This window comes from Pleurodeles waltl, chromosome 1_1 (genome assembly GCF_031143425.1).
Source record: "Pleurodeles waltl isolate 20211129_DDA chromosome 1_1, aPleWal1.hap1.20221129, whole genome shotgun sequence".
Taxonomy (NCBI): Eukaryota; Metazoa; Chordata; class Amphibia; order Caudata; family Salamandridae; genus Pleurodeles; species Pleurodeles waltl.
Window position 1 is genome coordinate 703,517,917 of NC_090436.1, and position 72,089 is coordinate 703,590,005.

Consider the following 72,089-nt stretch of genomic DNA (forward strand, 5'->3'; position numbering starts at 1 on the left):
AGTCACTCCAGGATTCTGAATCTGCTGTGGCATAACTGAAACTGTGACAGTATGTGCTGTTTTAGCAATTGGAACTGTCAGAGACACTGCTGGTACCTATGCTACATTAGCAGTGGGTACATTTGGAGTTATCGAAACCTGGCTTTGTACAACTGGAGCCGTAGTCATCCTCTGGACTGCATTCTGATTTAATGATTCAACTGCGTTATATGGTGGGGAATGATTCTGTAATAAATGAATTACAAATTTGTCATCTGAGTCACTTTTGGTGGCTGTTAATCTATTACGTTCATATTACTTCTGCTCCAAATTTTCCACAAGTTTCTTCTTGGCTCTAGATCTGACACCTCCATCAACTTCCTGTGTCACTGCTGGGAATAATTTCAATGCGTGCAAGGTATCTGCTCTCCACATTCTCTGCTCCTCATCGCATCTAACTTCTTCCCACGTCTTTTCTGCTTTCCTCATTCTCCTCTCAAATTTTGGAGCCTCTTTCTCCCTCGCAACTAATTCCCATATGGCAAGTGCTTCAAATTGGGCAGGACTAGAAAGGGGTTTCGATTCACATAACACCCATCTGCAGATTCTCTAATACTCTTAAATTGAAAGATCCGTAACAGGGAAAAGCTAAAATACCTTCTTTCTCAGTTATTTTACACCATTGGTTTACCCACAGACATGCTAAAACTCCTCTTTCCTCCATTACCTCAAATTCTGGTGTACCCTCAGGTGGAGTATGCTAACCCTCTCTAACTGGAATAAAAACATCTCCTATCAACGCACTTCTTAAAACTTTGAAAAACTTCATTTTTACATGAATTTAATTCACAAACACAAATTCTACGAAACCAGGAAGTAATTTTCAATCCCACAATTCTCTTCATGAGCTGTTCGCAACCTATTCCAGCGCAGTCTTCTCCACCAATCCGAGAGCAGCTCTTCTCACTAACTGACCTATCCCAGTGTGACACAAATGACATCACACTCACTCCACTCTGTAGCTGCAACTCACTTCAGACCAGTCTCATACACCTCTCACACATACACACTAAATGCAAATATTGCGAGCACAAAAAACAAACCAGTCACTATGGGTAGGACTCAAATGCTTTGAGAGCTGTATGACTACACTTCTGACTGTGGCTTTCGCACATACACATGTAAGATTTGACCTACAAATCTCACTCTGGTTGATACAGATTCTCCCTGTGCACTCAGAATTAACCTAATACCAACCAACAACTCACACACTCAAGGAATCTACTGGTATTGTCAACAGCGCTCAATTGATCAACAACTCACTGCAGACAATAAAGTAACCAAATATCTCTATACACTTGTGTGGTACTCCAGAGCCATTTAGCCTCACAAGACCAGTCAACAACTACAACCATGTGGGAATTTTTTTTAGCACAAATCACAACATTCACTTTGAGTATACAAACTCCCCAATCTCTTACTTGGAGTACGCAAACTCCCTACTCACTTCATACATTACACTTCATCGCAATTTAGCTGAAAGCATTGCAAGCGCAAACCCTACTCAAAACTCATAACGTACACTTCTGACACAATGCTGGAGTCTCATCAACCCCTATACTTTCACCAAGAACAACTCACAATACGGGCAAAATGCAATTCCCCTCCTCAGGAGGCAAAACCACAACTCTGCTACCTAAACTGCTGGATCCCTGGTGGAGGTCTTCTTCCTGCTTCAGGTTCCGAAACCGCAAGCACTCTGGTGAGACGCCATTACTTATCTTACCACTAGAAGTCGACTGGAACTTGGGACTCAGTGAGGAGTGTGGTAATTTGATTCAGTTATCACAAATCAATATTACGGAAAGCATAAACACTTTTAACCACCATAACCCTATTTACCCATAAACAAGACTCCAAACTGGACAAAGTTTCAAAATGTTATTACAACCACAAAGCTAATGTAACATGAATGGTGCATAAAACTAAGTTATAAACATACATGAAAAACAGAGGCTGACCAAAACATTTAAAGAGATTGAGTCTACCTAACATTAATGATATGAAACGTTCCAAAAAAATAACACAGATTAACAAAACTATAATATGCACATTAAAGTCAGATTTTAAAGCAGATGATGTTTACATCAGTAAATTATCACAATTCAGTTATCAGCAAATTATTTCAGGACTGGGCCATCCTTAACTCTAACATGAATTTGGACTTGCATGTGTGGGAACAGGCTAACACATGCGGGCAAGTCAAAAGGAAGGAAAAAAATAATTTGGAAAAATCATCTAACTAGGGTAACTCACTATAAAAATACACTGGGGTAAGTATGTATACTGAAAAGGAAACAAGAAAACACATTTAGGTTATACCTCTCCTCATGAGACAGCAAACAGGAAAGTTTAATCAGACAGAATGTTCACAACACGGGCTGCATGTAGGACAGGTCAGCAGTTCAGAATTGATTGGACATTTTAGAACAGCATAAGCAAGTGGGACAATTAGAATAGGTCGTTTTAATTCTTCAGAAGACATTCAGGGATCATAGGGAATGAGGAGAAGAGAGAGCAATACCACGTCCAGGATCGCCAGCATGTCAAGACTGACTCCACTCGACTGACTAAAAGTTTCAAAGGTCTCTCCCTAGCTAGAAAAAAATACATGCTCATCTCAATTAATTTATACAGTTCTGCCAAAATATGTTACTTTCTCAATTGTTCTAACATTGGATCCTTTTTCATGGTACACAGGATGAGTTGAAAGATTTGCATGTGAAACCAATAAGGCTTCCTGTCTTGTTCAATAGCTAGAACAAATACTGTTACTGTGTTAATGTTGAAACATGTTCTCAGTCTTTAATACAACAGGACATTCAACATCACATCAGCAACCGAGGGAAATATTCAGGCCAGAGGGAAAGAGAATAAGCAAGTAATTTTCCTCTTCTTTTGCAAAAATGAACCTTCAGGCCTGGTTTAGAAAGCCTAAATACAGATTAATACAATTAATACACATAAACCTACTGCGCACCTTACAATTTGAATCACATATGCAAAGCAAATTATTCAATTGCAAACGTTATTCACAGCATATTAGAACACAGTTTAAACGTGCATTTATTTTTCTGCACACATGTAACTCACATTTGATAAATTCATTTAAATCAATAAATGTACAATTAATTCATGTCTTCATCTCTACTGTTTCCCCAAAAATAATACTTTTAGTATTAAATCATGTCAGAAATTCACTTGAATATAAATGCACAAAATCTTTCATGTTAAAACACAATTTCAAAATACGAACGGAGGCCATATTCTCCACCATAAGACAAACATGCACATTTTACATTTCGTGTGAATTTCTCTGTTAGGCTTTTAAATGAAAGTTTGTAAGTCATCATATTCTAACTTCTATGCCACTAATATCTTAGAAAAATTTGATCTCTATCGCCTAGCCTTCATGTTATCTCCATTAGCTCCACGTCACGGCCATCTCTGATTTCTAAGTTCTCTTTTTAGTTTACCAGACAATAGTTTTCCTGTTTGGTGCAACATTCAATTTATTATTTTTCAGAGCTCGGGAGATGTTTTCCTATCTGGTGCTTCGTGAGGAAGTCTACAATTAGCTATCAATGGGTCTCTCACTTTCAAACCTTCTCTGGACTAGAAAGTTATCAATCAACTGCCACGATCCCAAGTTTACTAATATATAATTAATGAGGCTCTCTCGACTCCCAGTGCAGAAAGTGTATTGGGCAGGGAACCAGAGGGTGTGCACCCATTAAGGGAGTGTAGATCATTACTTAAAATAAAATAAGTTAATTTGCCCAAGGCCTGAAAGCAGGGTGTGCTATAATGCTTCCTCCTGCTTCTTTGAAAAAATAAAAATCCACCAGCGATACATCAGGTTTTGTATTAAAGTCCCTGCACATCCAGATGATATGAGGCTTAATGCCAGACATTGTAGGCTACCATAGCGGCAGTGGGTCAAAGCGAAGTGCATCAATGTATTTGTCTAACTCCTGAAGTAGTGGATATACTATTCTGTTGGATGCCCAGGTAAAAGGCAGATACTGATTATGTCTAAATGTGACATTTCATGAGACATCCACAGTTATTGAATATTATCACTTACTTCAGAGTGAACCTGTCTTATTAAGCCTAAGTCTAAGGAGACCCAGATCATTAAATCTCCTTTCGGTCTACTACCTTTCTGCCCACAATACTGTAAGAGAAAAGAACATCCATGTGCTCTCCTCCAGTGCCCAAGTCTCCTGGAAATATATGATGGTGTTAGCTTTCACAAACGCATTCCAATCATTGACCTCTAGTTTGCATTTTAAGCCTACAATGCTCCAATGTAGAACTTTTCTCTGGACATCGGGCAAGAGGAGGGGGACCTAATCCAAATGATGTTAGATTGGGTGTTAGAAATGAGGCCTCTAGTTGGCAGAAGTATACACCCTTGTCTAAATAGGACCACAATCCCAGTCAGGGTAAGTCACAAACAATCCAAATTATCCTGTGCCCACCATCTGGTAGCTTAGCAATGAGCAGTCAGGTTTAACTTAGAAGGCAATGTGTAAAGTATTTGTGCAATAAATCATAGTGTAACACAGTGAAGACACCACAGAAATGCACCACACAGGTTTAGAAAAATATATGATATTTATCTGGTTAAATTAAGATCAAAACGATAAGGATTCAATAAGCACAAGATTAAAAAGAGTCTTAAATCTTAGAAATCAGCAGTTGTCCCTTGGTTTCACAAAGTACCTGGTTTGCATAAAAAATAACACACACGGACACCGGAGAGGAGGAGATGCATGGGAAAATAGGGTGTGCATCGGAATTTCTGACGTGGCACAGACGATGTGTTGTTTCTTTCCACACTGCAAGGGGCTTTGCGTTGATTTCTGGTGTGCAGTCTTGGTTCCTCATTGTGCTGCGGGGATCTTTTTGATGCCCAGGGAGGATGTGTGGAAATCCTGGGCATACAGGCCAAAGTCACAGGCGTTGTGTCGATCTGGTGTGGTGGTGAATTGAATTTTCTGTCGCACAGCAGGCGCTACATCGATTCTTCACTCAGGAAGTCGGGCTGCGTCGTTCTGATTCAGGTATGCGTCAATCCGGGAGGGTTGTGCATCGTATTTCTGGCCGCAAGGCAGGCACTGCATCAATTCACCACTCAGGAAGTCGGGCTGCGTCTTTCCGGTTTGGCTGTGTGGCGATTTCTTGGTCGCACCACGGCTGTGCGTCATTTCCGGCAGGCTGTGCATCGATTTTTTAGATGAAGTCTTTTTGGCCCTGGGACTTCAGAAAACAGGATGCAAGCTCAATCCAAGCCCTTGGAGAGCACTTCTCAGCAAAGTCAGAGGGCAGCAGGGCAACAGCAGGGTATGTTATGTTATATTATGTGAATTTATAGAGCTCATTGCTACCCAAATGCCTTCCAGCGCAGAAACGGAAGTCATCAAAACACAGACTAGGGACAGGGGTTAAAACAACCATGCATTAAGTAGATGACGGAATGATAGTTCTTGACTAGTTTGTCGTAGTACCAAGGGTAGAGAGTTCCACAACTTGGCACCAAGGTAGGACATGGATCTTCCACCCCATTTAGACTTTTTTACTAAGGGGACTACGGCTAACGCAGCCAAAAAGGATCAGAGGTGTCTAGAAGGATTATGAAAGGAAGCGAGGATTCACAAAAGCAAAGAGCAAAGAACCTTTATTGTGAAGTGCTCTGTGGATATAACACAACATTTTGAACTTTATCCGTTGCCCTTTTGGGAGCCAATGAAGAGCAGAGAGAGAAGGTTTAGCCGATTCATGCCTAGGTATGTTGAAAAGGAGGTAGGCAGCAGTATTCTGCACTACCTGTAATTCCTTTATAACATATTTCGGGGCACCAAGATACAAGGCATTGACATAATCCAGGCGGGAGATAATAAGTGCCTGGATAATGAGTCTTTTGGCGATTGGTGGAAGAATTTTGAGCACCTTTCTAAAGAGTCTAAATATACCAAAACAAGTAGAGGAAATGTTCTCCACCTGATGTTCCATGGTCAACCATGGATCGAGCCAGACTCCTAACTCTTGATGTATTGCTTTAGTGGGGGGCAAATCTCCAAAGAAATGGACCACAGAGAGAGTAAGATTAGGCTGAGCATGATGGCCCACAATGATAACCTCTGTCTTATCTCCATTTAGCTGGAGTTTGGACACTGTCCGTAAACAGGGGGCAAGTACCGACTCCGATGAGTTCTGCTCAGTTGAGAAAGAGACCACCAGCTGGGTATCATCCGCATATGGAACTAGGTAGATGCTGTAAGGTTCCACTATCTTTGCCAATGGTAACATATATATAGATATATATATATATATACTAACCAAAGTGGGGCTAAGAACAGAGCCCTGTGGCACTCCCCAACTGCTTTTAAAGCAGCTGAAGAAGAAGGATCGATCTAGTATCTGAAATGACCTTTCGTCTAAAAACGAGAAGAGCCATCTCAATGCTTTCCCTGTGATTCCGGTCTCCCTCATTCTCTGAAGTAAGATGTTGTGATCTGCGGTAACAAAGGAGGCGCTGAGGTCAAGAAGAATGATTGCTGACACCAGTCCTTGATCAAGACGCTTTCTAAGTTCTTCAGTGACTCCAATAAATGCTGATTCCATGCTGTGTAGAGGCCTCAAGCTCATCTGAGAGGGATGAAGAATGTTATTATCTTCAAGAAAGTTAGACAGATGGGTGTTCACATATTTTTTGAGAATCTTAGAGGGGGCTGGCAGCAAGGAAATGGGCCTATAATTATTAAGTACAGATGCATCTTCTTAACCAATGGTTTCACTATGGCGTGTTTCCACTGGTGGGGAACAATATTACAGGACAGCGATAAATTAAACAGTTCAGTCAAAGTAGGAATTAATGCAGATGACCCTAGAGTTAGAATTGAGGGGGGTCCAGGGTCAAGCGGGAACCTGATTTGGGGATATACGGAACGAGAACTGTTATTCTACCCCCGTTGCCAGGTGCCAAAGAAAATCGCTTTGTTTCTATTGACAATGTCAAGTTACAACATGTGGCCGATTCTACACAGCAGACCAAGAGGAACGTCCAGTAGTTCCCGAATCCCTCTCACTACTGGGGAAGATGTTCCGCTTCAAGTTATCTATACCAACACTGTTGCCTCTACGAGCTTGGGGAGGGTGGATGATGATCTCGCATTAGTTCCACTAACAACAAATAACTTAGAGACCTTTGATCAAGTCACCATGACTACTGATGTGACGAATGGTGCTATCTACAGTGTACCACCGTGAGAAACACCAACTCCTCCATTGAATACGGCGACACCTTTTGCACGAACTGCCTCTGGGTACTTTGCCAACAACAATGATGGTCTATCGGACTCATTAGCATCTTCGACTACTGACCTGTCAGGTCCACGTAAGCTGATGTGTTGGCTTAAAGATACGTATTTTGTTTTTCCTTGGAACTATCTGTGGCTCTTATTGTCTATGTCAGCATTTTTTCTCTGGATAGGGTTTGTCATTACCTTTGAACTGTTAATACATGGTCATTTTCTTCCTGAGAGATCAGCGGTCTGACAGGTGGAGGAGGTGTTGAAGCCACATTTTTCATCACATAGGGTTAGAAGAGACTCGTCCTTTGTGAACATTTCTGCAGTACCGATTCCGGATGGGATTGTGTGGGATAAAGTAATGTTCGATATATACAGTCCCACTGAGATAATTCAAATACCGTATGTCCTAAAGTTCTCTATGAATGATATAGTGATACCAGGCATTGTATCTGATGATTGGGATGTGAAGACAGTTGATTCCATGATGACTGAATTACAATATTATACTGTCTATGAAAATGAAGATGTTTACCAGTTTAAAGACAATTACGGTGACATGTTTTGCTATAATTATTATGGACACCATTTTATACATAAAGCAAGTAGTCCAAAAACGATATTTGACTATGCGCAATGGGAGCATTGCCCAACTCCCCCGCAAGGGAGTTCCAAAACTTATTCTGACAAATTTACGTATTTTTCTGGGCATCATCAAATGAATGCTAAGTCATATTATTTTAGGTTAACTCTGTCTAAAGATAAACAAATGTTGTTGACTAATACGAAATTCATATACTCAGATTCTTTTGTTTCCCGACTGTCAATTGAAGGTTATGAATATTGGTCAAATAATGTTGATTTGAAAAGTGTTTGGGGAACAAAACATTGGCAGACAAAGGGTGGAGAAACATTGTTTAGAGCATGTCTCATTCCTGTCCAAATGATTTTTTTAAATGAAACAGTACAACAGACTAGCTGTTTAGGCTTAGCAACGATCAGAGAGTTGAACATGCCTAGTATACCTGTCACTGCAAAAATTAATAACTGGCAGAGACACATAAATGCCACTTTTAGTGAGCTTACAGACTGGGTCCAGAATGGTACATTTAACACTTCATTGACACGTCCGGGCGGGTGGTTCTTGTGGCCCATAGACACCAACGGGTGTCATCAACGTTTTGTCACCTCCTCAGGGGTTTTACGGACGAGTAGGTCAGACCCTCGCTATATATCACCAGAACATGCTGAAATAATTACTACATATAGTGTGGGAAAATTGTGCCAACAATGGTTAAAATCATCCTCACTAGATGCAGTTAAGACACATCTCACTCTCCAGTCTAATAACACTGACTTACAAGATTTTTTGTCAGAAGGGAGCGTTTCTTGTATGAAGTATACCATGAAATATGGAAACTTTCCCAGCAGGAGGCTGCAGCCCGGTTAAGGCAGATAGATCAGGAAAATTTGAAAAAGGCATTAGCTGTTGTTGATAATGGAATTCACACATTGTCCGACCGAATATATACGATTAACAACATTGTTTCTTCTGCTATAGACATAATACGATCTGATATGTCTTCTTTATATCATGGACAAAGTCAGACCAGGTCCATTATGCAGTTGGGTTGGGCACTTCAGACATTGAAGGCGGGTCGCGTTCCGTGGCAGCATATCAGTGCCAGGGAGATTTTTTTTCCTTTAATTTAACGCGACAACAACAATTAATGGCTAAGAAGGAGGCGACTTACGTCATGCTCAACATTGAAAAATTTGAGAGATTGCCTTTTACCGTGGCCGAGATCCCCTCTGCAGAGTGGTTGATACACAGGGTTATTAATCTGCCTATTTCTACCTTACAGTTCACTTCCTGTTTGAAACATGTTCCGGTAGGCAGATATGAGAAGTTGGGAGATAGTTATATCCATGAGATGTGGGAGCTTCCCTTCTTGTACAAATGCCTCAATGGCATGAAAGAGGTCTTTCTTAGCAGTAGTGAATGCGAGACTTCAGTCAGCCATTCGATGATTTGTAAGCAGCTGTCCTTGCATGGGGCATGTAATGCCTCGGTTGCGAACTTGGCTTGCTATCTGAAGGGAGTTCCGGTCCCCTTGATTAAACGCACATTCCAGGTGCTTTCAAACGGCAGCTACGTCCTCCTCAATAGTGAAGACTGTTGTGGCATGCGGGCCGGAATAGTTTACGTTGTTTCGGTCACTAAGGTCGTTACTTGCTGCAGGAGTGTATTGTTTCCCCCCACTAAATTAAGGGAGGTAGCAGATATCTGGCCTCACATTGCTACTTCCAAGGTGAATTTCGACAAGTTAAGTAGACTAAAGGCTTTATTGTTTCAGAAGCATGTGGCCCTTACATCTGCACGCGAGACCTGCGCACTTCAGGTGGCAAGGTCATCAGGGGAAATACAGTCCCTGTTAAATACCACCAACTTTCCCAGCCACTTTGGTGAACTAGTGGGACGTATATTTAATGCATCTAGCACGGCTGGATTAGCAAATTTTTTCAAAGCCGTTGGTGTTGGTTTCGTTCACACCTTCTCTTCCATATTCAGTTTAATACCTTCGGCTATTCATTCAATTTTCGGTAACATTTTTGGGGGATTTCCGATAACTTTCGCCTTATTAGCCGGCATTTTGTTGTTGCTGTTGTTTTTCCGCAATGGCTGTCCCGCCGCAAAAAGGACTAATGTGGGCGCTCCCATCAGCGCAGCTGTGTCGTGAACGTATGATTCAGCACTTTGGAGCAACACTCCTGGAACATTTGGAGTGTGACTGGTCTCTGTCATTCAGACCGGTGTTGGATTGTGTGCAGCCCGTGTTTCGGTGCCGTTGATGCGATTTTGAACATGCACTGGAAGTCTGTCTCTCACAGCAACGCCCCCCGGTGGTTGATGCTGATCTGTTAATGTTCCCGATGAGTGCTCATTCCCAGACATGCGCGCTGCGGCTGCGTTTGCTTAGTGAGGCTGACTACGAGATACCCTTCCTGGAGGAAGTTGATATTAACTAGTTCACAGGCTCTGTACGGGATGCTGCCCTGGTTGACACTGGGGCTTGGGAACACACCTGCTCCTTGATAGTCTTTGGCGTGGATTTTCCGGTTTTGTCATCTGCCGAGGTGGAGAACCTCCTGCTTTCCATGACCACTGTTTGAATTGGACTTAGTCTAAATTGACACTGTTAAATGAATTTGGCGTTTAGCTACATGCTTATTTTTAAATTGAGGATTAATGTGCGTTGGTGTCAGCTTGACTTGTTGAAATTCTAAAGGGTTTTTAATACTCTTTTTAGCTTAGGGCATTTTTTAGCTTCGGCTTAAACCACTTTCTACCGACAAGTGGAGGGTGTAGTGTAGCCATTTTTAATGTAGCTTTTTGCGCGTTTGCTTAAAGTATTAAGCCTCTGTGCACTTTGCCCTAGATGCATTTTATTACACAGTTTCACAGTCTTGTTTTATTTTCTTCTATCACACTGTTTAGCTTACTTCAGCACTGAAGTTCTCAAACAATACATTCTTGCTCACTCTGTGCTTCAGTAAAGGATACAGTCTGGTACATTGTCGATAGACGTGGTAGAAGTTTAGTCTTTGGGGTTCGTACACATTCTTACGTAGGGACGTTTCTTAGAACACCGGCGTGTTAGTTATAAAAACACTTTCTAGTCCTGGTACACGTAAGAGGGAGATTCCGACCAGGAACCTACAACTAAATGCTGGCTGCTCTGTTGCAGATGCTGATCCAGATCACAGGCCTTTGCTCAGGTATGAGGGTCGATGTCCTCCCGGGGGAACCTGAAAGGCAGGCTTAGAGCTTCACATGCTGTGCTCAAAATATAACTTAGAGAGAGAACGTGCTCTAGATACACTATGATAGCATTATTCTTATGTTTCACTCTCCTCGTTACTATTTCAATCCTACTGTGTTGTATGGTTCTGGTTATTGCGGCTCACGCCTTGTTATCTAAAATGCAGTCGTTTTAATAAACCAATCTTTAAAACTCAAACTGCCTTTGTCATTTATATATGAGGCCGCACTGTGTATGAGAGAACTGGTTGTGACCTGAGCGACCACGACTTCCCTGGGAAGCACTAAGATGTCATGCGCTCGGCTGCCCAATTGTCTCTTCCTTTCGGGAGAGATAAGGCACTGCTAGTTAGCCGGAGCTCAACCCGGATTTGGGGTGACAAGGGTCCTTTGCCGTGGGTTAGACTTAGTCCCCTACACTGTGAACGATCTTGCCGCCCAAAAATCCAGTAGTCTCATTAGGATAATGAGAGCCTACGCGACAATAGAGGTCAACAGACAATCGGGCAACACAACTTTCCCTTCACTTGAAATCCACACATTATCTTCCTCCTTTTGTGCACAGCCTGCTCTACTCCAACTTCTGTGTTTTTCTTTGTTTCCTCTTCCTGCAATATCTTAATTTCATCCCAGGTATCAACCACTAACATCAAGAAGGTTTGATTTGGCTCACGAGTGCCACACCCACCAACCAATTCTTCTATGAAGGTGATGCAATGGAGGACAAAAGATCTGGCAATTTGGTCAGCATAAGCATTGCCTAACGAAACATAATCATTTGATCTCTGGTGAGCAGTGCATTTTACAACCTCAATTTTCTCGGGTAACTGCAATGCATTCAATAGACTGTGAATTCTCTCACCATTTCCAATGGCTGATCCTGAAGAGGCCATAAAACCTCACTGGTGCCATACCTGCCCAAAGTCATGAACAACACCTAATCCATATTGACTATCTATGAATATTGTCACTTTGAGCTGCTCAGATACGCAGCATGCTCTTGTAAGGACAACCAATTCAGCTACTTGGCAGAAATGACTCCTTGAAGCTTCAACTACACCTGAGATGATGCAAACTTCATAACCAGCTTTCACAGTTCCCTCATTGTATCTTAAACAGGAGCCAGAAATAAATACAACCTGATCATTTTCCTCTAGAGGAGTATCCTGAATATCAGGTCCGGGCTTGGTGCATAGTTCAGAGTGGCAGTCATGTTCCACTTCATTAACATCATTTGAATCATCAGCTTTAACAGGTAACAATGTAGCTGGGTTCAAATACGAACACCTCTTGATCGTCACATTGGAAGAACCAAGAATTAGTAACTCATAACGAGTAAGATAGGCACTAGTTAAATATTGGATTTTGGTTCAGGTCAAAAGGACCTCAACCGAGTGTGGGACATGAACAGTTAAAGGGTGTCCCATCACAATGTCTTCACATTGACCAATGCTTACACCAGTGGAAGCCACATTTTCTAAATAGCTGGGCAAAGCTGCAGGGACATGATCCAAGGTGGTGGAAAATTTGCCACAGGTCTGTTCCTTCCTCCATGTGACTGTGTCAAAACAGGAAGAGCACAACATCACATTCATGACAAACCAGTGAAAAACGTTTCATGTAATCAGGCATTCCCAAGGCTGGAGATCTGCACAAAACCTTTCTCAACTCAGTGAAAGCTTTCATGCATTTTTCATCAAATGGAACGGGGTCCGTAACCTCTTTGTGCGTTAGCTTCTACAGTGGTTTCGGAAATTATTGAAACATTTGGGATCCATTGGTGACAGTAGCTCACCATGCCCAAAAACATTTTGACATCTCTCAGTGTAATTGAGGGATTAATTTGCATAATGGTCGTAAGTCTCTCGGGACACTTTTCTTGCACCTTTCTCAATTTGGTGATCCAAATATCTTATGTCCTTCTGGAAATACTGTAATTTGGTAGGGAAAACCTTATGTCAGTTTTTGCCCAAATGATTCAACAATGCTATGGCATGTTATCTGCAAGCTTCGCATGTATTGGACGCAACCATCAAATCATCAACGTATTGCACTAAAGCAGACTGAAATGGCATGATTAAGGACTACAGATTATTTTTCAGTATCTGATAAAAAATGGACAGACATTCTGAAAACACCTGTGGAGTACAGCACCCCAAATACACACGGCTGCTGAATTTGAATGAGAAAAGGAACTGACTAACCTCGTTTAAGGGCACAGAGAAGAACGCTGGTGACAAATCAATAACAGAAAACCACTCTGCTTCACATGGGATCTGGAATAAGATTACTGCTGGGTTCGGTACCACAGGACATTCACCTTTCTCAAATCCTGTGCTATGCGGTATTTCCCACTTGGCTTTCGCAATCCCATGATTGGAAAATTACACTGGCTACCCATTACTCCCATTAGAACTCCCTGCTCGACAAAGTCTGTGATTATTGGAGTAATTGCCTCAATTACTTCTAGAGTCATGTTATATTGTGGCATTTTGGGAAAGACTACATTTGGCTTTACAGTTACCTTGACTGGCTCAACACCTCGTATGAGTCCAATATCTTTTCCAGAGAAATCCAAAACACTCAACATTACCATGTTGTGTAATTCATCAGGCAAGTCTCTAACCGTCATGACAGGAAACAATGAAATTAGACGATACATCTCATCAATCTGGCTGGAAGTTTCATCATCACAGACTACAAGTTGGTGCAAATACTCAAAGGTTCCTGTTTTAACTGGAATGAACTTTGGTATGGGCTTTACCAAATGTTGATTTGGTACTCCTACTACCTGAACTGTCCTGCCAGAAAGGGGTATATTAGGGACTTCTGCAGATCTGTCAGTGGAACGCGTTGCTCCAATGTCAACCAGAAATGAAACATCATGACCCATAATACTTGCATTCACATAGGGACCACACTGATCTACCTCTAGTGAGGTAGCCAACACATATTCTTCCTCTTCTGAACTCTCACTCAAATATTCCTCACACATTTCATCATCACTGAAATCCATTTATGGGTATTGTGTGATTAACTGATTTACATTTGCATTTGCTCTTTGGTTTGCGTTCTGTTGAGGAACAATTACCTGCTGCTGTGTCATCACAGCTTGTGGAATCTGCATTTGCTGTGGGGCCTGAATTTGCTGCTGGGGAAATTGTACTTGTTGTTGGGGAACTTGCATTATACTGCTCCATAAGTACATTCATGTTTTGATTTTGGGGCCTTTGAACTCTTTGATTTTGAAATTGACTGTTGTCAACCATCTATGCAATACCATCAGCTTGCACCAAAATATATTACGTTCATCTTTGGACACTTCCATTTCCAATGTCCGACATTGCCTTATGCATGACATGGTAGCATTCTCTTCATAATTTGGACATCAGCCACACTAACATTCAGATCTACTCGAATCCCACAACCTCTACTTCTAAACTGAGGCACCATATTGCCCTGCTGTGGTGTTCCCTGCATTTCTCCTGTGTTCACTATTCCTTGGGATTCCTGCATATCTGCGACCTAGGCAGATTTGACTTGCATCAACGTCGCCTTCTCTTTTCTGCTTCAATTCAATTTCATCACTACAGTATTTTGCATACAGCAGTACTTCATCAATCTGTTTTCCCTGCCAGTAAATCAGATGATTCCTAATCATATTGCTAACTTCAGGTTTCAATCCTTGAACAAATCAGAAAACAAGAATTGATTCAATAATTTCTGTGCCACTGTATTGTTTGAATGCCTGTAACAATCTCTCATAATAATCATGAACAGACTCTTTTGACTCCTGCGCTGTCCTGTCAATTCTCTGCCAATCAAAATCTTTAGGAGAAACTCTAGTTTTCAAAAATTCAGTCACCCTGTAATAGCTTTTCATCACCTTTTCAGAGGGTGCACCTGTTACTGCATCCCTTGGCTGCTCACACGTTGGCCAATCAACACTCCGTTTACACTCAACCCACAAATCTGCTGGAACCACAATTTCAAATAAAGTGTTCAAATCTTTCCACAAACACTTTGCAAGCTTAACATACCTCTCTGTCTGCTGGTACCATTCCACTGATTTTTCCCTCAACTTCAGATAATCATCAGTAACTTACAATATGTTACTTCTGTTCCATGGGACATGAACAAAATTCCCTCTTGGAATGTCTCTCATTGCCATAATTTTTACAGGTCCCTCAGTCTGCTGTACACCAATTGAAGATGCAGTCAGCTTTTTCTACTGTTCTCGTTTTCTATGCCCATCTGCTCTCCCATTGATCTAATGCTCCCCATGTTTGAATGCTGTGAATCTATTCCTTAATGCGAATTTCATACCAGGTCATCTCATATTTGCAATGTCTCTAGAATTGAATTCTAACCTGTAACTTCGTTTTAATTGTTTGAATTTATTTATCTCAACTTCATACTTTTCTGTCAAATCAGCTAATTTCCCATAGATCTGTCTTGCTCGAAGTGTTACGTCCTTGCACATGAAGCACAACTAATTTTCATTGTATGGATCAAATCTATCCAGTTTGAGTGTTCCGTCAATCATTCATTTAATTCCAATTTCAGTCTAGCCATGTTTCATGTTTTCTCTCCCACAGATGTCTTTCCTAAAACTAACACTCCATTATGACTATCTAGCCATTCAGGTAATTGTTGAGTTGTCAATCCTTGTAGACTAATATTATTACTAGTATCTTCAATGGACTGACTCTATCATATGTCTGGTTCGAACCAAAATAATTCATAGGGGTCATGGCTGGCACAGTAGTGCTCAGTATCTCCATTTGTGCATTAGTTCCAAAAGGGAAATTCGTTGCTGATGCTGCATTTGCAATCTGTGGACCACTTTCATTATTACCCTGGGAAAATAACAGGACAACTGGACCTATTGTCACTGGAACTGTCAATGAATCTGGTCCTGACAAATTCGTAAAACTTGGTGGGAACATTAGTCCTTTCCCTTGACCAGTTAGTACTGTACCAAAAGTCTGATTAAACTGATTTGGGGCAACATTCTGTGGTGTTGTTACTGGGGAAGACATAGGCATTGTCTGTCTCTGGTTTACAATTTGTGAAGGTGTCTCTACATTAGGCGTAGACTCAAATTGAGTCACTCCAGGATTCTGAATCTGCTGTGGCATAACTGAAACTGTGACAGTATGTGCTGTTTTAGCAATTGGAACTGTCAGAGACACTGCTGGTACCTATGCTACATTAGCAGTGGGTACATTTGGAGTTATCGAAACCTGGCTTTGTACAACTGGAGCCGTAGTCATCCTCTGGACTGCATTCTGATTTAATGATTCAACTGCGTTATATGGTGGGGAATGATTCTGTAATAAATGAATTACAAATTTGTCATCTGAGTCACTTTTGGTGGCTGTTAATCTATTACGTTCATATTACTTCTGCTCCAAATTTTCCACAAGTTTCTTCTTGGCTCTAGATCTGACACCTCCATCAACTTCCTGTGTCACTGCTGGGAATAATTTCAATGCGTGCAAGGTATCTGCTCTCCACATTCTCTGCTCCTCATCGCATCTAACTTCTTCCCACGTCTTTTCTGCTTTCCTCATTCTCCTCTCAAATTTTGGAGCCTCTTTCTCCCTCGCAACTAATTCCCATATGGCAAGTGCTTCAAATTGGGCAGGACTAGAAAGGGGTTTCGATTCACATAACACCCATCTGCAGATTCTCTAATACTCTTAAATTGAAAGATCCGTAACAGGGAAAAGCTAAAATACCTTCTTTCTCAGTTATTTTACACCATTGGTTTACCCACAGACATGCTAAAACTCCTCTTTCCTCCATTACCTCAAATTCTGGTGTACCCTCAGGTGGAGTATGCTAACCCTCTCTAACTGGAATAATAACATCTCCTATCAACGCACTTCTTAAAACTTTGAAAAACTTCATTTTTACATGAATTTAATTCACAAACACAAATTCTACGAAACCAGGAAGTAATTTTCAATCCCACAATTCTCTTCATGAGCTGTTCGCAACCTATTCCAGCGCAGTCTTCTCCACCAATCCGAGAGCAGCTCTTCTCACTAACTGACCTATCCCAGTGTGACACAAATTACATCACACTCACTCCACTCTGTAGCTGCAACTCACTTCAGACCAGTCTCATACACCTCTCACACATACACACTAAATGCAAATATTGCGAGCACAAAAAACAAACCAGTCACTATGGGTAGGACTCAAATGCTTTGAGAGCTGTATGACTACACTTCTGACTGTGGCTTTCGCACATACACATGTAAGATTTGACCTACAAATCTCACTCTGGTTGATACAGATTCTCCCTGTGCACTCAGAATTAACCTAATACCAACCAACAACTCACACACTCAAGGAATCTACTGGTATTGTCAACAGCGCTCAATTGATCAACAACTCACTGCAGACAATAAAGTAACCAAATATCTCTATACACTTGTGTGGTACTCCAGAGCCATTTAGCCTCACAAGACCAGTCAACAACTACAACCATGTGGGTAATTTTTTTAGCACAAATCACAACATTCACTTTGAGTATACAAACTCCCCAATCTCTTACTTGGAGTACGCAAACTCCCTACTCACTTCATACATTACACTTCATCGCAATTTAGCTGAAAGCATTGCAAGCGCAAACCCTACTCAAAACTCATAACGTACACTTCTGACACAATGCTGGAGTCTCATCAACCCCTATACTTTCACCAAGAACAACTCACAATACGGGCAAAATGCAATTCCCCTCCTCAGGAGGCAAAACCACAACTCTGCTACCTAAACTGCTGGATCCCTGGTGGAGGTCTTCTTCCTGCTTCAGGTTCCGAAACCGCAAGCACTCTGGTGAGACGCCATTACTTATCCTACCACTAGAAGTCGACTGGAACTTGGGACTCAGTGAGGAGTGTGGTAATTTGATTCAGTTATCACAAATTAATATTACGGAAAGCATAAACACTTTTAACCACCATAACCCTATTTACCCATAAACAAGACTCCAAACTGGACAAAGTTTCAAAATGTTATTACAACCACAAAGGTAATGTAACATGAATGGTGCATAAAACTAAGTTATAAACATACATGAAAAACAGAGGCTGACCAAAACATTTAAAGAGATTGAGTCTACCTAACATTAATGATATGAAACGTTCCAAAAAAATAACACAGATTAACAAAACTATAATATGCACATTAAAGTCAGATTTTAAAGCAGATGATGTTTACATCAGTAAATCATCACAATTCAGTTATCAGCAAATTATTTCAGGACTGGGCCATCCTTAACTCTAACATGAATTTGGACTTGCATGTGTGGGAACAAGCTAACACATGCGGGCAAGTCAAAAGGAAGGAAAAAAATAATTTGGAAAAATCATCTAACTAGGGTAACTCACTATAAAAATACACTGGGGTAAGTATGTATACTGAAAAGGAAACAAGAAAACACATTTAGGTTATACCTCTCCTCATGAGACAGCAAAGAGGAAAGTTTAATCAGACAGAATGTTCACAACACGGGCTGCATGTAGGACAGGTCAGCAGTTCAGAATTGATTGGACATTTTAGAACAGCATAAGCAAGTGGGACAATTAGAATAGGTCGTTTTAATTCTTCAGAAGACATTCAGGGATCATAGGGAATGAGGAGAAGAGAGAGCAATACCACGTCCAGGATCGCCAGCATGTCAAGACTGACTCCACTCGACTGACTAAAAGTTTCAAAGGTATCTCCCTAGCTAGAAAAAAATACATGCTCATCTCAATTAATTTATACAGTTCTGCCAAAATATGTTACTTTCTCAATTGTTCTAACATTGGATCCTTTTTCATGGTACACAGGATGAGTTGAAAGATTTGCATGTGAAACCAATAAGACTTCCTGTCTTGTTCAATAGCTAGAACAAATACTGTTACTGTGTTAATGTTGAAACATGTTCTCAGTCTTTAATACAACAGGACATTCTACATCACATCAGCAACCGAGGGAAATATTCAGGCCAGAGGGAAAGAGAATAAGCAAGTAATTTTCCTCTTCTTTTGCAAAAATGAACCTTCATGCCTGGTTTAGAAAGCCTAAATACAGATTAATACAATTAATACACATAAACCTACTGCGCACCTTACAATTTGAATCACATATGCAAAGCAAATTATTCAATTGCAAACGTTATTCACAACATATTAGAACACAGTTTAAACGTGAATTTATTTTTCTGCACACATGTAACTCACATTTGATAAATTCATTTAAATCAATAAATGTACAATTAATTCATGTCTTCATCTCTACTGTTTCCCCAAAAATAATACTTTTAGTATTAAATCATGTCAGAAATTCACTTGAATATAAATGCACAAAATCTTTCATGTTAAAACACAATTTCAAAATACGAACGGAGGCCATATTGTCCACCATAAGACAAACATGCAAATTTTACATTTCGTGTGAATTTCTCTGTTAGGCTTTTAAATGAAAGTTTGTAAGTCATCATATTCTAACTTCTATGCCACTAATATCTTAGAAAAATTTGATCTCTATCGCCTAGCCTTCATGTTATCTCCATTAGCTCCACGTCACGGCCATCTCTGATTTCTAAGTTCTCTTTTTAGTTTACCAGACAATAGTTTTCCTGTTTGGTGCAACATTCAATTTATTATTTTTCAGAGCTCGGAAGATGTTTTCCTATCTGGTGCTTCGTGAGGAAGTCTACAATTAGCTATCAATGGGTCTCTCACTTTCAAACCTTCTCTGGACTAGAAAGTTATCAATCAACTGCCACGATCCCAAGTTTACTAATATATAATTAATGAGGCTCTCTCGACTCCCAGTGCAGAAAGTGTATTGGGCAGGGAACCAGAGGGTGTGCACCCATTAAGGGAGTGTAGATCATTACTTAAAATAAAATAAGTTAATTTGCCCAAGGCCTGAAAGCAGGGTGTGCTATAATGCTTCCTCCTGCTTCTTTGAAAAAATAAAAATCCACCAGCGATACATCAGGTTTTGTATTAAAGTCCCTGCACATCCAGATGATATGAGGCTTAATGCCAGACATTGTAGGCTACCATAGCGGCAGTGGGTCAAAGCGAAGTGCATCAATGTATTTGTCTAACTCCTGAAGTAGTGGATATACTATTCTGTTGGATGCCCAGGTAAAAGGCAGATACTGATTATGTCTAAATGTGACATTTCATGAGACATCCACAGTTATTGAATATTATCACTTACTTCAGAGTGAACCTGTCTTATTAAGCCTAAGTCTAAGGAGACCCAGATCATTAAATCTCCTTTCGGTCTACTACCTTTCTGCCCACAATACTGTAAGAGAAAAGAACATCCATGTGCTCTCCTCCAGTGCCCAAGTCTCCTGGAAATATATGATGGTGTTAGCTTTCACAAACGCATTCCAATCATTGACCTCTAGTTTGCATTTTAAGCCTACAATGCTCCAATGTAGAACTTTTCTCTGGACATCGGGCAAGAGGAGGGGGACCTAATCCAAATGATGTTAGATTGGGTGTTAGAAATGAGGCCTCTAGTTGGCAGAAGTATACACCCTTGTCTAAATAGGACCACAATCCCAGTCAGGGTAAGTCACAAACAATCCAAATTATCCTGTGCCCACCATCTGGTAGCTTAGCAATGAGCAGTCAGGTTTAACTTAGAAGGCAATGTGTAAAGTATTTGTGCAATAAATCATAGTGTAACACAGTGAAGACACCACAGAAATGCACCACACAGGTTTAGAAAAATATATGATATTTATCTGGTTAAATTAAGATCAAAACGATAAGGATTCAATAAGCACAAGATTAAAAAGAGTCTTAAATCTTAGAAATCAGCAGTTGTCCCTTGGTTTCACAAAGTACCTGGTTTGCATAAAAAATAACACACACGGACACCGGAGAGGAGGAGATGCATGGGAAAATAGGGTGTGCATCGGAATTTCTGACGTGGCACAGACGATGTGTTGTTTCTTTCCACACTGCAAGTGGCTTTGCGTTGATTTCTGGTGTGCAGTCTTGGTTCCTCACTGTGCTGCGGGGATCTTTTTGATGCCCAGGGAGGATGTGTGGAAATCCTGGGCATACAGGCCAAAGTCACAGGCGTTGTGTTGATCTGGTGTGGTGGTGAATTGAATTTTCTGTCGCACAGCAGGCGCTACATCGATTCTTCACTCAGGAAGTCGGGCTGCGTCGTTCTGATTCAGGTATGCGTCAATCCGGGAGGGTTGTGCATCGTATTTCTGGCCGCAAGGCAGGCACTGCATCAATTCACCACTCAGGAAGTCGGGCTGCGTCTTTCCGGTTTGGCTGTGTGGCGATTTCTTGGTCGCACCACGGCTGTGCGTCATTTCCGGCAGGCTGTGCATCGATTTTTTAGGTGAAGTCTTTTTGGCCCTGGGACTTCAGAAAACGGGATGCAAGCTCAATCCAAGCCCTTGGAGAGCACTTCTCAGCAAAGTCAGAGGGCAGCAGGGCAACAGCAGGGTATGTTATGTTATATTATGTGAATTTATAGAGCTCATTGCTACCCAAATGCCTTCCAGCGCAGAAACGGAAGTCATCAAAACACAGACTAGGGACAGGGGTTAAAACAACCATGCATTAAGTAGATGACGGAATGATAGTTCTTGACTAGTTTGTCGTAGTACCAAGGGTAGAGAGTTCCACAACTTGGCACCAAGGTAGGACATGGATCTTCCACCCCATTTAGACTTTTTTACTAAGGGGACTACGGCTAACGCAGCCAAAAAGGATCAGAGGTGTCTAGAAGGATTATGAAAGGAAGCGAGGATTCACAAAAGCAAAGAGCAAAGAACCTTTATTGTGAAGTGCTCTGTGGATATAACACAACATTTTGAACTTTATCCGTTGCCCTTTTGGGAGCCAATGAAGAGCAGAGAGAGAAGGTTTAGCCGATTCATGCCTAGGTATGTTGAAAAGGAGGTAGGCAGCAGTATTCTGCACTACCTGTAATTCCTTTATAACATATTTCGGGGCACCAAGATACAAGGCATTGACATAATCCAGGCGGGAGATAATAAGTGCCTGGATAATGAGTCTTTTGGCGATTGGTGGAAGAATTTTGAGCACCTTTCTAAAGAGTCTAAATATACCAAAACAAGTAGAGGAAATGTTCTCCACCTGATGTTCCATGGTCAACCATGGATCGAGCCAGACTCCTAACTCTTGATGTATTGCTTTAGTGGGGGGCAAATCTCCAAAGAAATGGAGCACAGAGAGAGTAAGATTAGGCTGAGCATGATGGCCCACAATGATAACCTCTGTCTTATCTCCATTTAGCTGGAGTTTGGACACTGTCCGTAAACAGGGGGCAAGTACCGACTCCGATGAGTTCTGCTCAGTTGAGAAAGAGACCACCAGCTGGGTATCATCCGCATATGGAACTAGGTAGATGCTGTAAGGTTCCACTATCTTTGCCAATGGTAACATATATATAGATATATATATATATATATACTAACCAAAGTGGGGCTAGGAACAGAGCCCTGTGGCACTTCCCAACTGCTTTTAAAGCAGCTGAAGAAGAAGGATCGATCTAGTATCTGAAATGACCTTTCGTCTAAAAACGAGAAGAGCCATCTCAATGCTTTCCCTGTGATTCCGGTCTCCCTCATTCTCTGAAGTAAGATGTTGTGATCTGCGGTAACAAAGGAGGCGCTGAGGTCAAGAAGAATGATTGCTGACACCAGTCCTTGATCAAGACGCTTTCTAAGTTCTTCAGTGACTCCAATAAATGCTGATTCCATGCTGCGTAGAGGCCTCAAGCTCATCTGAGAGGGATGAAGAATGTTATTATCTTCAAGAAAGTTAGACAGATGGGTGTTCACATATTTTTTGAGAATCTTAGAGGGGGCTGGCAGCAAGGAAATGGGCCTATAATTATTAAGTACAGATGCATCTTCTTAACCAATGGTTTCACTATGGCGTGTTTCCACTGGTGGGGAACAATATTACAGGACAGCGATAAATTAAACAGTTCAGTCAAAGTAGGAATTAATGCAGATGACCCTAGAGTTAGAATTGAGGGGGGTCCAGGGTCAAGCGGGAACCTGATTTTAGAGTGTTTAATAAAGTTAAGACCATCTCCGGAGAGAGAGGCGGAAACTGTGAGAGCACCACTGTGCTATTTAGACATTCCTCACCTACAACTGGAAAGCTGCGAGTGTCCTTCAGGAAGGCTGAGTAAATGTCTGAGATTTTTTGCTGAAAGAATTAGCCCAGATCATTACTATGTTTGTGAGAGGCTTCCACAAATTCAGTGTAGGAATGAGAATGGGAGATTTATCTTAGTAGATGGAACATCTCTTTATGGGAGTTGGAACTTTGTTCTATTTTGGAGGCATAGTAAGTGCTTTGAGGTAATTTAATTTCCATACAAAACCATCTAATGGCCTTCCTACAATCTTCTTTCAATGAATCATATATTTTTCTCCACCTTCTTTCGAAACATCTACATTCCCACTTTAATAGACGTAAGTGGGTAGAAAACCAAGGGGCACCTTTTTTTCGTTGACCTCTGAACCTTGACGTATAGGGAAGGATAATATTTAAACTTTTGGTAATCCAAGAATTGAATAGCTCTAGGGAACAGGCCATATTCCCCCGTAGGGCAGGTTTCAAGCTCTCTAGAGTACTGATCGACTCACTGACATTAAGTGTATGCCAGCGCCTGTAAGGTTGGGTTATAATTTGGGAGGATTTAACTGATGCTGGGGAGGGCAAATTAAGGGGAATTAAGAAATGATCCGACCAGGCCAATAGGGGATAGGGGGCAGGGCGGTTAGACCGACTGTATTACTAAAAACTAGGTCAATGGTGTGCCCTTTATTATGTGTAGGGCCTTTGACTAGTTGTGTTAGGTCCAAGGTAGCCATATCAGACAAAAATCTTTTAGCTGCGGCATTGACTTGGTTCTCTGCATGAATATTAAAATCACCAAGAATAGTGAAGTTTGGCTTCTTGCAAATAATTCAACAACTTGCTCAGGGAATGATTGTAAAAAATGTTGCACTGAGCGAGGAGGATGATAAACTAGGGCCCCTGAGAAACTACACTGAGGATTTAAAAGGCTAGAGAAAACATGCTCTCACAATCTAGTATCTGTAGAGGGTGAGAGGTGACCATAACTGATTCCCTAAAAATGATGGCAATTCCAACCTCTTTTGCAGAGGCTCCATATAGCCTAATTATTGAGTAATCTTTGGGCAAAGCAAGGGCTACATCGGGTGCTGATCCCTCAGGAAGCCAGGTCTCAGTCAAAAAAGGGATTTGGGTTGTAGGTCATTCAGAAGGAGGTTAATATCCAGATTGTGAGCGGACAGTGAGCAACAATTAGCCAAAAGGAAAGTACTTTGTGAAGCTATACACAACACTGAGTCAATCGGTGTCATGGGTGCAAATTACAACAGCACACAGTACAGTGAGACCTATAGGAGCAGAGCGACCATGGCAATCATCTGCCGGGTTAGGTCTAAGTGAGAGGTTTGCATTAGAAGAAATCCTAATTAATGCCTCTTCAAATACGCAGGGTTACTGGCCCCTGGACCCGGCCGGGCGTGTACGGGCACAGACGGGCTTGCTTTAGGCGCGCCTTCAGTGCGCCTGCTGCCCAAACCGCAGCATGGCCGCCCTTAAATGAGATTCCAAATCAAGGAGAGTCCAACGGCTAGACCGCTGACCTCCAAAGATGGCCTCCGTAAATGTCCCGAGCAGAGGGGAGAGATGGCTGGCAACTAAATGCACCGAGGCAAGCCAACACACTGGTCACCATGAGGGAACTGTCACAACTGGTAAGCACAATACCATAGATTGTAGGGGGAGGAAACAGAAGCAAATTATTGTAACCGGCAAATTTACTGCCAACGGCCTCTGAACACGGACCGTCGGCAGCGAGAAAAATAAAGTAAACATTTAAAATGGAATCAATAGAAGCCCCAGATTAAATGTTATGAAGTGTTATAGAATGTTATTAAATATTCTACAATTATAAAAATAAGTAACGCTAAAAACTACTAAAAACTGTCACCTTATACAGTGAGTTAAAGCCTTCCGCTTTAGGTAGCAGTCCTTCTTGGCAAAGCAGTCCAGATGAGTCCTTTGGGCAGTCAGGCAGTTCCTCTTGACAGGTTGCAGGTTCAGGTCCAGAAGTGTCTGAGTTGGGGGGGTCAGAGACCTAGTTTATATTGGGGAGACTTAAATAAGTGTTTTTGATGTGCACAAGGTCCCCTTACAGTACAGGTATGTCTGCCAGGGTTCCAGTAGGGGGTTTGGCAGTCCATTGTGTGAGGGCAGGCCACTAGCCTTTAAAATGTAAGTGTCAGGCCCTCCACCCTTTCAGCCCAGGAAGACCCATTCAGTATGCAGATGAGTGCAGGTGTGGTTGAGCGCCCTGTGTTTGTGGTTGTCTGGGTGAAATGCACAAGGATGCTGTCAACCATCCCAGCCCAGATGTTGATTGGAGACAGCCTGTAAGGCACAGATGGATTTTAAGGGCAGATAAATGCTCACTTTCTAAAAGATGACCACCCCAAGGCTGTCAGGTCTAACACTGGGGGTAATAGTGGGTCTGGCAAGGATAATACTGGTGGCCTGGGCCAGATGATAGTGGTGTTGTCATGATATAAAGGATTCTAAAAGGTGTTTCTATGTATGTCTTCTGATGGGAATTCTTTGTTCTGTGTCACAGGTGAGTATAGGTTTAATTTTACATTGTGCAAGTAATTTCTGTAGATACTGCTGGAGGAACCTCGAGCTGTCATGAGGACAGAAGGCTGTTTGTGCACCTCTCTTTGCTTCTCTATGCTGGGATGTGTGTGAAACAGTATGAGATTTAAAGATTGACGGATATGGTTTGGGTATACCTTCAGAGATGAGTATACCCCAATTAGTTCATGCATCACCCTTTGATGGAATTAATTCCGCCGTGGACTTGTGTGAACAACACGTTATGGTGGTTTCTCTTTTCTCATGAGTAGTAGGCAGAATAAAGCCAACCCGCAACAGCTTGCAAGAGGTCGCTTTTCCAGGCCAGATAATGATTTTATTGCTTTAACTAATTACATCAGTTCACAATATCAATCTGCCCCCATGAGCGATGAGGCATAGTAAACAAAATGATGGATGGGGTAGTATTGCTGAACCCCTGCTTCAGCCTTTGTGGTTCAACGGGGATACTTTGGCACTGAATCCCTCCGCTGCAGAGCTGAGCTCCTCTGTAAAGCTTGTTGTTAGCTTTTGGTCGAGCTTTGCATTTAGGAGCAGGTTCCCTATATATGAGGGCTTTGGCTCATTCGGTTGCCCTAAGTGGGCTGATCTGATCATGAGAAGATGATCATTTCTAAGATTATGATCTTCAGGCATTATGACCACATTATACCGATGGGTGGCAGCCCCCAAGACTACAAGTGGAGATGTGTTCCACATAACCACTCAAAATCGAGACGTTTGCAAGAACATTGGTAGCGGTTTCTTAACCCCCGTTGGTGCACTCACGGGGGTCTTCTTCCCACCTCCGGTTTAGAAACCACAAAAGCTTTTCTGAGATACCTTCACAATTCTCACCAATGGAGGTCAAATAGATATTTGGACTTTGCGACAAATGTAGTAGTAAGAATCATTCAACCACAAATCAATAATTTAATACCATAAACAATTATAAACATTTTGACTCTAAATCAAACTTCAAACTGAATACATTTCAAAGCTTTATTACTATCCCATAATCAATGTCAGATGTATGGTGCGCAAAACTAAGTTATAAGCATACAAAAATCATTGGCTGACCAAAGCATCTAAAAAGATTTAACCTACTAAACATCAATACTGGTAAACACTCCAAAAGAGTAACATAGATCTGCAGATTTACAATATGCACATTCATTTCAGATCTCAAAACAGATGATGGTGACATCAGTAAATCATCAAAATACAATTTTAACAATTAATTTCGGAGCTGTGCCATCCTTATCTCTAACCGGAATTAGGGAGCTGGCTAACACATGCGGGCAGAACAAAAGAAAGACAAAAATAGTTTGGTAAAATCATTTAACTAAGGCAACTCACTTTAAAAATACGCTGGTGCAAGTGCCTAAGCAGGAAACAAAACAAGAAACCATATTTTATTGTACCTCTCTTCTGGGGACAGCAGACAGGAATACCTTGTCAGCAAGAGTGATTACTTTCTTTCTACATCCGTTGACAGCAGCTTCAGGACAGTGCACAACACAAGCTGCACATAGGACGGATCAGCAGTTCAGAATTAATAGGGGCATATTAGTAATGAACAGCATAAATAAATGGGGCAATTAGAACTAAGAGGAAACTTTTCAGAAGCCTTAAAATGGACAGAAAGTTACAGCAACAGACTTCAAACGGGAGAAGACAGATTCTAGCAGGGTTCTGGACAGCTTCAATGGCGGAGTGGACTAACGCGAACCAACTCCAACACAAACTGACTCCAAATTTCCAAAGTTCCTCACTAATTAGAAATATCCAGGGTCCTCTTGATTGGTCCTTCGAGGGGGCTCACTTCAGGCGTCAGATTCAGTGTCCAATGGTTGTCGATATCATAATATAAATGGCAGCCACAATGTCCAACATAATTCAAACATGCACATTTTACATTTTCATGTTAATTTCTCTGCTAGGCTTCTAAATGAAGGTTAATTAGTCACCATATACTAACTTCTATGCCACAAATACATTGATAAAATTTGATCTCTATCACTTTGATAGGGAATACAGGGTCTTGTGTCACTATAGACCACTGAGACCTTGAGGGGTGTAGCAGCCTTGTAAGGCAAGAGTGGTCATTGATGGATCATCGATAATTAATTGTTCCATTTGGTCAGGTGCTTTATTAATCTGATCATAATGGCAAGGTTGTGAAAGAGTCATTAGTGAGGACAACATGGCTGATGACTTTGAAAGTGATCGAGAGCAAGTAGAAAATCTTTGTATGTGAGTGTGCTTCCGGCAAGAGTTGAATCATTTCATGGCATGGATTACCGGTGACATCCTTGCTAAGACATTGGCTGGACAAGCTGACCACTTTTCTTTTTTTACCCATTCCAATGAGCATGCCGGCTTTCTTGATGGTGTTGCCAATTCATCAGCAGTTGGTTGATCACAGTCATTTTGGATGTTATATAATTTCAGTTGTTTCTTTTTTGAGTTTTCTGAAGATTTTATACAGGCATTGTCTATGAATTGTGCTACTTTTTGAGAGTTCTACAGACCATTGGAGAGCTTGGGTGAATTGCAGTTGGTAAATGGGTTACTTGAAATTTCATCAACGGTTCCTCAAGGGACGGTTGTCAAGACTGGGTGGTCTGATACTGGGCGGACTGGGTGGCATAATATCACTGTAAGTATTATACTCCAGATGTTTTGTTCCAAGATCCCCTTTATTAAAATTCCTTTTGCAGTCTCTCTGGCGGCAGCAGTCTTAAGGCCTCAGTGCCAGAGGCCAGCATTGTCATATCAAGTGTGTTAATTTTGCCTGAGGGTGCAAGCTGGATGTGGGCTCCTGAGGGCTGCAGATAAATGCTGTTGCCTGGTACTTGCAGGTGCCTTCATGCCATTTTTGGCAGGGGCACCTCTGGCTCCTCAAACCCTTAATCCCAAGCCTCCTGGATGGGTGTAGTAGTGACAATATGCAGTTGATAGAAAATGATAGACATACCTGGTCGAAGAGAGACACCAAGACAACACACAAGCTTCATCGGCCCTGAAACTGACCATCTCCATGCCTCTCCACCCCCACCAGCAGCTGGCAAATGTAAAGCCTAATGCTCTGCATGCGGATCTCCTTGCACTGGTTCTGCTCCACTCTCCAGAGCGAGATCTCCAAAACAGCCCCCAGAATTAAATTTGATGCTCAATGCTCAATTCAGCAGCCTATACCTGAAATGTAGACTTGGAGTTCTTCCACTTGCCAAGTATACTAAAGCTTAAGGTCCAAGAGGACTGCTGTCAGCTATGTGAGTTGCACCATCTTTGTGGCCTGTTCTTTATAGACTGGCAGAAGGAGATGTAGTTCTGGTGAATTGCCACAGATATAAACTCCACAAGGCACCACATCTTTGTAAATCTACTATCATAGCCACTGCTCTTTCAGTGCTTCTCAATATATATCAGAGCCATTGATCAGTGGATGACATGGGGCCATCTCAAACAGAAATACTCACATCTCAAAACGGAAATACTCACATCTGGCGATTGGAAAACTTATAACCCACTCTGCACCTAGCCTGATGATCTTGAAGCACCTCCTAAAGTATCTAAGGAAGTAATTAACCTTGGAATTACAAAGGACTCCAAGTTAACAATGAACGCTCAAGTGGACAATTTAGCATGATCAAGCTTCATCACCGTGAAAACTCTACGACGCATCTTCCCCCACCTTGGATTTCAACACAAGGTGCAGGCTACTATCTCTCTTGTACTATCTAAACTGGATTACGTCAATGGCCTTTACCATAGAGCATCTCTATCTACTACGAATAAACTACAATACATTCAGAATTTAGCTGCTAGACTTCTCCTACATGTAAAGCCACAAACCCACGTCTCCCCTGCCTTGAGGGCCCTACATTGGTTACCGGTTGCCAGAAGATCCACCTTCAAGCTGCTTTGTATCACCCATAAAGCAATACATGGAAGAGGACCCCTTTTCATCAGGAATAAAATCACCAAATACATTCAGCAAACAAACCTCCACTCAAAATTAGCACCAGCATCAAAACACCACCATATAAGAAAAAGACAATAGGTGGTACATCTTTCTCTGTGCAAGTGGCCAAACTATGGAATTCATTAGCCCCATATCTAAGATCCATGTAAAACTATCTTATTTTCAGAAGACTACTCAAGAGTTGGCTTCTTCCTACATAACCACGATACAGAAAAAGCAATGGATTGCATATCCATGTGAATATAAACCTTTGATAATCTGATTGTATGTATATATCTAGATATTTGTATTTCTTTGTACAAACATGTATAATAACCTTTTTATCTTAAAATATACACATACTCTTAGGTCTCTTTAACAAATGTATATTTTACCTATGGTTAAATGTATATATGTATGTATATGTATGTGTACATATATATATTATGTATATGTGTATGTATGTATGTATGTATATGTATATATATATATGTGTATATTATTCTACTCTTGACATGTTCATAGGTCTTTGCATATTTTCTATATAAGTTGTTTCGATGGATGCTTATGAGTCTCTATTTTTATTTTATCAGTCACAATAGGTAAATATTATGTTAACTATTTATCTACAAGCATTTTACTATTGATATATTGTGGAAAGATAAAATAATGTTATAAAAGTAGACAAATAAATTAACTTAAAATGCAGAAACTCTTGAAAGTCTGTGTTTATATGATGCAACTTTAAATCTCAATATATTATGGGGGTTATTCTAACTTTGGAGGAGGTGTTAATCCGTCCCAAAAGTGACGGAAAAGTGACGGATTTACCACCAGCCGTATTACGAGTCCATTATATCCTATGGAACTCGTAATACGTCTGGTGGTATATCCGTCACTTTACCGTCACTTTTGGGACGGATTAACACTCCTCCAAAGTTAGAATAACCCCCTATATTCCTTACACATATAGGGGGTTATTCTAACTTTGGAGGAGTGTTAATCCGTCCCAAAAGTGACGGTAAAGTGACGGATATACCACCAGCCGTATTACGAGTTCCATAGGATATAATGGACTCGTAATACGGCTGGTGGTAAATCCGTCACTTTTCCGTCACTTTTGGGACGGATTAACACCTCCTCCAAAGTTAGAATAACCCCCATACTCTCTTGTATATAATCATATATCTATATAGTTATTACTACAGTCCTCTGTACAAGACAGACAAACACATAATAAAAAAAAGTTACTCTCTTGAAAGCTTTACTCTGTTTCACCATCACCATATACCCCTATCAATCTATCCTCTATCTCCATTCTCTGACCCATCCCAAACCCATTCTACTATTATGATCTCCAAAATAACCCTCCTAGACTCTTCCCTTCTCTACCCCTTCTGGCTCGCCCCAAACCTCATTTTTACTACTATGATCTCCCAAACAACCCTACTAAATTCTCCTTTATCTCTCCTTTGACTCATCACAAACCGCATTTTACTACTGTGATTTCCCTAATACCTTTGTACGGACTCTTCCATCCTCCACCTCTCCTTTACTCATCCCAAACCTCATCTTACCACTATGATCTCCCAATTAACACTTCTGGATTCTTCCCTCTTCTATCCCTTTATTATTCTATTCAGTCCAACTAACAGACTCACATCTCCTCCGCTCAAATTAACTCATACCACCCTATACTAGTACTAATACTGCACTCATATTTCCCTATACTGATCCACCACTAAACCTTTTGGATTCCAGAGTAGCATGCCTCCTCAGGGGAAGTAGCGGTATATAAATACAATTACAATTACAGTGCGTTGTCTTGGGGGTCAGGCCGAAGTCAACTGAGGCTCGGCTGTACCCCACTACCATATGCATGCTCTTATTATTTGAGAATGTTTTTGTCTGTATTTCATGTTTAAAAATAGCTTCAATTCATGTCTTGTTCGTGGATGTTTTATCTTATCTGTCATTTCAAATTGCCATTCAAATACTTTAATGAGTTTCATCACGTCGAGTATGTCCCTTTATTGTTTCAATGTTTATATGACCTTTTGGCATTGATTCATTGGAATGCATTGTTGAATTGTTTTTGAAAATTTCCAAACCCCAAATAAACATGATTGACTGATCATGAGATTGATTCCTTAATTATGTAACCAGAGACTTCAAAGGAGTACAATACAATTATTAGGTATTGTCCCCATAAGAGTGGGCGTTTTTATTTACTTACAAATCAACATGTTGGTGTTTCAGAGAATAATTCCGAGTGTATTCATTCTAGACGGAGGACGCTTCATGCTTCATTGCACAAGAGTTTTAACCTGCTTACGGGTCCCACCTTTACAAGACTTCGATTGAAGGTCACTTTAATATCCCGACATCTTCCCTAGTACGTGCATCGACTCCTTACTGGTTAGTAACTGGGACTGCATTCACAGATCAGGTACTAAGGTGGATAATGTACACAATGAACATGCAATTCTATTTACCGGTATGGCAGTAAGAAATATCTTCATGATGTATTCGAAATACTGCCGCGTCAGTCTGATGATTCAGGAGGAAAGGAACTGCACATAATGACTTGTAAGCAAAGCGACTCATCATCCTTCAAAGGCTAAAAAAGAAAGGCCTTTCCTCCATGTTAAACAGCATCATCGGTTACGATGAAAGTTCATCACATCCTATTGAAAGAGAGGCTTTCCATGTTCCCATATTAGTTTTACCTTTTATTTTACAGATATTAGGTTACTTTTACTTCTAGGCACCCATCACGAGGATGGCGGAACATTTTGGGCAAAAACATAAGTTTCCAACCAAAATGGTATTATTTAGGAAGAAATACGAATTTCCAACTAAAACGATATTACATGTTATCCAATATTTCTGCATGTGGTAATACTGAATACATTTTTCCAGGGCATATTTTCCAGGTCAAACCTGGTGAAGGTTGTCTCTGAAAAACGGCCTAGAACTATAGTTTCACTCTAGGAAATCAATGTTGTAGCGCCAAGTTCTGCATGTTATGTCATATACCATTTGTGCCCATAGGGGACTCATTTGTAATGCCCTGGTGATTCTGCAATTCTGTATGTCGATATCCTCAGTATAAACATTCCGGGTGTCGTATTGCCACATGCGATAATCCGCAGGACAAAAGCCACTCGTATCAAGATATTTTTTGTTCTGCAGTAGGAGATTTCTTTCTACACTTGCAGAAAAAGGTTGCTAAAGATTTAACTCAAATATAGTTGTAAAAAATGGAAAACTTTAAATTTTATATCCATGTCTACAAAAATATCACCCTCAGAGACAATTCCAAAAACGTTTTTTATTTCATAACAGGCAAAAGTAGCTGATTCCTCAGATACTGAATGAAAATTCTGAAACAAAAATAAGTGAAATCTGTTTCTATTTACATTATATCAATCTAATTTTGACTGATGACGATAGGAAATCCTCTGATTTCCGGAAGAAGTGCTTACTCCAGAGGAGAACTCACTAATAGGATTTTTACGTCTAGATTTCTTCTAGAGTTGTAGGGATTGATTTTAGATCCTTTGGCACCAAGGACGCAGTTAATATGCCAACCAGAATTAGTAAACCAGTTGGACTGCAACCCATGCACAACTCAGTGGGCAATTTTTGCATAAAATGTGATTCGGGCGTTCAGTCCCATGAGACTTGACAGGGACAGCTACTAGAACAGCAAATCCTCTTCACACACTCAAGGATCACATTTTAAAATATTTATTTTAAAAAAAAGCATAGTCTAGTGCACACAAGATGAAAAGTAACAACAATAAAAAAAACAAGCATTTGCAATGAACTAGGGCCTCACATTTGTCTGAGTTACAGCTATTACCAGTTGTAAACTCCCAACCGGATTTTTCTTGCCACATTTAAAGAAAAAAACAGCGCAATCGCGTTGCTACAGTTCACTTGTTATGAAACCTATTGGCAAAAGTGCAATTATGTACGTAACCGGCAAAAGTGTAATTAACTATGTAACAGGGTCGATATTATGCAAAGCTCTCGACTTCTGCCAAGTGAGATCGCGCTGCGAACAAAATATAAAAAGTAGTCCACTGTCCTGACGGGAAACAGTGAGCCTCGCATGTTTCCAGTACTTGGTAGCTGAGCTCGAGGAGGCCTAACCACCGGAAAAGGCATGACGTATGCGTGCCTTCCACTAATGAAAGCAGGCAGATTTTAACAGGCAAGCCCATGAACCAATGAAAGACACTGACGTGACATGAACGGGGCTCCGAGCCCTTTTCTAACTCCTAAAGCGTCTCGCAAGCGAAACGCATGCGCAAGCGCATACAACGCAGACTCGACCCTAATAATTAAGGTAGCACGGAGATATGTATTTTACAGCTCCAGAACCCTCATTTACTACTTGTAAGCACTATACTAATTTTTGTACCCTAGCACATTAGAAAATAAAAGCCTATTCTGAGACTACACTATAGACTCGACAGCTAGTGCAGTCTGACTTACTCCCAGCTTCAGTTAAAGTGTGTGCACAACTGTGTCTGTCTTTCTATTGCCTTGGCTGAAGATCCTTCCTGAATTTTAACATGCTATGCACATTTTGTATAAGATTATTTACAGCTTTGTTGAAGATTTCAGAATAAACATTCAACAATGAACGGTGTACTACGCCTCAAGCTATTTTCTCTCTATCAGGCAGTAGTATTTGGACAAGACAACAACATATAACACGCAGTTTGTAACCTTATAGAAACTCTATAATTTCCTACTAATGATTAAACATAAAATGATTCAATGTAATCATTAAATACTGCTAATATATTTATGTAGGCTTGATTATCATACTTGCAAGAAAAAAAGATATAAAGAATGTGCACTTGATTTATTCAAACATAATTAGCTCATATTGTTCACAGAAAGGGAACTCATGTCCAAAGAGAGATAGAAAGTAGATAGATATATGTGACAAGATTTTACTTGCGCCCTAAAGTAAGTATATCACGTGACCTGCCTTCCACTATGTTGTAATAACTGATGTCAGTTCAGATGTTGTCAGTGATGTCATCAATGCTATCATTTAACATTTCATGACTGATGTAATATGTGATATGTGGTATATGCTGTGAATGGCGAGGGCGAGAGCTATAGTCACTTCAGGGCACAAATTATAGTCACTACAGTTAACTATACGTAGTGAATTTCAATGGAGTTTTGAGTTTAAAATCTTATGTTGTGACTGATATTGTCACCTAACTATAACATCACTTTAACCTTTGTTTTTTCAGTTAATTGTTGAGATTTTTCTGAATGCCTACCTATAACTAAAAGTTTTACCTTTGTTTCTTAATGACTTTGTATTTTTTTATGTAAGTCACTGTCAATATATAATAGACAGGCCTATTGGTTTTGTCAAGGAATAGTCTTGACAAAACTGCCATTATTTAATGGCAGCTGGTGCATGGACGCGAGTTGGACAACTGTGAGTTCCTTGCACTCAAGTTTTAGTGTTTGACTTTGAATAAGTCATTTTACTTTAAATAATATTAATTTGTGTCCAAGATTGTTTTAAAATTACACAGCACACTGCACTTTATGAGTCGGATGCAGCAGTGCGGGGGTTGAAATACTGATGTCAGGCCAAATTAGCTTGCCTCTAAGCTTTGTTTAGGTTTTAGCATGCTGCAATTTGGGGGTTAAATGCGCTTTGGTTTTAGTATTGGGAAAATCTTGACGGGTAGGACTTGTCGCTGTGTTTAGTGCCCGAAGGCCTTTCTCCATTGTTACCACTGCAGTTAGCGGTCCAGTCTTCATCTGCTATTATTTAATGGTGACCAGTGCACGGATGCGCTGCTGGTGTGCTGAAGGAGCGCCAAAGGAAAGCCTGTCTGTGCCTGTCTGCCCGTTTCTCAACAAAGAGGTGAATATATACCTCAGCAGAGCTATGCAATTTCAAGCAGCCATTGAAAACTAACTGCTGCCATTCTTTGGCTCCAGATAGTTTATTAGTTCAGTGCCCCTCATGCAACCATTTATTTAATGTAGGCATAGTTTTAGCCAGAGCAAGGTCTTCCTCCAAGCTGTAGTGTATGTTCTCATTATCCTAATGAGGCTACTGGATTTGGGCAGCAGAATTGCATAGATTGTGGGGTAGTAAGTACAACTCCTCACCATGCAACACCTGTCGGCCTAATCCGAGTTTTCCAGCTAACTAGCAGCACCTCATCTCTGTCCAAGAACAGGGATGATTGTGGCAACCAGGCGCATGACAAGAAAGACTCCTCAGGGGAATCGTGGTCGATCAGATCTCATCCCTTTCTCTCAGTTACATTAGTATCACACAGGCAAAGACAGAGGCAGAATATAGTTTAATAAGGATTTATTGAAGTAACTGCATCTTAGATAAAAATGGCATTTATTGCAATTACTAGGATGATAAAACACAATAAAAGCAATATTGTGACAAGGAGAGTGAAACACAAAAAAGTTCCACCATACTGCCACTAGGAGTGATATATAGTTCTCCTACATAAGCTATGTTAGAGCACAGCAGAATAAGCCTTAATCCACCCTCCATGTTTCCCCTAAGGAAGACATCATCCCTCATACCTGAGTAAGGAAGCCTGTAGTCTAGAGAGACACCATTGCCACGTAGGCCAGGGGTTCGGCAGTCTAAGCAAGCAGCTGTAGCGAGGCAATCAGCAATCAGCATGCAGTCATTGTCATCTGGCTGGAATCTCCCTCTAATGTGTATGGGACAAAGGAGTGTTTTTATAATAAAACAGTTGACATGCTAAGAAAGGATCCCCATGTAAAAATATGTGTGTTTCTGTGAATGTTGGAGACACAGCATACCACTTTTGTCGGCAACCCTATCTGACTGCAGCCTTGAGGAAAGCACAAAATGAAATGAATGTCCTGCTGAGGACATATTGCTTTCCTATGCGAAAGAACAATCAGATAGAGAAAAATAAAACACCGCAAATGTGGCTATTGCTAGAAAAATAAAACGATGCTGAATAAAATGTAACTAGGCTAAAGTGCACAACGGCAGGCCTAGTTGGCTAAAATAACGTGTCTAAAATATGGCTAAAATAGCTATTGAACACCCTCCCCTTGCTGGTTCAAAGGTGGTTTAAAAGCTTAAAATAAAAGAAAGCCCAATAAAATCTATCAATAAAGCATACAAACATAAATGTCAGTAGTGGCAAGTTAAAAGACACTTGAGCATGAATAAAAAAGGACAATTTAAAACTTCAATAGTGGTGCCAAAGAAGGCCAAATTCAAAGGTCAGTGTCATTTAGAAAGTCGCCAGTTATATCAGGGACAATTGACACCAGGAAATGTTCCACTTCAGCAGGTGGTAAAGTATCCAAATCATTATCAAGGAAAACCATAAAGCACTTGTGTTCCAAAGCCTAAGCTGAGGCAGCAGCATTCCGTGTTGTGCCCAATGTTGAGTTAAGAGTCACATTATCCACAAAGGGCAACCCATAGACAGCTTCTCGTAGCACACGCACCCTCAACGAGCATGTCTGGTAATGAGCCCTCATTGAGAACATCAACAGATCAGCGTCCAATGAAGGTAAGTGCCACGTAGAAAGACCGGTGTTCAGGGCGCATTCGAAAATCCACCAAAGGCATCGAAACACGGGCTGCACACAATCCAAAACCAGTCTGAATGACAGAGACCAGTCACACTCCAATTGCTCCAGGAGTGGTGCACCGTAATACTGCATTCACGACACAGTTGCGCTGGTGGAAGTTCTTTCAGTCCTCTTTGCTGTGAAGGGACAGCCATGGTGCAGAAAAAGTAGCAACAGCAAGATGCCACCTATTATAGCCAAAGTAATTGGAAATCCCCCGAAAATACTCGAAAATATTGAGTGCATGGTTGAAGGTATTAAGCCAAATATAGAGGAGGATGTGTGAACAAAACCAGAACCAACAGCCTTGAAGAAATGCGTGATTCCAGTAGTACTGGGCGTGTTGAATATTCATCCCATGAGTTCACCAAAGTGTCTCAGAAAATATGTGCTTAAAAGGGACTGAATCTCTGCCAATGACCTTGCAACTTGAAGTGCATAGGTCTTGCGTGCAGATGTAAGCACCGCATGTTTTTGAAACAATAAAGCTTTTAGTCTTCTCAACTTGTCAAAATACACATTTGAAGTAGCAATATGAGGCCAAATGTCTGCTACTCCTCGTTGTTGCATATGGGGAAAAAGGACATTCCCGCAACATGTGACAATTTGGGAGACCAAAACGACATAAGCTATTTCGGCTTGCATTCCACAACAGCTCTCACTGTTAAGAAGCACATACCTGCCATTTGAGAGCACCGGGAGCGCAGGTCTAATCAATGAGACTGGAACTGCCTTCAGATAACAAGCCAGGTTCACTGCTGAGGCATTGCATGCCCGTGCACGGACAGCTGTTTACAAACCATAGTATGGCTCACAGAAGTCTTGCATTCACTACGTCTAAGAAAGACCTCTTTCATACCATTGAATAATTTGTATGAAAAGGGAAGCTTCCACACCTCATGTATGTAACTATATCCCAGCCTTTCATATCTGCCTCCTGGAATGTGTTTTAAACAGCATGTAAACTGAAGTGTGAAAATAGGCAGATTTATAACCCCATGTATTAGCCATTCAGCAGATGGTATTTCAGCCACAGTAAAAGGCAACTTGTCTAATTTCTCGATGTTTAGAATGACATAAGTAGCTTCCTTCTTAGACACTATGGTGGTCATTCTGACCCTGGCGGTCTTTGACCGCCAGGGCGGAGGACCGCGGGAGCACCGCCGACAGGCCGGCGGTGCTCCAATGGGGATTCCGACCGCGGCGGTAAAGCCGCGGTCGGACCGGCACCACTGGCGGGGTCCCGCCAGTGTACCGCGGCCCCATTGAATCCTCCGCGGCGGCGCAGCTTGCTGCACCGCCGCGGGGATTCCGACCCCCCTACCGCCATCCAGATCCCGGCGGTCGGACCGCCGAGATCCGGATGGCGGTAGGGGGGGTCGCGGGGCCCCTGGGGGCCCCTGCAGTGCCCATGCCACTGGCATGGGCATTGCAGGGGCCCCCGTAAGAGGGCCCCTACATGTATTTCACTGTCTGCTGCGCAGACAGTGAAATACGCGACGGGTGCAACTGCACCCGTCGCACAGCTTCCACTCCGCCGGCTCGATTCCGAGCCGGCTTCATCGTGGAAGCCTCTTTCCCGCTGGGCTGGCTGGCGGTCTGAAGGCGACCGCCCGCCAGCCCAGCGGGAAAGTCAGAATTACCGCCGCGGTCTTTCGATCGCGGAACGGTAACCTGACGGCGGGACTTTGGCGGGCGGCCTCCGCCGCCCGCCAAGGTCAGAATGAGGGCCTATTTGTTGTTGTTGCGTTAAATTAAAAGTTTAAAATATTTTCCTTGCGCTAACGTGTTGCCAGGGAACGTGACCTGCTTTCAGTGCTGATAGTGTCCAACCTAAGTAAATAATGGACCTTAGCTGACTCTGTCTGTGGTGTAAAGATGACATGTCACTCTGTACTATGTCTATTGCTGAAGATACAATGTTATTTAAGGTGTATATCCTGTTGGGCAAGGTGGTACTACCATTAGCTACAACGGCTAAGGCTTTCTGTAAATTTTCCTGATCAATTTGCATTAACCGGGCAGCCGCTTCTTGTTGGGAAAGTTTCCAAATCTCATTATAAACTGCATATAAGAAGCGTTTTCTGCATTGTTTTCTGGGGCCTAACAGGAAATCCGGTAAATCTGTATTGATGGACAGGAGACTGAGGTGTTCCTTAACAGCATCTAGTGAGGAACGTTTCAACCATTGCTGGCATAATTTTCCTGCAATATATGTTGTCACTATACCCGAGTGTTCTGAGGACACATAGCGAGGGCCCAGCCTATTTGTTCTAAAAACCCCAGTGGAGTTTACAAAACCTCTATGGCACCTATTGGTGTCTACAGGCCACAATAACCACCCACCTGGATGTGAAAATAATGTGTTAAATGTTCCATTCTGGACCCATTCATCGAGCTGATCTTCAGATGCATTTATATACTTTTGCCATTTGTAAACTTTTGCCGGGGTAGGAATGCTGGACACATTCAGGCGGTCATTCTGACCCTGGCGGTCAGTGTTAAAGCGGCGGCCAACCCGCCAACAGGCTGGCGGTCCAAAAAATGGAATTCTGACCCTGGCGGGAACCGCCAACACAGGCCGCCGCTTTAACACTCCGACCGCCACGGCGGCACAAACAAACAGCGCGGCGGTCACCGCCAACAGACAGGCGGCAGACAATGTACCGCCCACACTATCACAACTCACCAATCCGCCACCTTTTCCGGGGCGGGAGCCCCGCCGATAAAAACACGGCGGAAACAGACTACGAACGGGAAAACGCTCACCTATACACACTCCACGAGGACAGAGAACAGCATGGAACCCGAATTAAACATCCTACCAGCTCTTGTCTACCTGCTCATCTACCACGAGTACGAACGCCGGCGCAGACGACAACGGTGAGTACTGCACCTACGACACAGGGGAGGGGGGAGGAGGAAAGCTTACGTGCACACACATATGCGACCCCCCCCAACTATCTACACACCAATGCAGAGCACGAAGTCACAGTGACACCACCCAAACCCCCAGAATAATCCAAACACATAATTAAAGTGAGAATCAAAATTTATGTATAAAAGAGGGTCATTGAAGTCATGGTAAAATAGCAATATGAATTCAAAAAAATCAAGTAAGAACCTTGCGAAACCGATAAACATAGGCAATAAGTCCTGCACAGTCACTTAAATTTCCACTGTCCGTGGGCCAAAGTGTATCAACACATGGGCAAAGCCCACACAGGAGACCTGAGTCCGTTGGAGAGAACACTGCTGGGGCATCAGATGACAAAACTACAGGCACCACAGGGGGAAGGGAAGGGGGGGCACCTCAGCCACATGAGTCCACGACGCCAGATCCACGAAGGGTCCACCATGCCCACTGTGCCATCCTGGGGAGTGCAAAGCCACAGTCTCACAAGTCTCTACAGTGGGTGGTCTGCCCACTGTGCCATCCTGGGGAGTGCAAAGCCACAGTCTCACAAGTCTCTACAGTGGGTGGTCTGCCCACTGTGCCATCCTGGGGAGTGCAAAGCCACAGTCTCACAAGTCTCTACAGTGGGTGGTCTGCCCACTGTGCCATCCTGGGGAGTGCAAAGCCACAGTCTCATAAGTCTCTACAGTGGGTGGTCTGCCCACTCTGCCATCCTGGGGAGTGCAGAGACACAGGCCATCAGGTGGATGACAGACTCCACAGGTAATGGAGGAGGCAGGGTGCCCCGAGTGCAGCGTGAACACTAGCTCGACACAGAACCGGCACTGTCAATGGGCCAGCGGTGCTTGACAGGAAGGGCCCAGCGGAGCGGTGCTTGAGACGGCGAGGCCCAGCGGAGCGGTGCTTGACAGGAAGGGCCCAGCGGAGCGGTGCTTGAGACTGCGAGGCCCAGCGGAGTGGTGCTTGAGACGGCGAGGCCCAGCGGAGCGGTGCTTGAGACGGCGGGGCCCAGCGGAGCGGTGCTTGAGACGGCGAGGCCCAGCGGAGCGGTGCTTGACAGGAAGGGCCCAGCGGAGCGGTGCTTGAGACTGCGAGGCCCAGCGGAGCGGTGCTTGACAGGAAGGGCCCAGCGGAGCGGTGCTTGAGACGGCGAGGCCCAGCGGAGCGGTGCTTGACAGGAAGGGCCCAGCGGAGCGGTGCTTGAGACTGCGAGGCCCAGCGGAGCGGTGCTTGACAGGAAGGGCCCAGCGGAGCGGTGCTTGAGACTGCGAGGCCCAGCGGAGCGGTGCTTGACAGGAAGGGCCCAGCGGAGCGGTGCTTGAGACTGCGAGGCCCAGCGGAGCGGTGCTTGACAGGAAGGGCCCAGCGGAGCGGTGCTTGAGACGGCGGGGCCCAGCGGAGCGGTGCTTGAGACGGCGAGGCCCAGCAGAGCGGTGCTTGACAGGAAGGGCCCAGCGGAGTGGTGCTTGAGACTGCGAGGCCCAGCGGAGCGGTGCTTGACAGGAAGGGCCCAGCGGAGCGGTGCTTGACAGGAAGGGCCCAGCGGAGCGGTGCTTGAGACGGCGGGGCCCAGCGGAGCGGTGCCTTTCTGCCCGGCGGGGCCCTCTTCAGCGGTGCCTTTCTGCCCGGCGGGGCCCTCTTCAGCGGTGCCTTGCTGCACGGCGGGCCCTCTTCAGCGGTGCCTTTCTGCCCGGCGGGGCCCTCTTCAGCGGTGCCTTGCTGCCCGGCGGTGCCCTCTTCAGCGGTGCCTTGCTGCCCGGCGGGGCCCTCTTCAGCGGTGCCTTGCTGCACGGTGGGGCCCTCTTCAGCGGTGCCTTTCTTCCCGGCGGGGCCCTCTTCAGCGGTGCCTTGCTGCACGGCGGGGCCCTCTTCAGCGGTGCCTTTCTGCCCGGCGGAGCCCTCTTCAGCGGTGCCTTGCTGCCCGGCGGGGCCCTCTTCAGCGGTGCCTTGCTGCCCGGCGGGGCCCTCTTCAGCGGTGCCTTGCTGGGCGGCGGGGCCCTCTTCAGCAGTGCCTTGCTGACGGCGGGGCCCTCTTCAGCGGTGCCTTGCTGCGCGGCGGGGCCCTCTTCAGCGGTGCCTTGCTGCCCGGTGGGGCCCTCTTCAGCGGTGCCTTTCTGCCCGGCGGGGCCCTCTTCAGCGGTGCCTTGCTGCCCGGCGGGGCCCTCTTCAGCGGTGCCTTGCTGCCCGGCGGGGCCCTCTTCAGCGGTGCCTTGCTGCCCGGCGGGGCCCTCTTCAGCTGTGCCTTGCTGCCCGGCGGGGCCCTCTTCAGCGGTGCCTTGCTGCCCGGCGGGGCCCTCTTCAGCGGTGCCTTGCTGCCCGGCGGGGCCCTCTTCAGCGGTCCTTGTCCAGTCAATCAAGGGAGCCAGACCTGGCCAGGACTCCCAGCTTAGTCGCCCTCCGACCGTGCAGTTGCTGGACCCTTCGCTGACGGAGTCCTGGGCCCGTGGATGTCCTCCCTCACACCCGGGATGGGGCTTGTGGGGCCCTCCTGGTCCGCGCCCCTGCTGGCTGTCTTCTCCGCCCTGCTGCCCTTGCCCTCCTTCGATGAGGCTCTCTGGCCCTTGCCTCCCCTGGATGTTGTTGCAGGTGACGGCCCAGGACTTTGCTCCTTGGGGGCCGCCGTGTCAGTCTTCTCGCGGCAGCCCTTGATTTTACGGGTCCTCTTTCCAGGGGAGGGGCTGGCTGTCCCCTTGCTGCTGGCCGATGTATCTGTGCTGGGAAAGGGTGGACTCCAAAACCCGTGCACAATGCTGACACTTGAAGCAGGGCTGGTGGTGGCTGAGGTGCTCTTGGGACTCTTAGCAGATGGAGGGGGTGGGTCAGGTGGGGCAAAGAGGTTAAGTTTGGAGAGGTAAAGTTTTTTAGGACCAATGTAAAGGGTAGGTGTAGTGGGCATGGGAGTGGAGGAAGAGGATGTGGTTGTAGGAGAGTCAGGTGTGCTGTCTTTGGGTGCAGGTGCTTGTGACGGAGGCTGGCGTGAGGTGAATGGCTGTTGGGTGGGTGGCTGCCTGCGTTTGTGTGTCTTGGAAGAGGGGGTGACAGACACAGTGGGAGAGGACACAGGGGACGTGTAAATGGCAGTGGGGGTGGTGACTGCACGTGTGCGGACTGTACTGGAGGGTGTGCTGGCGATGGAAGTACTGGCTGATGGTGGTGTGCATGCAGGTGTGAGTGGAGACGTCACAGGGAGGGAGGAGGGAGACGAGGAGGAGGGGGACACAGGGGTGGTAGTGATTGTTGGCATGTCTGCATCTGGGTGTTGCTTGGGTGAATGCTTGTGTGATCTGTGGTGCTTATGTCTGGATGAGCTGCCCTTGGGTGTTGAGGTGTGTGCAGGCTGGTCTGATGGTGTAGATGGGATAGGCTGAGGAACAGGAGACAGAGACAGGGTGGAGGCAGTCAGAAGAGGGAGGCTGGAAACAGGGACAATGGCTGCCATCAGTGCTGAGGCCAGAGCAGTGAACGATCGTTGATGGGCAGCCTGACCCGAATGAATGCCCTCCAGGTATGCATTGCTCCGATGCACCTCCCTCTCTACCCCCTGGATGGCTTTCAAAAGGGTAGACTGCCCAACAATGATGGTCTGTAGGAGGTCAATGACCTCCTCACTGAGGGCAGCAGGGGTAACAGGGGCAGGGCCTGAGGTGCCTGGGGCGAAGGAGATGCCCGCCTTCTTGGGCGAGCAGGCACAGAGCGAAGGATGAGGGGCTGCTGGGAGGGCGGAGCTGGTGCGCTAGGGAGCTCCCTTCCGAGGACGTGTCGGTGTCGCTGGTGTCACCACGGGTCCCCGTTGTGGTGCTCCCCTCGCCCTCCGTATCACTGGTGACCTCGGTGTCTGTACCATGGCCCACCGGGGCCTTGTGACTTGCAGCTCCCTCGTGCTCCGATGCCAATTCTCCTCCGCCTGATGATGCTAATGCACACATGCACAAGAAGATAAAGAAAAAGGGTGGGGGGAGAAATAAAAACAGGTTGAGTGCATGCATTGCCAACACCGTTGGCGGAGAGGACAGACACAGGAGCCTCATGCACTACGCCACGCAATCGGGGTACACTACTCAGTACTTGTGACTAGGCCAACAGGTCTATGGACAACAAATGCGCACATGGGTGATGATGGACCATGGATTGCCGTACTTGGCACCCTACAGAGGTGGGGGGCGGGGCACAGGGCCATGCCTAAAGGAGGGGACTACACTACAGAAAGCGCCCTGGCCTAATGTCACCCACAGCCCTCCTCCCCCACCCAGACGCCTCCACTGCGTGTAAAGATAGCAGAATGTGCTGGTACTCACCCCCTTGTGTCTGCTGTGATGTCCTCACGCGCCCATCCAAATCGGGGTAGGCCACCGCCAGGATCCTGGACATCAGGGGGGTCAAGGTACGACTGGCACCCCTCCTACGTTGGGTGGCCATCCCCAGCAGTGACTCGGCGGTCTTCCTGGTCCCGCGGCAGATGTCCTCCCACCTCTTTCGGCAGTAGGTGCCCCGTCTGTTGTGGACCCCCAGGTCCCGGACTTCCTTGGCGATGGCACGCCAAATGTCGACTTTCTGATGGGCGCTGACCTATTTGACATGTACAGGGTGGGAAAGAAAATCTCAACATTTTCTGCATGTTAGATTTGATTGCCCCCCCCTCCCCAACCCTGCCATGTGGCACATGCTCTCATCTGTCGTGCCTTGCACTCCTCATTCGCTCCCCACCCCACCATCTTACATCCACCATACACAACCCAGGCATAGCCCATTCAACGTGCACCCAGTGGACTTACCTGTTAGTCTGGAGGACCGTAGAGTAGCGCATACTGGGGGAGGACCCCATCCACAAGTTCCTCCAACTCTTCTGAAGTGAAGGCAGGGGCCCTTTCCCCAGTCGCAGCAGCCATTGTATCTTCCAGACCGAGGTCACAGCAGCACTTGCAGTATAGGTCCTCTCCTGTGGATGATCAGGTCTCGAGTGATTAATCAGATAGAAAATGGCGGTCACGCCCGCGGCGGTGCGTACCGCGGCGGTGCGTACCGCGACCGCCGGCGCACATCGTCATTGGCTCCTGAGACCCATAGGGTTCAATGTTAACCAATGCTGCTTTGCGCCGCGTTCTACGACCGCCACGGTGTGCCACGCCAGTGCAGTGACCTCACATCCCACTGTCACACTTCACAGGTCAGGCAGCCGCCATTTCAAGGGCCCCCATATCTTAATTTCTACTGCGTCACACAGGCCTAGGCCTTGCATTGCCACTCATACAAGCCTTTCAATGCATAGCGATTCGTGTACTGTGCAAGCTGTGTGAACAAACCTGTGGGTTGCTTGACTCTGTGCTCCATGTTGTCCTTCCTAGGCACCGTCCGCTGGAACTTGCGAGGAGAAGGATGAATCCTCCCGTGTACCGACCGCTGGTGGACCTGTCGACAATGGAAGAACGACATATTATACTTCGATACCGACTTGACCGAGCCACTATACATGAACTGTGTGCCCAGCTGGAGCCAGACCTGATGTCCCCCATCCGCCAACCCACAGGGATTCCCCCTCTGGTGCAGGTTCTGTCAGTACTCCATTTTTTGGCAAGTGGGTCTTTTCAGACAACAGTGGCCATGTCATCAGGGATGTCTCAGCCTATGTTTTCTAAGGTTTTGTCCAGAGTGTTGTCTGCCCTGATGAAATACATGCGGAGATACATTGTTTTCCCTGAGGAGGGTGATTTGGCCACTGTGAAGGGTGATTTCTATGCCCTTGGACATATCCCCAACATCATTGGTGCCATTGGCTCTACCCTTATTATTTCCTCCACCATGACCCTGAGTTCTTGGTCCGAGAACCTGGGGTGTCTTTGGGGTGCCATGGGGTGGTGTGGGGTGGTGTTTGTGGTGATGAGTGTGGTGTGTGTGGTGGTGTGTGGTGTTTTGTGCGTGGATGTAGTGTGGGTGATGATGTTGTGTTCCTGTGTGTGTTGGGTTTGTCGATAGCTGTGCTCTCTCTCTCTCTCTCTCTCTCTCTCGCCTTCTCTCCGAAATTCTAGTAGTGGGGGTTTGTGGGTGATGTGGGTGTGTGTTTTATAGTTGATTGGATGTGTGGGAGTGGTGTGTGTATGTGTATCAGGTGTGTGTATTTGGAATTGTCCAATGTGGCTGTGTTTTGTAAAGGTGTGTGTATTTTGAGCGCGGCGGTGTGTACCGCCAATGGAATACCGCGGATGAAAGACCGCCGCGTGGATTCGTGGGTCGTAATGGCATGGGCGTGTTTGTGTTGGCGTGACGGTGGAGGTTTGGCCATCTCCAGTTTATCGCTGACCGCTGATGAGGCGGCCTTCCGTGGATGTCGGGTTTTTGGCGGTTTGGCAGTTGTGGGTCAGAATGCCCGTGGCGGTTTACCGGGGCCGCGGCGGTAGAATGGCGGACTTCTGACCGGCGGTAAGAGCCTTTTACCGCTGAGGTCAGAATGACCCCCTCAGTTCCTTAATCTTTGCTAAGCCTAAACAACTCGTCTATTGTACAGTTTCATTTAAAAATATAATTTGAACTGGTATCAAGCATGCTCTAAATAAAGCTTCCTTTCCCCTTATTTGCCAATTTTTAGTTTCCCATACGCTTTTCAAGTCTATTGACTTCAACCAATAATCATAGCCCTCAACAGCTAACCAGGAAACAAAGGAATCAGAATAAATTATTTTGTATCGGTTAATAAAATATGTTGACTTTCTATCACTGGCAATTTAAAATAATATAACTCGACATTTTTAACATTGTGCCCAAAGAAATATGCACATGTTTCAGCATACATTCTGGAACTCCTCACTGGTGGAGTGAGAAAGTGTTCCCACTGAATGCAATTAAAAATAGTATTTGGGGTACTTGCTCAGTGAATCAAATGATGTCCATAATAACTATAACAGAAAATATCTCCATAATTTTCTTTCAATTGATACACGTCTTCATTTTCAAATACTGTATAATACTGTAAATCAGACATCATGGAATCATCTGTTTTCACATCCCAATCATCAGAAACTACTCGGGTGTAATATCATCGTTCATTGAAAGTTTGAATACATATGGAATTTGAATGACCTCTGTCGGCCCATATATATCAAATAAGACTTTATCCCAAACAATCCCATCAGGAATTGGTATGGCAGAAATGTTCACTAGGACAAGAAAAATTTGGTTTTAGGACCTCATCCACCATTTTAACGGCAGAGCGTTCAAGAAGGTAATGGCCATGTATCAATAAGAAAAAAATTATGGCAAACCCAATCCAAAGAAGGAAGGCAAGTACAGTTAATAAACACCATAAATAGTTCTATGGAAGAATGAAATAATTAATTTTGAGCCAAATTATCAGCTTACATGCTCTTGACAGTTCTGTTGTGCTAGAGGCAGACGAGTCAGTAAAAGTGTCATTGATGTTGCCAAAATATCCAGAAGCAGTTTGTCCAAAAACTGGAGCCATGTTTTGAAGAGGAGAACTTATAGAAGACTCTCCAGGTGGTTCATGGTATACTTTGCCACCTGTTTGTGTAGAATTTTAATACAATCGATCAACATTATTGTTGTTATTTGTTTTAGAAGTTAGTGGAACCAATGAAAGCTCATTTTCAACCCTCTCTTCATTTTCCAGCCTCCCCAAGCTCAGAAAGGTGTCAGCGTTGCTGCTTAAAACCTGTAGGGGAACATCCTTGTCTGTAGCAAGAGAGATTCAGGTAATACCCAGGACATACATTTGTGTTCTGAACAGACATTCGTATGAAGTACGCTTCACCCATGGGACTTTCTGGGTAGATTGTTAAGTGCTCTCTGGACTCCATCCAAGTGTGTAGGCCATCTACGACCCATGCCTAATAGTCTTGCTGTTAAGAATTGCTTTACATCTCTGTTTCGTCGCTGCACAACACCATTTGCCTCAGGATGAAATGGAGATGAGTAATGAAGTTGGACCCCTAATGAAGCAATGACATCCCTAAAAGCCCTAGCGGAAAAAGCAGGACCCTGGCCCGAGTGGAAAGCCGCAACAGCATATGTGCAGATAAAAACTTGCAAATCTTTAATAGTTCGAGCATCAGCCGAGCATTGTGACCAAACCCATAGAAATCTGAAGCAGGACTCTTAGCGTCTCAAATGTATTTGTATGCATTACCAGGTGCCAGGGGACCACAATGGTCCAAGTACACACATTGTAATGGTTTGTTGGAAAGAGGGATGTCTGAGGTGGGCGTTTGACGGTGGATCCTTTTATTTTCAGACAGATGTCACAACAAAGGACATATTGCTTGGTCTGTTTGTAGAGACCTGGCCACCAGTAACGTGATTGTGACAATGAAATTGTAGCCGCCACACCAACATGGGCAGAAGCAACTCCCTCATGCGCTGCTTTGATCAATTCTGGTCTTTGTTGGGAATCACCCGATTTCCCACCGCTGGTAGTACTGCTACGGCTGTATTAAGCCATGATATGCAGTAGGACTATTTAGCGGGATATGCTTTTGGTCAGGGAGTGCCGTCAGCCAAAGCTTTTGCAGCTGTCAATGTTTCATCATCCAATTTCAGTCTAGAAAAAGTTACTGGAGCAACTCAAGCAGTAGCTACTACTGATTTGGCTGCTTCATCAACCAAGGTGTTGCCTGCAAAGTGTATTCCAAAACGCTGATGTCCTGGTGTATATACAACATGGACGTTGGGTATCGTTTCTTTCAGATCTGCTACTTTCCCTCACAGAAGTCTGTCTTTTATGTTTTTTCCTTTTGAATCTCTACACCCATTCTGTTGCCAGTAATGGAGATATTCATTGAAGACTGGACACAATAATACAACTCACAGACAATCAGCATCATCTTCTCAGGATCCGTATGTTCCAGCGCCATCACCGGAGCCTTGAGCTCTGCAAGTTGTGCAGTGCAGTCCCATAGGCTCTGCATGCAAGTATGTTGTGGATGGAACTTGCCATCTTTCATGTATCCACTCACAACTGTGCAAGCGGCGGAATATTGATGTTTAGTGCCTACAGCTAGTTGGGAGGTGTAATTATATCTGTATTTAACCACTGCTCCATCTTGACCACTGACTCCATTTTGTGCTCAGCTTAGCTTCCCACACCGTCACATTGGTGACCACCAGCTCCATTCTGATTACAGACTCCATTTTGTGCTTAACTTAGCTTTAGCCACCGTCATGTTAGAGGTGCAGGAGGTGCAGGTATTTTTCGGCGCACAAGTTATGAAATGTGTTTTTCGCTCATGTTTTCAGTCTTTGCGATCTTTCTCACCAAGGGCTAGAATGTAACATGGAGGGGTATGAGGTACATAAGGATGCAACAGGATGATGTTTATGGTACGGCAAGGAACGATTTGGTCTTGGAAGAGTACCTTGGGATGTGGCCAGTCAACAACGTGTCCTTCTCAAAACCAATCTGTTTTGGCTAGCGTTTGAACAACAACTCACTGGATGAAAGGAGGGAATTGTATTCTCCAACTTGTTTTAAGTACATAAGAATAGGAAACTAGGCAACTGTGGAAATATTGAACTCTGGTTGGGACGGGGATGCCTGTGCCTACCGACATTCCCTTGAGGGTAGTTCTTTCTTCACAGTCGACTGGGTTCACAGCCTGTTGCTGGCAAAGAGATGAAGCAAGTGAGCCCCATGGTGATGAATTCTTTTTGATTATTATTTCTAGCTTTGCATTGTGCATGAATATCTAATCACTGTATATGCAGATATACAGTCTTTGATTCAAATAGTGTATTTTCATTCTTTGTTTTTATGAGCATTATTATTTTACTGCTGTGAATAGTTTTGGAAGTGTATTCATGTTGCTGCATTTGACCTACATGCTTTCTCTATTCGAACCTGAAAATGTGCTTTAATACATTTATTACTCAGACTTAGAGCTCTGCATTGGTGGAATTCCTTTTATTCATGTTTCCTCTCAGTTTAAAGTAAAACAGTTCATTTTTATTTCACTGCGGAGACTTTCTTCAAATTTGCACTCGGGTTCTACATTATTGACCTTTTCGTTCAAACCTTGCAAAGTACCTTGATAAATGTGTTTCTCGGACTGAGAGGGTTGCATACCAGAAGTTCCTTTAAGTATTTGTGTATTTCTTTTTAGTCTGCAGTCAACAAAACAGGCTGAACCATTAGTATATAACATTGTCTGATATTGTTCAATAGGCAATGTGTTTGCTGGAACTGGATATTCAAGTTCATATTGCAAAAACTCTTGGGTTTGTATATTTGAGTAAAAAATATAGTCAACATCAGCGGCCTTCAGAGACATTGCCTATCGGATCCAACATGGATGTAATGCTTTAGTGTTAGGAACGCTAGCTTTGGTAACAGCCACTAGGATTGGGATAGGGGAAACGACAATGATACATTTCCCCTGGGCCAGAGGTCTCTTTTTAATGACTGCCATCTGAACAGCAGTGAGAATTTTCTCAGTGGGAGCAAAGCGTTATTCAGCTGTAGGGTAAAGATGTGATTTGTATGCAATCATGACGGTCTCACCCTCATTGAAAGTTACATAGGTGAAACCAATGGCACCAGCAATAACTCTGATGACCAGGTGTTTTTTGGTGTCCCTTGTATGTAGGTGTTTTGCTTCAAGCATGTATTTTTGTAATGCTCAGAGAATGCATGTGTGTTTGACTGTCCAGTATGTACTAGTAAAATCAGAACACATTAAGGGGGTCATTCCAACCCTGGCGGTCGGTGTTAAAGCGGCGGCCAACCTGCCAACAGGCAGGCGGTAAAAAAAATGGAATTCTGACCCTGGCGGGAACCGCCAACACACCCCGCCACTTTAACACTCCGACCGCCACGGCGGGACAAACAAACAGCGCGGCGGTCACCGCCAACAGACAGGCGGCAGACAATGTATCACACTATCACGACCCACCAATCCACCACCTTTTCCGGTGTGGGAGCCCCGTCGATAAAAACACGGCGGAAACAGACTACGAACGGGAAAACGCTCACCTCCATACACTCCACGAGGAATCTGGACAGCATGGAACCCGAATTAAACATCCTACCAGCTATTGTCTATCTGCTCCTCTACCAGGAGCACGAACGCCGGCGCAGACGACAACGGTGAGTACTGCACCTACGACACAGGGGAGGGGGGAGGAGAAAAGGTTACGGGCACACACATACGTGACACACCCACCCCCCCACCCACCCCCCAAATCACCAACACACCAATGCTGAGCAACAAGTCAGAGTGACACCCCCCAAACCCCCCGGAAGAATGCAAAGACAAAATAAATTGATCCTTAAAATTGAAGTATATTATAGCATATTTGAAGTTAAGTGAAATATGAAATATCTAAATAAAATATATGACAACATGAACAATATATACATAGCCCAAAAGTCCGGCACATATTGGCTACCTTCCATTGTTCGTGGGCCAATGTGCATAAACACATGGGCAAAGCCCACACACGAGACCCGATTCCATTGGAGAGAACACTGGTGGGGCATCAGATAATAAAACTACAGGCACCTCAGGGGGAAGGGAAGGGGGGGCACCTCAGCCACATGAGTCCACGACGCCAGATCCACGAGGGGCCTCCATGCCCACTGTACCATCCTGGGGAGTGCAAAGCCACAGTCTCTCAAATCTCTACAGTGGGTGGATTGCCCACTGTACCATCCTGGGGAGTGCAAAGCCACAGTCTCTCAAGTCTCTACAGTGGGTGGGTTAACCACTGTCACATCCTGGGAAGTGCAAAGCCACAGTCCATCAGGTGGATTACAGACTCCACTGGTTATGGAGGAGGCCTGTTGACCAGAGTGCTTCGTGAAGCCCTGCCCGACACAGATCCGGCCCTGCCAATGGGCCAGCGGTGCTTGAGATGAAGGGCCCAGCGGAGCGGTGCTTGACAGGAAGGGCCCAGCGGAGCAGTTCAGAGACGGCGGTGCCCAGCGGAGCGGTGCTTGGGATGAAGGGCCCAGCGGAGCGGTGCTTGACAGGAAGGGCCCAGTGGAGCAGTTCAGAGACGGCGGTGCCCAGCGGAGCGCTGCTTGAGATGAAGGGCCCAGAGGAGCGGTGCTTGACAGGAAGGGCCCAGCGGAGCAGTTCAGAGACGGCGGTGCCCAGCGGAGCGGTGCTTGAGATGAAGGGCCCAGCGGAGCGGTGCTTGACAGGAAGGGCCCTGTTCAGCGGTGCTTGTCACAGCAGGGCCCTGTTAAGCGGTGCTTGTCACGGCGGGGCCCTGTTCAGCGGTGCTTGTCACGGCGGGGCCCTGTTCAGCGGTGTTTGACAGGAAGGGCCCTGTTCAGCGGTGCTTGTCACGGCGGGGCCCTGTTCAGCGGTGCTTGTCACGTCGGGGCCCTGTTCAGCGGTGCTTGTCACGGCGGGGCCCTGTTCAGCGGTGCTTGTCACGGCGGGCCTGTTCAGCGGTCCTTGTCACGGCGGGGCCCTGTTCAGCGGTGCTTGTCTTGTGTTCCTGGGGAACCGGATCTGGCCAATAATTCCCGCTCAGTCGCCATCCGACCTTTCGCTAGCGGGGCCCTCCTGTGCTGGAGTCCTGGGCCCGTGGGTGTCCTTTGTCACACCCGAAATAGGGCTGGTGGAGCCCTCCTGGGCAGCTCGCCTGCTGCCGGACTTGTCCGCCCTGCTGCCCTTGCCCTCCTTCGCCGAATCTCTGGGGCCCTTGCCTCCCTTTGTGGATGTGCCAGGTGACGGTGCAAGGGTAGTGTCCTTGGGGGCAGCCGTCTCAGGCCTGTCGCGCCGGCCCTTCCCTTTTTTGGTTCTTTTCCCAGGGGGTGGGCTGGCTGTCCCCTTGCTGCTGGCCGATGTTCCGGCCCTAGGAGCTGGTGGACTCCAATAGCCCTGAACTATGGTCCTAGTAGGTGCAGGGCTTGTGGTGGCTGAGGTGCTGTTTGGACTCTTACGAGATGGAGGGGGTGGGTCAGGTGATGCAAAGAGGTTAAGTTTGGAGAGGAAAAACTTTTTAGGAGCAATGGGAAGGGTAGGTGCAGTGGGTATGGGAGTGGAGGAAGAGGATGTGGTTGTAGGAGAGTCAAGTGTGGTGTCTTTGGGTGCAGGTGCTTGTGACGGAGGCTGTCGTGAGGTGGATGGCTGTTGGGTGGGTGGCTGCCTGCGTTTGTGTGGTTTGGAAGAGGGGGTGACAGACACACTGGGAGAGGACACAGGGGACGTGTGAATGGCAGTGGGGGTGGTGACTGCACGTGTGCGGAGTGTTCTGGTGGGTGTGCTGGTGATGGACGTAGTGGCTGATGATGTTGTGCATGCATGTGTGAGTGGAAACGTCACAGGGAGGGAGGAGGGAGACGAGGAGGAGGGGGACACAGAGGAGGCAGTGGCTGTTGGCATGTCTGCATGTGGATGTTGCTTGTGTGAATGCTTGTGTGATCTGTGGTGCTTATGTCTGGATGAGCTGCCCTTGGGTGTTGATGTGTGTGCAGGCTGGTCTGTAGGTGTGTCTGGGATAGGCAGAGGAACAGGGGAGTGGGACTGGGTGGAGGGAGTTGGAGGAGGGAGGCTGGAGACAGGGACAATGGCTGCCGTCAGTGCTGAGGCCAGAGCGTTGAACGATCGCTGATGGGCAGCCTGACCCGAATGAATGCCCTCCAGGTATGCATTGCTCCGATGCACCTCCCTTTCCACCCCCTGGATGGCATTCAAAAGGGTAGACTGCCCAACAATGAGCGTCTGGAGGAGGTCAATGATCTCCGCACTGAGGGCAGCAGGGGTAACTGGGGCAGGGCCTGAGGTGCCTGGGGCGAAGGAGATGCCCGGCGTCCTGGCCGAGCGGGCACGGGGAGAACGCTGAGGGGCTGCTGGGAGGGCGGAGCTGGTGCGCTGGGTGGCGGCTGTACCTGTTGTTGCGGTGGGCACGGATGTTGCCGCCACCACAAGGGAGCTCCCTTCCGAGGACGTGTCGGTGTTGCTGACGTCTCCACGGGTCCCCGTTGTGGTGCTCCCCTCGCCCTCCGTCTCACTGGTGAACTCAGAGTCGGTTGCAGGGCCCTCCAGGGCCATGTGAGATGCAGCTCCCTCGTGCGCCGATGCCACTTCTCCTCCGCCTGATGATGCTAATGCACACATGAACAGGAAAACCAAAAAAAAGGGGGGGAGAAGAAAGAAAGACATGTTGAGTGCATGCATTGGCGGCACCGTTGGCGGAGAGGACAGACACAGATGCCCCCTGCACTACGCCGCGCACTCGGGGTACACTACTCAATTATTGTGACTTGGCCTACAAGTCTATGGAGGACAACTGCACACATAGGTGAGCCCGGGCCATGGATAGCTGTACTTAGCACCCTACAGAGGTGGGGGGCGGGGGCACAGGGCCATGCCTAACGGAGGGGCCTAGCCTACAGAAACCGCCCTGGCCTAGAGATAGCCACAGCCCTCCTCCACCACCCAGACACCTCCACTGTGCGCTGATATAGCAGAATGTGCTGAGACTCACCCCCTTGTGTCTGCTGTGATGTCCTCACGCGCCCATCCAAATCGGGGTAGGCCACCGCCAGGATCCGGGACATCAGGGGGGTCAATTGCCGTGTGGCACCCCTCCTAGGTTGGGAGGCCATCCCCAGCAGAGCCTCGGCGGTCTTTCTGCTCCCGCGGCAGATGTCCTCCCACCTCTTGCGGCAGTGGGTGCCCCGTCTGTTGTGGACCCCCAGGGCCCGGACGTCCTTGGCGATGGCACGCCAAATGTCGATCTTCTGATGGGCGCTGACCCATGTGACATGGACAGGGTGGGAAAAGAAATATCATCACTTTTCTGCATGGTCGATGTGAGTGGCCCCCCCTCCCCAACCTTGCCATGTGGCACATGCTCTCATCTGTCGTGCGTTGCATTCCTCATTCGCTCCCCTCCCCACCATCTTACATCCACCCCACTCAACACAGGCATAGCCCATACAACGTGCTCCCTGTGTACTTACCTGTTGGTCTGGAGGACCGTAGAGTAGCGCATACTGGGGGAGGACCCCATCAACAAGTTTCTCCAATTCCTCAGATGTGAAGGCAGGGGCCCTTTCCCCAGTCGCAGCAGCCATTGTCTCTTCCAGATCGAGGTCACAGCAGCACTTGCAGTATAGGTCCTCTCCTGTGGATGATCAGGTCTCGAGTGATTAAGCAGATAGAAAATGGCGGTCACGCCCGCGGCGGTGCGTACCGCGGCGGTGCGTACCACGTCCGCCGGCGCACATCGTCATTGGCTCCTGAGACCCATAGGGTTCAATGTTAACCAATGCTGCTTTGCGCCGCGGTCTTCGACCGCCTACCGCCACGGTGTGCCACGCCAGCGCATTGACCTCACATCCCATTGTCACACTTCACAGGTCAGGCAGCCGTCATTTCAAGGGCCCACATGGCTTAATTTCTACAGCGTCACACAGGCCTAGGCCTTGCATTGCCAATCATACAAGCCATTCAATGCATAGCAAATCGTGTACTGTGCAAGCTGTGGTTACGTACCTGTGGGTTGCTTGACTCTGTGCTCCATGTTGTCCTTCGTAGGCACCGTCCGCTGGGACTTGCGAGGAGATGGAGGAATCCTCCCGTGTACAGACCGCTGGTGGACCTGTCGACAATGGAAGAAAGACATGTCATACTGACATACAGACTTGACAGAGTCACTATACAGGAACTGTGTGCCCAGCTGGAGCCAGACCTGATGTCCCCCATTCGCCAACCCACAGGGATTCCCCCTCTGGTGCAGGTTCTGTCAGTACTCCATTTTTTGGCAAGTGGATAATTCCAAACAACAGTGGCCATATCATCAGAGATGTCTCAGCCTATGTTTTCTAAGGTTTTGTCCAGAGTGTTGTCTGCCCTGATGAAATACATGCGGAGCTACATTGTTTTCCCTGAGGTGGGCGATTTGGCTACAGTGAAGGGTGATTTCTATGCCCTTGGACATATCCCCAACATCCTTGGTGCCATTGATGGGACTCATGGGGCTTTGGTTCCCCCCAGTGAAAGTGAGCAGGTGTACAGGAACAGAAAAAGTTATCATTCGATGAATGTCCAGGTGGTCTGTTTGGCTGACCAGTACATCTCCCATGTAAATGCCAAGTTCCCTGGGTCAGTGCATGACGCGTACATCATGCGAAATAGCAGCATCCCTTATGTGATGGAACAGCTACAGAGACACCGTGTGTGGCTAATAGGTGACTCTGGTTACCCCAACCTGTCGTGGCTACTTACCCCACTGAGGAATCCCAGGACAAGGGGAGAGGAACGCTACAATGAGGCCCATGGTTGAACTAGGAGGATTATAGAAAGAACCTTCGGCCTACTGAAGGCCAGGTTTAGGTGCCTGCATATGACAGGTGGATCCCTAATGTATTCACCAAAGAAGGTGTGCCATATCATCGTGGCCTGCTGTATGCTTCACAACCTGGCTTTTCGACGCCAGGTGCCTTTCCTGCAGGAGGATGGTCCAGATGGTGGTGTTGTAGCAGCTGTGGAGCCTGTGGAGAGTGAAGAGGAGGAAGACGACGGGGACGACACAGACAACAGGGACACAGTGATACAACAGTATTTTCAGTAGCACACAGGTACGAATCAACCACGCCATTTTACATTTACTTAAAGTCTCCTGCCTCTCTACTGTCTGAGTTTCCCCCCAGTTCCTGTTAACTGAGTTGTGACTTTCCCTTCCGTTTTCAGAGCTGTGGGCCCCATTGCGTGACCTCTGCTTTGTTTGCCCATGGACTACAGCTGTGTGACAGTGGTATGTTGTCATCACAATGTGACTGAACATTATTGCACCGTTATGTCTAATACATTTGTTCAAAATACAAGCAGACTCCAGATTTTTTAAGTGCAATTAGTGGTTTTATTAAAGTGCTACATTTAGGAACATGATTGTAAAACTGTGATGGGTGATGGTGGAGTAATGTCCATGGCAGAGTCCAGTTTTCAGTCTCACAGGTGCATTGTCCATATGCCTGTGGAAGGATGGAGCAGGGGCAGTTCAAGGTTGGACAGGGTGACAATGTGGGACAGTGGGATGACATCAGGGGGTATCCTTTGCTGGCGGGGGTCTTGGCATCCTACTCTGTCTTCTTGTGAGATCTCAGGTGCCGCTTGCGGGGTGGTTCTTCTTCTGCAGGAGGTGTGATTCTGGTGGCCTGTCGTTGTGTGGGGGCCTCCTGTCCACTAGCGGCGGCAGAGGTGGTAGGCTGTTCCTAGTCCAGGCTAGTGACAGGGGCCCTTTGTGGTGCCACATGGTCCCGCAATGTGGTGACTATCTGGTTAAGGGCCACGACGATGGTCCCCATTGCGGAACTAATGTTCCTCAGTTCCTCTCTGAACCCCATGTACTGTTCCTCCTGCAGTACCTAGATCTACTGGAACCTGGCCAGTACCGTAGCCATCGTCTCCTGGGAGCGGTGGTATGCTCCCATGATGGAGGAGAGGGCCTCTTGGAGAGTCGGTTCCCTAGGCCTGTCCCCCCCCTGTCGCACAGCAACCCTCCCAGTTCCCCTGTTTCCCTGGTCCTCTGTCCCCTGGACGGTGTGCCCACTGCCACTGCCCCCAGGTCCCTGTTGTTGTTGGGGTGGTGGGTCAACCTCGGTGCCCTGTAGTGGTGGACACACCGCTGATTGACGTGTCCTGGAGACAGAGGCATGGGCCCGCTGGGTGGGAGCTGTGCTGGTGTTCCCAGAGGGGGTTAGGTCTGGTGTAGCCTGTGGCTGTCTGTGGGGAACCGACTGTCCCGAGGTCCCCGATGGGCCGGGCTGGTCATCTGGGTCCAGGGAGACAGAGCTGCTGTCTTCACTGGGGGCCTGTTCTGGGGGCAGGATGGACATCTCTGGACCCTCTGTGGCGGTGTGGTGGCGTTCGGGTCCTGCAGGGGTATAAGAGTATGGTTATTGCTTCTGTGTGTGGCATTTCGTGTAATGGGTGGGTGGCCGTGTACCCCAGTGCTGGCATTCCCTTGTGGGGGCTTTTGTGATGGTGGCTTGTGGGGGTGATGGGTGTGTGCAGTGGGCATGCTTTGGTGATGGGTGTCCATGCTTTGAGGACGCATGCAGGGCTAGGTTTTGGGATGGGTGGGTTGTGATGGTGAGCCATTTGCAAGGAGTTGGTGTGATGGGGGTGGGGGTGAGGGTGGGGGTATGATTTGGCATGCAGGTGGGGTGGGGGGAATGAAGTAGTGGAGATTTGCCTTACCAGAGTCCATTCCTCCACCTACTCCTGCGAGGCCCTCAGGATGCAGGATGTGCAAGACTTCCTCCTCCCATGCTGTGAATTCTGGGGGAGTAGGTGGGGGTCCGCCGCCAGTCCGCTGTACCGCGATGTTGTGCCTTGATACCATGGAACGCACCTTCCCCCGTAGGTCGTTCCACCGCTTCCTGATGTCGTCCCGATTGCGTGGATGCTGTCCCACAGCGTTGACCCTGTCCACTATTCTGCTCCATAGCTCCATCTTCCTGGCAATGGTGGTGTGCTGCACCTGTGCACCGAAGAGCTGGGGCTCTACACAAACTATTTCCTCCACCATGACCCTGAGTTCTGCATCAGAGAACCTGGGGTGTCTTTGGGGTGCCATGGGGTGGTGTGGATGAGGTGAGGGGTGGTGTATGTGTTGTAGAGTGTGGTGAGTGTGGTGGTGTATGGTGTTTTGTGCGTGGAAATTGTGTGGGTGATGTTGTGATTTGCCTCTGTGTGAGGGTCTACTCTATGCTGTGCTGTCTCTCTCTGTCCTTCAGTCGCAATTGTGGTCGTAAGGGTTTGTGGGTGATGTGGGTGTGTGTTTTATATTTAATTGGGTGTGTGGTAGTGGTGTGTGTATGTGTCTCAGGTGTGTGTATTTTGATTTGTCCAATGTGGTAGTGTTTTGTAAAGGTGTGTGTATTTTGACCGCGGCGGTGTGTACCGCCAATGGAATACCACGGTTGAAAGACCGCTGCGGGGATTTGTGGGTCGGAATGGCATGGGCGTATTTCTGTTGGCGTGACGGTGGAGGTTTGGTCATCGCCTGTTTTGCGCTGCCCGTTGGTGTGGCGGACTTTTGTGGATGTCGGGTTTTTGGCGGTTTGCCAGTTGCTGGTCAGAATGACAGTGGCGGTTTACCGCGACCGCAGCGGTGTTATGGCGGTCTTCTGACCGGCGGTAAGCGCCTTTTACCGCCGAGGTCAGAATGACCCCCTAAGTCTTATAATGGTTTAACGCATTGTGCATATTCTGGAATATATGTTCTGCCAAAATGTAAAAAGCCCAATAAAGACTGCAGCTTTTTGATGGTGTTTGGAGGTTGTAGTTGTGCACATTTTTCAAAAAATTGGGGAGCAATGCTCTTGCCTTCGTCTGATAATTTGTATCCCAAAAACAGGACATTAAGGACGGCTATTTTTATTTTTTTTAATTAAATTTGTAGACGAATTCGGAAAATCCTACAACAATGCGGGCTACCATTCTTATATGTTACATGAGGTCATACTTCGATAGGTAGATATCATCCACGTATGACAACGCCTCAGGGTCAATGTCATGTAAAATAGATGTAACACGAGCAGAGAACAGTCCTGGACTGTTCTTGTACCCTGGTGGGAGTCAGCAGAATTTTTTTCTGAGAGCCAAAAGCACTGAAACTTGTTAGGTCCCAATTTTCAGGCGCTATGTTTTGGCAGAAGAACCCGTTGGAAATATCCAGGGTCGTTTTGTATTTTTTGTGCACTATATTGTTCATAAGTGCTATGCTGTGTGCGTTTTGTATAACCAGTGTGCGTGTGTGACTGTTTAAAAGTCTGTAGTCCAAGACTATTCTATAGGAATGGTCGGCTTTAGCGACAGGGAACATTGAATAATGAGACACAGGGTTCAATTCTGCCCTAGTGCTCTAATTGTTTGAGGAATTCCCTCACGGGTGATTTAGCTTCATGTTTTATTGGATATTGGGGTTGAGGTTGAGGATGGGATTTAATCGGTATTGTGTGATAGAGGGAATCTTGATCCCACCCTATGTGGTTGTGATGTAGCGCACTGCCCAATCAATGGTGTGTATTTCCACAAGCTTTCTGGGAACAAGGGGCAAGACAGATTTTTCAATAACCTCTTCTCCATATGGGAGATAAAGGACAAATGCTGGTGTCCAGTCTTTTTTGGCCATTAAAATATCATAAATAGCGACGATGTGGTCCCAAAAGATAGCGTCTATTGTGCGTTCAATGTCTCCCTCTAACTGTCCAGTTACTTTATACACCCTGTCGGGAGTGGAGACACACATGTCCGCAGTTTCAACTTGTAAGAAGTCATCAGTTGCTTTCACCTCCAGATGCTTTTGAAGATCCCAGTGAACTATTGTGACCTCTGCTACACTGTCTAGCAGTGCTGGTGCCCACTTCCTGTTCTTATGTAAAGCCCTCTTTCTGAGTGTCATGTCGTATTGCAACTGCTGCCACTTTTTTTTTTAAACTGGGGTTTTTGTTGGGGCAGTTTCTCTTCTTTCTTAACAGAAGCTTCAGAAGAGCATTGTGAGCCCTTTCTCGGTTTCACGTACTCTGTTCGCTGCTCTGACCGTCCACCTCTCTCATTGCGTTTTTCCAGTGAGTCCTGAAAGGAACGAGATTGGCGTGTATCAGTATATTGATGTCTGACAGGCATTTTTATATTATCTCTACTTCTAACATTATACCTATTTTGAGAGGTCTCCGAATGTGGAGATTCTCCCCTTTCTTTTTTAGGTGTTTGTTGTTTTTTATTCATGCGCTTTTCAGAATCTTTAGGTGCTTGCTTGGTAGAATCTTTATTAGATCTACCTTGTAATTGTAGTTTTAATGGTCTGGCCCCAAGAATATCTCAACCAATACCAGAGAAGATATCAGCGATAATCTTTGGCAGTTCACGCTCTTGATCTTGTACAGGAATGTATTGGAGATGCATGCGCACTGCTAGTGCAACTGCTTCCCCTTTAAGATTACTTGATATTATTGAAGACACAGTGGCAAAATTACCTATGAATTGCATCCCCAAGTCTGGGGTTGCCCTGTATTTCACCTTGAATTTGTTTTAACACCTCCAGAAGATTGGCAAGTATTGGTGCACTGTGTGCCGTAGTATAGAGCATGGCAAATACCGTGCCCCACATGTTGCTGCAAGCACATAGTGAGGATTCTATTTGTATCCTGAGGACCTGTATTGTCTGAGCGATCGGCTCGGGCACGGCTGGAGCTGAGGTTCATGTTCTCGGCGCCGAGCGTGCCATGCCCCTTTTTTCTTGTCTTTTCTCGCACAATGCCCTAAAGTGGGCATTGGACGTCAGCGAGTTCAGGGCGCGGCACGCCCTCGAAATTAGGAGTAGACACCTGTAGGAGGCTGGCTTGGTTTGTATTGGGTACCTTGGGTACGTACACCTTATATGTCAGGGAGACCAGATCCTCTGGGCCTGCGCACGTTCCCAACATGTCCACCACCAGACAGCTCCAAAACTCTGATAGAAATATCACAGAGCCTGAGAGAGTCCAGGTGGGGGAAAATGTGATTAGGTAGGGAACAGCTGGGAAGGAGACCTGTAGGAAGCAAAAGGTTAAACAACACAATATCAAGATATAATCACATTGACCTCCACTAGACTATGGTTCTAAGCGTTCTCATACTGTAACCATGGATAACCTAAGAAGTGACTATAACTAGACCTCAAGGGGCGTGGCCAAGGTCTCGGAGATGGCGCACGCCTAAATTCCGAGCTCCGGAGGGGCCGGTGAATAATTGAGCGAAAAAGCGCCTCTGCCGGGCCGACCGAAGTCCGGACTGAGGGGTAGATTCACAGGAGGGGGCTAGGCGAGAGAGTGCCCCTCTGGTGACGGCGAAGTGAGCCCGGTGCCGAAATCGGCCTCCTGGACGGCTCGGGGGACGAGAGGCCTGGGCGCACGACTGCATCCGCGGCCTCGCGCTGGGCTGTGGCCGGGCCCGCCGGAGAGGGAAGGAGGCGACGGGACGTGAAGGTGCGGGGCCCTGGGCGTGGCCTTATCAGACGGTGAGAGAGCAGGGGGCGGCCGTGCCCGCGGGAGAAGTCGCGCCCAGTCGGGGCGTTGCAGGACGGAGTGGCTGAACGCGGGCGGCCCCGGGAGCAGACGGGCGCCGACCCGGGCGAGAGACTGCAGCCCCTACAGCGGCCCTTGAGGGTGTCGGGTGGCGGAGCTGACCGGCCGGCGTGCCCAGAAGCGGGCGGCTCCAGCGGAAGACGGCGGCACCATCCCGCGGTAGGAGCGGGCAATGCGAGGCGCGAGGGGGGATAGTATGGAGTCCCCTCCTCATAGCGGCACAGGTGCTGGAGGGGCCTGAGAGCCCATGAGCTCCCGCACCGGAACGGGTGCGGCGGGGCAGCGCCCCGGGAGGCGAGCGGCCCCGGGTGGACTCGGAGACCTGCTCGAGGCGGTGATTGAGACCCAGGTAGGGCTGCAGGCCGGGGCTGTGATCAAGCGTCTGGTCATTGGACCCCAGGGGACAACGGAGGAGTTCTCCTCCATCGCGACGGTGCAGCCGAAGAGCGCCCAGCGGCGAAGAGTTATCGGGAGGCTGTAAGAGAGGACCAGTGCAGCGAAAGGCCGGAGTGATAAGGGAACACATGGAGAGGTCATTGGAACGGAGACGGAACCCGGGGCCCTGACATTCCCTATGGCGGCGTAACGTGCAGTAAAATCGGTCCCTTGAGGACTGCTGTGGACATTGACGAGCCTGCGTGGGACTGGTAGGCTGTTTGGGGCAAAAGTTAAAAAAGAACGATCTGGACCCGCACCAACGTGGGGCCCCTGGGGGGCTGATCTGATCCCTGGGACGGGGGGACCCATTTGTCTGGACTGCAATAGGGGAGCAAAGGCGCGGAGCACCCAACGGAGAGACTCAGAAACAGTGGACCCTGAAGGGTACGGGGACCCGGCTGAGGAAAAGCCTGGGGCAAGGCAGCGGCTCATGGAGGGGAGGGAGTGACGTCTTGGAGAAGATAGACAAACACCGCCGAGGCTGCTGTCAGGGGTCCCTGGGGCGGGGCCTGCGGCCGCGCTGATGCCCTCCAAGGCTCGCCCCAAGGCCAGAAATATGGAGTCCAAGGCTCAGGCCGAGTGCGAAGAGTCGGGCGCGCAGGACCACACACAGGTCAAGGTCCAGGACACGCTAGATAAAATTCTTGGAGCGATAGAGGACACAAAAACAACGCTGCAGCGAGAGATCAGCCAGGTTGCGGTTGAGGTGAGCTTGCTGAGAGCGGAACACCACAAATTGGTAGATAGAGTCAAAGAAACAGAAACTGCCCTGGCGGACATAGCACCGAAGCAGGAAAACCTGACAGCTGAAGTGTCCTCCCTGGTTGACAGAGTGACGCGCCTCGAAAGGAGAGTTGAAGACGCAGAGGGGAGGAACAGAAGGAATAACGTACGTGTGGTGGGTCTCCCGGAGGGGACCGAGGGTACGAACATGGTTGAATTTTTGGAGAAGTGGTTCGGTGAGACGGTGGCTCCGGGGCGCCTGACCCCTTTCTACACGTTGGAGCGGGCGCATCGGGTACCGGCGAGGCCGCTGGCCCCGGGCAGGCCCCCCCGGGCCGTGATAGCTAAACTGTTACATTATAGTGACAGGGACACCCTCCTGCAGAGGGCCAGGGAATCGGGCCCTTTTAAAGTCGGAAACGGGGAGGTGACATTATTCCCGGATTACACTCTGGAGGTACAAAACAAGCGAGCTTCGTTTCTGGCAGTCAAGAGAGCCCTAAGGGAGGAGGGAATCCAATATTCGCTACTCTACCCAGCCAGATTGAGAGTGATTCTGGAAGGGAAGACATCGTTCCTTCAGTCACCTGAGGAAGCCTGGGAATGGCTAGAGTCACACTGCTCCCGGGCAGGGGGGTCCACAGGAAGGGTCGCGCTTGGGAACGGGGCGCGCCGAGCGCTGAAGGGAAGGAAGCCCAGAAACCGCAGACGTATGGTACCTACCCAAACACAGAAAGAGAAAGGAAGGAAGGAGGCATTGGAGGCAGCGGCACGCATGAGCGGAGAGGCGTCACCCCAGGAAGAATCCGGGAACGAGTCTGACGACACGATGGTTTCATCTGCAGGTGAAGCGGATCATTCAACCCGAGCCCCGAAAGTAACCCCGCAAACAGCTGACGAACTTGGCTAGCCTGGACGCACGGAAGGCCCTGGAGACAGGGCGAGTATTGGGATCGACCGGCCCCTCCGGGCAAGGCCACCCCCCCAGACCAGTACTCTGCCGTTTGACAATAATGGCGGGTACTGCTAATCAGAGACTGAACAAGTTGCACTGTTGCACAATTTGCTGGGCGACCTACAAGTTCGGAGGCGCCCTGGGGACCGGGAGTTGGGTCATACAGTTAAAAGTTAATAAGGCAATGTGGGAATTGGAATTGGAATGTGACAAAGTTATAGATAAAGGGAGAGGAGGCTCCGAGGCTTGGGAGGGCCGGGACAGAGCCACCAAACCGAAAATGGGCAATGGCAGATTACAATCTCATGACCTGGAATGTTAGAGGGATGGGCACTCCGGCTAAAAGGCACAAGATACTCTCCTATCTAAAGAGAAGGGGTGTACAGGTGGCTCTATTGCAGGAAACTCACCTGGCGCCTGGAGAGGGAGAGAAGTTGAGACGTAGGTGGAGGGGGCAGGTATTCGCAACGGAATACTCTGCCTACGCTAGAGGTGTATTGGTATGGATCAGGGCGGGGGTCCCCTTCACGACGATCTCTTCCAATATTGACAAGGAGGGTAGATTTGTGATACTGGAGGGGAGGCTGCATGGTGTACCGATAGTCTTGAGTTGCATCTATGCCCCTAACCAAGACCAGGTAGCCTTCATGTCGGGGTTATCGAGTCACCTTACACGCCAATGCACCGGAGAGCTATTAGTAGGTGGGGATTTTAATGCGGTGCTAGACACTGAACTGGACAGGTCTACCCCTCCTATACAGGGGGCTGCGGCAATAAAAACAGCCAAAAGGGTAGGGGAGTGGTTGGACGGGTGGGGGCTATCGGATGTCTGGCGAGTGCATCACCCAACTGACAGAGATTATTCTTATTACTCGGGTCTTCACCAGGTACATACAAGAATCGATAGAGTAGTATGCACTGCAGGCCTGTTAATTAACATGACACGCTCGGAATACTTGGCCCGCACCTTGTCTGACCACAATCCCTTGTTAATAACGATGAGGGTGCCGGAGGACAGACCCCCCATACCGTCTTGGAGGATGTCCCCCTCAACACTTGAGGACCAGTCGTACAGAGAAGCCTTACGCTGTCATTTGACAGAATACATCGAGACAAACAACGGGTCCACCCCCACTAGGGCCCTGGAATGGGAGGCACTTAAGGTGGTGACGAGGGGCTTTTGCTTGGGGCAGTCGTCGGGGTTAGACGTACACTTGAAAGGGAGCTAAATGCTCTGGAGAAAGACATACACGAAGGGGAGTTGGGACAGGGGAGAACTGCGCAGGAGAAGGAGGATTACAGTCGAGCCCGCAGGGAACACTCCCGCATTGAAGAGCAGCTTAGATGCCATGATAGACAAAAGTACACAGCATCCCTGCAGGCGGAGGAGGGTAGATCGGGGAGAATGTTGGCGTGGTTGGTCCGCTCCGGGGGGCAGGGTGAGCCTATCACATGTGTACTAGATGGGGAGGGTTCACGCAAGCTCAGCCCGGCCCAAATAAACAATGCATTCAGGGAATATTATATGCAGTTGTACGGGAAACCCAGTGATCTGCGGACAGAGTCCTTCGACGAGTACCTACAGCAAATCCCGCTACCAACTCTGAACGCAGTGGATAAAGAGGCCCTGGGGGGCCCAGTGTCAGTGGAGGAAGTAAACGAAGCCATAGCACAGCTAGCGCCAGGGAAGACTCCGGGAACGGACGGGCTCCCCATGGACTTTTACAAAAAATATAGGTCACTGCTGGCTCCCCAACTGACTGAGATGTACGCGGAGGCACGGCGACAGGGTGAACTGCCACAAACGTTGCGGGAGGCTGTGGTGGTCCCTCTCCCCAAAACTAAAGACAGGGAAGCACGGGTGACGGAGTTTAGGCCTTTATCAATGCTAAACAGTGATTTCAAAATTCTTAGCAAGATCATGGCTGCTCGATTGCTGCCCCATATGACCAAGCTAGTGCATACTGATCAGAATGGCTTTATTCCTGCCCGAAGCACCTCTTTGAATTTAAGACGGGTGTTCTCGGTGCTGCATATGCCCAGGGCTTTGAGACCGCCAGCTGGGGTTTTGTTGGCGGTGGACTTCGAGAAGGCCTTCGACTCAATCAGGTGGGATTACTTAAGGAAGGTGATGCTCAAAATGGGACTAGGGGAGGAATGGGTGAAGTGGGTGGACCTACTGTACGCTTCCCCCCTGGCTAGAGTTAAGACCGGAAAGTCGATCTCCAGTGCATACCCAATATACCGCGGAACTAGGCAGGGCTGCCCCCTATCCCCGATGTTGTTTGCCCTGGCAATTGAGCCCCTGGTGGCACAGTTGCGGCGAGAAGGAGTGGGCAAGGGAATTATCTGGGGTCCGGCTGAGCATATCGTTTCTCTATATGCCGACGATATACTCCTTTACCTGAGGGACGGGGCGGGAGGTGTCGGGTGGGCGCTGGGGATTCTGGAGGAATTCGGGAGTCTATCTGGACTCAGACTTAACAGGAGAAAAACATTTGTATTCCCTGTTCTGGCAGGCTGCGCTCGTCCGGACTCGTGCCCTGCGGACGTAAACTGGGCCCCGCGGACTTTTAAATATTTGGGCATACAAATATTTCACAAACTGAGCGATCTTAGGGACGGCAATCTCGGCAGGACACTTAGATCCCTGCGCACCTCGGTGGAGTTCTGGAGGTCATTGAAACTATCAATAATGGCCAGAGTGGCGCTCTCCAAAATGGTCATGCTGCCACGCCTACTCTATTACTTTGCGAACCTGCCAGTGCAGGTCCCTCCTACATGGTTCCGAGAGTTAAATGCACTGCTTAGAGAGTTGATATGGGATGTGGGTCGCAGGAGAACGGCGCTAACAACCGTCTGTAGACCGGCGCGTCTGGGGGGACTGGGTGCCCCTGACTTCGAGGCGTATTATTTGGCATCTCAGCTCCAATGGGCGGCCGGCTGGATGGCGGGCAGGGGACAGCTAGACCTGGCAACAGCGCAAGGAATAACAGACACAGCTCGTATAGCGGCAAATATGGCGGGTAGGAAGGTCGCCCTCATAGGTGACAGCATAATGTGTAATGTGGCGTTGAAATGCTGGAAGCGTTGCGTGAAAAGGACCGGGGTCGGGCTGCCATACTCTCCCGCTTTACCACTGGAGGTAGTCGCCCTAGAACTACGGGGGCGTGAGCGAGGGGGGCTAGGATTGGGGCCATGGGTGGGAGCGGGGCTGGGGGCAGTGGGGGAACTATTCAAGGAGGGGTTGCTGAAGAGCTTCGATGACTTAGTAGTAGGAGGGGTACCGCAAGGTCAATTCCTATTCTTCAGGAAGCTGATGCACACCCTAAAAGAGCACTGGAGTACAATTAATGCAGAACCCACAATCCATGGGGTGCTGCACCTCTTGTTGACGGCAGGAGAGGAACCTCACATGATCACAAAAATATACCGTGCCCAAATAGAGTCAGCTGTGGACCCCCTGCACTCCCTAAGAGAAAAATGGGAGAAGACAGCCGGGCGAGACCTGTCCGAGTCGGAATGGGCCAGGGCTCTAGCTTATCCTAGAACGATCTCACGCAACACGAGGCTCAGATATATTCAATACAATTACTTACACAGAACTTACCTCACCCCACATCGGTTGCACCGCATATATGGGGGGGCTCCCAAGGTATGCCCCAGATGTGAGGGCGGGGAAGCTGACTTTGACCACATGATGTGGGTATGCCCGAGAATCCAGGTGGGTTGGTTCGAGATGATGGCTACCCTCACGAAGTTATACGGCTTGGAGCTCCGGCCAACCCCTGATTTGTGCCTACTGGGTCTTCGAACCGGGATTAGGTGGGGCAAGGTTGGGAATCGTTTCCTTGACCTGTCTCTGGCTCTATTTAAAAGACTGATCACGAAGGGATGGAAGTCCCCAACCCACCCATCACTAACAGAATGGAGGAACGATGTCACAAGGTGGTCCAGGGCAGAGCTTCAGGTCCTTAGGGCTGAGGAGGCGAGGGGGGTCCTTCAGACCCCAATCGCGGCGGAGTGGGAAAACCTAGTGTCTAACTGGGAAGACTTAACAAAGAGTCCGATGGAGCCTGAGGGAGTGGGATGAGCTAATGGACACGGTCAGAAGATCCCAACATAGGGGAAGTTCACTGTAACTAAGACTGAATGACTACTAAGAAACAGTTTGATCCGGATGCGGTATGAGTGTGAGGGGGAGAGCGGGATGGTATAATAAAAAGGATAAGGGAGGGTAATGACGGAACGCAGGGCAATAAAACACGACAAGCAATACCCGGGCAAGCTATCTCCCATTGTTAGTAATTCAGCAATTAAACAGTTCCTCCCACATAGGCCTAAAAGTTCATATACAGTTTGAAGTTGAGTTAAGTCTGTTAACAGGTCACAGAATACAACAGTAACGTAGGATAATGAAAATGTGAATGCCATTATAAAGTTTCAATTGGGCGAAGAAATAACTGTTGATAAGTTAAGTAAATGCATGGTAAAGGCTAACCAAATGCGTAACGTACTGCATGGACCGCAAAGCCCGGAAATGGTATAATTAGCAGAAATGTATAATCACGACAATACGTTACTGTAAGAAGAATTACACTTGTAAAAACAGCAAGTAGTTGATAACAATAAAAACAAATTAAAAAAAAAAAACTAGACCTCAAAAACTCTGGGTACCTGGAAAAAATCAAGAATGGTTAATACAATGTTTCATATGAGCTTTTCATGAAATATCACATACTGTCTAGAAATACAAGAACCTTCTAGAATAATGTTTCAGAACAAACATTGCATTTTTACATAAGGACAAAAGGCAATCTGAAACATTCCCTGGGAAACAATTGGAATTGTACTAGGGACTTAACATGCATAAAGAATGTCACATTTTGAATTTAGCATCGTCACAGAAAATCGAAAAGCTCAGGATAAATGTGTGCACTTCAACAAACACTACACACCAAAGTTTTAATTGCCATGAAATGATCGCGCACACTATTGTCGATCTGAACATCAAGTTTTACATGCTGGAAATGAATCGGGCGCACTGCCGATTCTAACAAGAATATGCAAATGCCATTAAATGATCGCGCACACTGTTGCCGCTCTGAACGTCAAGTTTTACATGCTGGAAATGAATCACGCACACTGCCGATTCGAACAAGAATATGCAAATGCCATGAAATGATCGCGCAAGCTGTTGCCGATCTGAACATCAAGTTTTACATGCAGGAAATGAATCGCGCACACTGCCGATTCGAACAAGAATAAGCAAATGCCATGAAATGATCGCGCACACTGTTGCCGATCTGAACATTAAGTTTTACATGCGGGAAATGAATCACGCACACTGCCGATTCAAACAAGAATATGCAAATGCCATGAAATGATCACACACACTGTTGCCGATCTGAACGTCAGTTTTTACATGCTGGAAATGAATCGCAAACACTGCCGATTCGAACAAGAATATAGAAATACCATGAAATGATCGCGCAAGCTGTTGCCGATCTGAACATCAAGTTTTACATGCGGGAAATGAATCGCGCACACTGCCGATTCGAACAAGAATATGCAAATGCCATGAAATGATCGCGCAAGCTGTTGCCGATCTGAACATCAAGTTTTACATGCGGGAAATGAATCGCGCACACTGCTGATTCGAACAAGAATATGCAAATGCCATGAAATGATCGCGCCAGCGGTTGCCAATCTGAACATCAAGTTTTACATGTGGGAAATGAATCACGCACACTAACGATTCAAACAAGAATAAGCAAATGCCATGAAATGATCGCACAGGCTGTTGCCGATCTGAACATCAAGTTTTACATGCGGGAAATGAATCGCGCACACTGCCGATTCGGACAAGAATATGCAAATGCCATGAAATGATCGCGCAAGCTGTTGCCGATCTGAATGCCAAGGTTTGCATGAGAGAAATGAATCGCGCACTTTGAAAGTTTCACGATTAGGCCCAAAGCTCGAGAGTCTTTGAGAACGGGGTCGGGTGCCCAGCCCGACCTCCGCCTTACCGCCCTCCTCAAGGATCATCAATATAATGCGGGGCAGGCCTGGAACATCAAGGTAGGCCTCCAGAACAGGAGCTCAGGAAGTTGCTGCTGCTCTGCACCGGGACCTCTGAATAGTGAGCTGGGCTGGCTCCCTTATATAGAGTCTGGCCCAGCCCACAAACCACACCCAGTCATGCTGCAGGGAAAGCTTCTAGAAGGTCCTAGAAAGGGACCACACCCTAACACACTCAGTAAGCCTAAAGCAATACCTTGCAAATGAACAGTTATTGCAAACATCATTAATAGTGTTTTTCAAGGTTAAAGTCTGCAATGCAAAAGGTCAACATACTGCATATAAACACAATGCATGAATTATGCTCTTGCATAAAGGCTGGGTTTTTGCATTTTTTTCGCCCATAGAGCACGCACTGTCCTGATGTTGACATTATACCAGGTCCAGTTATCCCTTATTAGTGAAATGTAGTAGTGTTCTAGCAGCTTAGGCTGATAGAGGTAGCTATAGCAGAGCAGTTTAGGCTGAACTAGGAGACATGCAAAGCTCATGCAATACCACTTATAGTTACACAGTGCTAGCAGTGGTGGGGGGAGGCTCCAGCCCATCCTCTGCAGTCTCGGACGGCTGAACCACCATGGTTGGTGGTGGGGGCTCAAACTGAGTCCCAGCACCAGGCCTCCTGTCCTTTTTGCCTGCTGGCGCAGGCCCTTTGCCCTTCCTGCCAGCAGCTGAGGATGGCTCCTTGCTCCTTTTGGCAGCAGCTAGGGACTGCTCTTTGCCCTTCTTCTCAGGAGCTGGGGATTGCTCCTTGCCCTTCCTTTCACCAGCTGGGGGTGCCTCCCCTTCCTTGCAGCACTAGGTGCAGGCACCCTATCAGTGTGGCTGCCTGGTGCCCGGGATCCTCTCCCACCTGGTGTAGCTGTGGACGCTTCTGTGCCCCTGGACTGGATGGCTGAGGTGCTTGGCTGGGTTCTGACCACCTTGGCCTGACATGAGGGACAGGGGGAGGGCTAGGGAACAGGTCAAAGGTGGAGAGGAAAAGCTTCTTAGGGACATTGGGGTGGGAAGAGGGAGATGGTTTGGGAGTGGAGGTAGAGGGAGTGGTTGTAGGAGGTGTCTGTCTGCTGTGTTTGGGTGCAGGTGCATGGGCTGGATGCTGTTGTGAGGTGGATGGCTGTTGGGTGTCTGAGTGCTTGCGTTTGTGTACTTTGGGAGGATGGGGCACAGGCACAGTGGGAGAGTACACAGGGGATGTGTGAATGGAAGTGGGGATGGTGACAGCCAGTAAGGGGTGTGTGCTGATAGGTGTGGTGGTGATGGGGGTAGTAGATGAGGATCTAGTGCATGCAGGTGTGAGTGGAGACGCAACTGGGAGGGAGGTGGAGGACGAGGAGGAGGGGGCCACAGTGGAGGCAGTGGATGTTGGTTTGTCTGCATCTGGATGGTGTGGTGCCTGTGGGAAAAAG